Source organism: Rhinopithecus roxellana, chromosome 4 (genome assembly GCF_007565055.1).
Source record: "Rhinopithecus roxellana isolate Shanxi Qingling chromosome 4, ASM756505v1, whole genome shotgun sequence".
In the NCBI taxonomy this organism is placed as follows: domain Eukaryota; kingdom Metazoa; phylum Chordata; class Mammalia; order Primates; family Cercopithecidae; genus Rhinopithecus; species Rhinopithecus roxellana.
In genome coordinates, this window is record NC_044552.1 from 119,179,176 (window position 1) to 119,251,264 (window position 72,089).

The 72,089-nt window shown below is 41.1% G+C and overlaps 1 protein-coding gene and 1 long non-coding RNA gene across 5 annotated transcripts in view; both read left to right on the forward strand.

Moving 5' to 3' along the window:
- Nucleotides 1–10,215: 10,215 nt before the first annotated feature.
- Nucleotides 10,216–53,282, forward strand: IL20RA (interleukin 20 receptor subunit alpha). 4 transcript variants are annotated; one of them, XM_010379484.2, is made up of 7 exons: nucleotides 10,216–10,838; nucleotides 36,112–36,247; nucleotides 41,726–41,904; nucleotides 43,662–43,837; nucleotides 44,410–44,554; nucleotides 48,641–48,780; nucleotides 51,029–53,282. In XM_010379484.2, exons 1-7 carry the CDS (start codon nucleotides 10,766–10,768, stop codon nucleotides 51,824–51,826), a joined length of 1,647 nt encoding a protein of 548 aa, XP_010377786.2. In that variant the 5' UTR covers nucleotides 10,216–10,765; the 3' UTR covers nucleotides 51,827–53,282. The 4 variants fall into 4 exon arrangements, with proteins under 4 accessions (XP_010377786.2, XP_030785415.1, XP_010377787.2 ...); XM_010379485.2 differs by lacking the exon at nucleotides 10,216–10,838 and adding an exon at nucleotides 11,118–11,383; XM_030929555.1 differs by lacking the exon at nucleotides 41,726–41,904.
- Nucleotides 53,283–59,899: 6,617 nt separating this feature from the next.
- The window catches only part of LOC104675017, a 17,756-nt gene continuing 5,566 nt past the window's right edge, over nucleotides 59,900–72,089 (forward strand). Inside the window, exons 1-2 of the long non-coding RNA XR_749715.1 lie at nucleotides 59,900–59,960; nucleotides 63,304–63,634. This is a non-coding gene — a long non-coding RNA (uncharacterized LOC104675017). The remainder of the gene's footprint in view (nucleotides 59,961–63,303; nucleotides 63,635–72,089) is intronic.

Sequence of the window (72,089 nt, forward strand, 5' to 3'; positions counted from 1 at the left end):
CTTTTTCAGATGATTTTACTGACTCTATGGAGACAATCGTGTCAGTGGCTTTTGTCCTTTGTTCTGTTGATATGGTATATTACATTAATTGATTTTTGGATATTAAACTAACTTTGCATTCCTCAGCTAAATCCCACTTAGTCATGATATATAATCTTTTCTATATGTTGGTGGATTCAGTTTGCTAGTATTTTGTTGAGGATGTTTGTGTCTATATTCATAAGGAATATTGACGTGTAGTTTCATTTTATTATTATATCTGTGTCTGATTTTGGTATTAGAGTAACACTGGCCACTTAGAATGAGTTAAGAAGTGTTCTCTTCATTTTTGGAAGTGTCTATGAGAGACCGATAGTCATTCCTCTTTAAATGTTTGTCGAATTCACCAGTGAAGCCATCTGGGCCCAAGACATTTTTAAGATGCCTTTCCACATACATTTTATGAATAAATTCATCTATATCTAAAAGATAATCTTGCTAGGATTTTGATAGGAATGGAATTAAACCTATTCTTTCTTTGGAAAGAATTGACAGCCTCACAAAACTTTTTTTAAAAATTAAAAAGAGGCCGGGCGTGGTGGCTCAAGCCTGTAATCCCAGCACTTTGGGAGGCCGAGACGAGCGGATCACAAGGTCAGGAGATCAAGACCATCCTGGTGAACACAGTGAAACCCCGTCTCTACTAAAAATACAAAAAACTAGCCGGGCGAGGTGGCGGGCGCCTGTAGTCCCAGCTACTTGGGAGGCTGAGGCAGGAGAATGGCGTGAACCCAGGAGGCGGAGCTTGCAGTGAGCGGAGATCTGGCCACTGCACTCCAGCCTGGGCGACAGAGCAAGACTCCGCCTAAAAAAAAAAAAAAAATTAAAAAGAAAACAAAGAATTTACAGCCTTGATTTTTAAATGTATTAGTTCATTGAGTACTTACATTACTGTGCAGTGGTATACATGATTGATATATTTGAATACATATAAGATTGATATATTTGAATATTTGAATAACCATGTCTTGGTATACTAAGTAAATAAAGAAGTACTTAACTGAATTATCAAAACTAACACCAAAACTTTACATTCCACGTTAAATGTATAAATCCTTTCTGTGCAAATCTCTCTTAGGTTTACCTCACATTAATTCAATACACAGAATAAGAAAACAACTGATGAAAGAAGAAAAAATGTCAGAATATATGGATGATAAACAAGATATGATTCTGACTTTCACATAATAGCTAATTTGTCCAAATTACTTCATATCCTGTACAGGATAGTTGAACACTGAAATGGAGATGTGAGGATTTCAGAAAGGGAGTGTGTCTGCACATAGACATGTGTGTATTTTCTGTGTGGGTGCATATACATGCTGGTTAAGAAATAGACCTTTTGGATTTGCAGCTTAAAATACATAGAGAAAAACTTCAGAGAAGTTTTATTTGTTTTAACAAAATTCATTAGCAATGTACTACATTCCCAGCATTATACTAGACACTAGAAATATAAAAGAGAACAAGACTGGGTGCCATGACTCATGCCTGTAATCCCAGCACTTTGGGAGGCTGAGAAGGACAGATCACCTAAGATCAGGAGTTCAAGACCAGCCTGGCCAACATGGTGAAACCCTGTTTCTACTGAAAATACAAAACAATTGGCCAGGTGTAGGCGCGGGCACCTGTAATCCCAGTTACTCTGGAGGCTGAGTCAGGAGAATCACTTGAACCCGGGAGGTGAAGGTTGCAGTGAGCCAATATCATGCCATTGCACTCCAGCCTGGGCAACAACAGCAAGACTCCATCTCAAATAAAAATAAAAATAAAAAAGAAGGAAGAACAAGGTACAGTTCTTGCCCTCAAGAAGTTCACAGTCTAATAGCCATATATGTAACCACTTCAATGTACTGTTATAAATACATATATAATTGATACATATTTTTTACATTATCAGAACTGTGTGATATATATGGAATACATAGAACAGTGGCACAAAGGAGCCATAAGAAACACTGGAAATAATGCAAGAAATATACTGAAGATGAAGATGGAAGGATATCACGATTGAATAGAGCCACAGAAGTCTAAGAGAACTCTCAGACTTCTCACTTGGGTAACAGAAAATACAGACACTGTACAGATGAGTTCAGCTTGGGACAAGTTGAAATTGAGGTACATGGGACTTATAAGTAGAGATGGGGAATTAAGAGAGGGATTTCTAGAGCTCAGCGAAGAGGTCTAGATTGGAGATTGAAAATTGAAATTGGTCTGCTGCAGTGCCTCACACCTGTAATCCCAACACTTCGGGAACCGAGGCAGGAGGACCACTTGAGGCCAGGACTTCAAGACCAGCCTGGGCAACATGGCAAAACTCATCTCTACAAACATAAAAATAAAATTTAAAAGTTAACCAGGCATGGTGGCACGGATCTGTAGTCCTGGCTACTTGGGAGGTTGAGGTGGGAGGACTGCATGAGCCCAGGAGTTCAACACTGCAGTGAGATATGATTGTGCCACTGCACTCCAGCCTATGCCACAGACATTGTCCTCCCCGCCAAAAAAAAAAGGAAATCGCCCATGGAAATATTGTAGAGTGAGAAGAAAAGTGAATAAAAAGACAAAACTGAAGAACTCTAGTGTGTAGGGGATTGTTAAAGAAAGAGGAACATAGGGAGAAAATCCAGATGCCACTGATTGTATATTATAAAGGTAACCTGTGGTTGCCTGGGAACATGGCTGGGGGTAGGGGTGGATGTCAGTGAAATTCACAGAGGCCATCACAGGTGTATTCCCCAGGAAGCAGACTCCAAGGTAGACTTTAGTATGTACGGTGTTACTGGGGAGGGCCCTTGTGATAAACACCTGCTGGAGGGAGGAAAAAGAAGCAAGAGTGGACACAGGTGAGCTGTGAGGAAGGTTCAGCAAGAGCCTTGGCCAAAGGAGCTCTGAACTTAGAATGGACATAATCACCCCAAGTTGGACCAAGATGACTAGGTCTTCATTGTCCCACATCTGATTAGTGATTGGAACTGAGCCTTGGAAAGGGACCTGACCTTGGGTGAGTCAGTTCTCAGCCACTGAGGGAGTCCTTGAAAAGGCTGACAGCTGGAGGCTTCTAATATTAGCACTCCAGGAGCATGGACAACAAATCCTTCTTTGAAGTGGAGTCTGGGTGGTGCATCATAGTGTCTAACACAGAGACCAAGGCCACACTGTTTGGATAGAGTGGAATTGAGAATTAATCCATATATGACACCAGAGCCGTGCAGTTTCCTCAATATTAGGCCATCAGTTGGCCCATAACCCATCCTCCATTTGTTCATTAAAGGATGGAGATATGAAGAGTCATGTCACTCTTTGAACTCTCACTTGGGGGCCAGATAAATTGCTTATTTGGAATTTCGGTAAACTGAAGGGGCCATTTCTGTAGTTATTCGACTCTTCCTCTATTCTGTAGGCATCAAGAAATGAGTAAGTTTATTTGCTTTCAGCCATATATATATATATGTCTATATAAAAACGACCCATCTTTTAAGAAATTGTTTCTCCTTGGTTTCCTCCAGATTAAAGTGACACAAACTTTCTCTCTTTCTCTCTCTCTCTCTCTTTCTCTCTCTCTCTCTCTCACACACACACACACACACACACACACACACACACACACACACACACAGAGTACCTTTATATTCTGCAATTTCCAAACAATGGAATATCATTCTCCAATAAAATAAACCAGGGTTCCATGGAAAAATAGCTGGTTTTAGGGCTAGCAGAGATAAATCCAAGACAAGGCTGGAGTCTCTTACATTACCAGAAAGTAAGGAAGTGCTCAGGACAAATCAAAACAGTATGGGGGTATATCAAGACGACACAGGAGTCAACCTGAAAGAGCTCACAATGGCAAAAGCTGGAACAATTTGAGCAAGAAAATAAAGAATGTAGCATTGGACTATAACCCAAAGTATAAAATAAATACATCTGAATCCATAATAATTTAAATAAGTGATTTAAATAAATCAATAAGTAAATAGGGAGAAGGGACCGATCTTCCTTGCAGAAGATTTCCAAATAACATACAAAGATACTTCCTCCCATCAGAAGGGGGAGCTTAATTTTGGCCACCACCACTGTCCCTCCCCAAGGGTAGGTTAGACTTAATGACTGTCTTCTAAAATATAGAGTAGGAAAACATAAAACAATACCTTTACAGTAGAGAAACCTGGCAAACACTTCCTTAAGCAAGTGATGAAGGTTAACATCATTATCAATGTCATGTAATGTTGTATACTCTTGATATGATATGATAAAAAGAGCCCTTCACCTCTGTGGTACTTTTTCAAGAAACCATTAACTCCAGTCTAATCATGAAAAAAAAAAAAAAAAAAAAAAAAAAAAAAAAAAAACCATAAACCCAGACTGGGACACATTCTACAGGATACCTGGCCAATATTCCTTAAGACTATCAAAACAAAAAAAAAGGAAGAACTGAGAAACTATCAGACTAAAGTCTGAGGAGACATGCGGACTAAATGTAGCATGATACCCTGGATTGGATCCTGGAACAGAAATAGAAAAGCTAGAGAAATCCTGGCCATGTGTGGTGGTTCACACCTGTAATCCCAGAACTTTGGGAGGCCGGGGCAGGTGGATCACTTGAGGTCAGGAGTTCAAGACCAGCCTGGCCAACATGGTGAAACCCCATCTCTACTAAAATACAAAAATTAGCTGGGCGTGGTGGTGGGTGCCTGTAATCCCAGCTACTCGGAAGGCTGAGGCAAGAGAATCACTTGAACCCTGGAGACAGGTTGCAGTGAGCAAGAGATCATGTCACTACACTCCAGCCTGGGTGACAGAGTGAGACAAAAAGACAAAAAAAAAAAGGAAAGAAAGAAAGAAAGAGAGAGAGAGAGAGAGAGAGAAAGAAAGAAAAGAAAGAAAAGAAAGAAAGAAAGAAAGAAAGAAAGAAAGAAAGAAAGAAAGAAAGAAAGAAAGAAAGAAAGAAAGAAAGACAGACTAGAGAAATCCAAATAAAATCTAAGTTTGCTTAATAGTAATGTGCCAATGGAAATGGAAGTTTCTTAGTTTTAGAAATGAACCATGGTGATGCAACTGTGTGAGGAGTGTACAGAAACTCTGCACTACTGCCTTTGAAACTTTTCAGTATACAAGTACAAAAATAAAAACTAAAAAGTTCCTTTTGTTAAAACATGGTATTGGTGCAAAATGGACAAAGAGACCAAAGAGTAGACATCTAAAAATGACCCAATACATATATCTTCAATTGACTTTCAACAATAATGGCTAAAGCAATTTAATGTGGAATGAAAGTCTTTTTAACAAATAGTACAAAAACAGTAAGACATCTATTTGGAAAAAAAAAAATCTCTAATCTTTTCTCATACTATATACAAAAATTAGCTCAATGTATTGGAGACCTAATTATAAAAGCTAAAACTACAACATTTCTAGGAAAAACCATCTTTCAACCTTCGGATACACAAAGACTTCTTACGTGAGACCCCACAATCATAAAGAAAAAAATGAAAAACTTGACTATATCAATATTAAAAACTTTTGCTCTTACAGACATCATTGTAAAAATGAAAAGGCAAGTGAAGTGGGCAAAAATATTCGCAACACACATATCTGACAAAGAACTTGTACCCAGAATATGTAAAGGACATCTACAACTCAATAATGAAACAACCCAAATGTCTATCAACTGGAGAATGGGCAATCAAATGGAGTATATTCAAATAATGAGACGGCAGGGAAACATGGATATATTTACGTTTCTGGATGGTTTATGCCATAGACTGTCTCCTCTTCCACAGGGTCATTTGCTCCTCACATTGCAATGGTGTTAGACCTGGAGCCATCTGGTCTCATTGAAAGAGTAATAAAATTTATCTCCCCACCATAGCCAAATGTTTATATTCCAGGGTAGGTACTTTCCCCTTTGCCTTCCTGAGAGAATTAATTTACTGTCCAAGAAATGTGTTGACTTTAGGGAGCTAGGGTTTTTCTTCTTCTCTCAGAAGAAGGCAGTGGCAACTAACTGGTATGTAACCTATATAAACTCAATATTAGATTGTCTTTTTATTTTGTTTTTAATTTGTTTGAAGCAATTCATTACATATGCTGGATATCAGGCCTTTGGCAATTATATTCATGCTGTTTTACAGTTCAGACCTCAAAAAACAGTAAGATATCTACATAAAAAAATTAATCTTGACTCTTTTCTCATATACAAAAATTAGCTCAATGTATTATAGACTTAACTATAAAAGCTAAATCATAACATTTTCTCAAGTGTAAAAGGCATATAAGGAAATTATTAAAAGCACAAACTTTGAAAATAGATGAACCAGCATTCAGTTTCCAGTTTCAGTTGCTTATTAAAGGAATGACCTGTCCAAGTCTGTCTCCTTGTTTTGAAACTTGGGGTAATGTGACTAACTCTCAGAATTGTTGTCAGGATTGAAGGAGGTAGTTAGTAAATTTAAATTTCTTAGGTAGGATCTGACTTAAATAAAGAATTCAGTAACTTCATATTATTAGTATGTGTTATCCTTGGAAACCATTTAGGAATTAAACTATTCCATAGAAAAAAATTATTTTTTGTCTATGGCATTAGTGTTTGGGGTGGGAGGTAAGGAGTAGTGGTTTATGGCCTTTTTGATCAGGAAGCTTGGAAATCCTATACATCAGTTTCCACAAAATTAAGATCTCAATGTGGTAAATCATGACAAGAGGAGTTGTAAAGTTGAGAAGTAGAAGAAAACCTCAATTCAAAAACATCATTTCAGAAATCTCTGAAGGACACACTAAACATTACATTGCCTAGGAAGGCTTAGATGGGGAGGAACCAGGACTGCTGCTTCCCAAAGTTAACAGAGGTGGGTAAGAGGTTAGATGCAAAGGTACTAAGGAAACCCGCTAAGGTGAGTTCTGGGTCACAGATGCAAACAAAAGAAAAACTATTACTCCACTCTTTATTTCAATGCATGGGAAACATCAACTGCATACATGGCAAGTTCTCAGGTCACACTCATCCTGCAGAACCCTAGGCATTCTGAGGACAGAGTGGTGACTCTGTGAATATGTAAAAGCAAGCCTTAGAGGTCAAATTTTGACTGCCTCTGACAAGTGCCAAGGGGAACTTGAAGAGGAAAGGAGAGAGGGGACGAGAGGCATGCAGAAAACTGTTGGTTCTCAAACAAGTGACAGCCCACTCATGGGAGAAGAAACTCCAAGTCGCAGTTACCCCATGCCCTACCCCATTCCCACTTCCCAGCTGGAGGAAAAACTTGGTGGAATAATGAAATGTCACTGTGCAAGTTCAGAAGGCTTAGGAGGTAAGGGAAGGCTTTGTACAAGTTTGCTTTAGCCTCTTGAAGGATCTGAACGATTCATATTTGAACAGAAATGCATAAAAAAGTTTAGATATCTAAAAATGATTGGCCCCAAACACTTTTGTAGCAAACATTTACCCTATTTAACCCACAAGACTTAAGATAATAATGATGAAACTAAACTAATACAATTTATAATTAAGAAGTAAGAACAGCAGCAACTCAAGATAATATTGATAATGTACTGATCACACAGAGTCCTTCCTAAAATGTTCTGGGATTACAATGAGTCCAGTTGGGAAAATAGAAACCACACTAGTCATTTCAACAGAAAGAATCTGCTGTAAGGAATTGGTTAAACAAATGTTGGAGTATAAAAACGTAAAAAGGGGATACTGAGATTGAAAGAGACAGAGTGACCACTAGAAGCAACTACCACCATCAGGGCTAAAGGAACAAAGGGCAGACGTGGGGTTTAGATCCTAGAAGCGAAGCCTCCACGAAACTGGGACTCAGACCTTTGAGAATGGGGCACAGCCTACTCAGTGCTGTTATTTCTCAGGAGATGCAGTGAAGCTGATTCTGGGAGTACAGGAAGAAGCTGGGAACTATAAACAAATGCTCCTGGAACTAGCTGTCCTTGCTAGGGTCAAGAGGCACTGTGGGGCCTTAGTGACAAGAATAGCAAATAAATAGGAAACAAGTCCCTTCTTTCCTCATCCATCTTTCAGGATTCCTTCAGGGCCCCTTTTGGTGGAAAGGAAAAGAACCAGCTAACAAACAAGAAAAGTAGTTTGGGCTGGGCGCGGTGGCTCACACCTGTAATCCCAGCACTTTGGGAGGCCAAGGCATAAGGTCAGGAGATCGAGACCATCCTGGCTAACACGGTGAAACCCCGTCTCTACTAAAACAAAAAATGCAAAAAATCAGCCGGGCGTGGCGGCGGGCGCCTGTAGTCCCAGCTACTCGGGAGGCTGAGGCAGGAGAATGGCGTGAACTCGGGAGGCGGAGCTTGCAGTGAGCCGAGATCGCGCCACCACACTCCAGCCTGGGCGACTGAGCGAGACTCCGTCTCAAAAAAAAAAAAAAAAAAGAAAAGTAGTTTGAAGAGGCCTCACGTCAGCACCACGAAGCTAACATCTCAGCCTAAGGGGCCCTCTGACCCAGATTCCTCCTGTTTCTAAGTCTTTCAGGGAGGAGAAAGTAGCATATTTAGGCAACTCAGAAAATCCTGCCCCATCCTCTATCTCCTTATTCCCTCTTTACCAAAAAAGATCTTTTTTTAATACTGAAGACCCCCTTTTTAAAAAAAAAGAAAGAAAGAAAGAAAAGAAAGAAAAGAAAAAGAAAACAATAGTTGCTCTAATTGGAGTATCATTTCCCTTTATTGGAGCATTTGAAAACAGGCATTTAAGGGCAAAAGAGATGGAACACATCTGAGGTAAATTGTGTATCTCTCTACAGGCTGTGCCCAACCTTTAGAACCACCTAGAAAGGTACAAAGCTGCGAGCCTCTCTCGGATTTTTCATATAGTATTTCAAGACTTACCTCTTAATTGCACTCTTCCCTGCTCCCATTATGAAGAGCATGGAACCTAGAACACACTGCCTTGTGTGGAAGTCCACACACCACTGGTCACAGGCCACTCACAGGTTTGGGGGACTTCACGCTGATTCCTAGACTTTCTGAGTTTCCCTTGCCTCATCTGAAAACTGGGCCAGGACCTAATTGCAGGTTGTGAGAGTTGAATGAAATCAAATTTGGTCAATGACAGACTGCATATACAAAGGTGGTCCCATAAGATTATAATGGAGCCGAAACATTCCTATTGTCTCTAAAGACCTTCCAGGAAGACAAGATGTGGAGGTGGCATCAGTGGCACTGACAGTCCTGACCCTGTGCAGGCCTAGGCTAATGTGTGTGGTTGTGCCTTAGTTTATAACAAAAAATAAAAGAAAAAGAAAAATAGAAAAAGCTTATAGAAAGAACACAAAGAAAAAATATTTTCATACTGCTGCACAATGTGTTTGTGTTTTAAGTTAAACGTTATTACAAGTCAAAAAGTTTAGGTCGGGTGTGGTGGTTCACGCCTGTAATGCCAGCACTTTGGGAGGCCAAGTTGGGTAGATCACCTGAGGTCAGGAGCTCGAGACCAGCCTGACCAACATGGCAAAACTCAGTCTCTACTAAAAATACAAACAAACAAACAAACAAATAGCCGGGCGTGGAGGCACCCACATGTAATCCCAGCTACTCTGGAGGCTGAGGCAGGAGAATCATCAGAATCGGAAGGTAGAGATTGCAGTGAGCCAAGATTGTGGCACTGCACTCCAGCCTGGGCTACAGAGCAAGGCTCCGTCTCAAACACAAATAAATAAATAAATAAATAAATAAATAAATAAATAAAGTTTAAAAGATTTAAAAGTAGAAAGTAAAAAATCATAGTAAGCGAAGGTTAATTTATTATTATTGAAGAAATAATTTTTAATAAATTTAGCATAGCCTAAGTGTAATACAGTGTTTATACAGCCTATAGTAGTACACAGCGATGTCCTAGGCGTTCACATTCACTCACCACTCACCAACTTAGCCAGAACGACTTCCAGTCCTGCAAGCTCCATTCATGGAAAGTGCCCTATACTGTACTTTTGCTGTACCTTTTCTACGTTCAGACATGTTTAGATACACAAATATTTACCATTGTGTTACAACTGCCTGCAGTATTCAGCATGGTCACTTGCTGTACAGGTTTGTAGCCTAGGTGCAACAACAGCCTATACCATAGAGCCTAGGCGTGTAAGAGGCTATACCATATAGGTGTGTGTAAGTACACTCTAAGATGTTCACACAAGAAACTCGCCTAAGACGCATTTCTCAGGAGGTAATCCTGTCATCTTAAATGATGCATGACTGTAAGATCTACGGCTGAGTGCCTAACTGTATATTGAGAAATAACTCTCCATTTCATCCGTCTTCCGGTATTGAACTTGAAGTGACCATCAGACCGGCCTAAATACCAGAATCTCTTTGCAATGCGCTCACCTCGCTCATTACCAGAAGGTTTTACCTGCCTAGTGACTCGGTTGGTCTGGGCATGAGCCCGGAGAGGTGGAAACTTTCAGCGTCTCAGGACTGACAGTCGAGTGGCTGGGAACTATAAATCCGCGAGAACTGCCCTCGCGCTGCCATCCAGCTGGCTAGTCGGGGGCGCGCGCGTGGGGGCTGCGCGAGTCGCTCGCACCGAGTTCCTGGGGAAGCCAGGGAGACGCGGCCGCGGCGCCTCGGTCCTGGGCCTCGGGTCGCCTGAAGCGCCGCGCGCAGAGCGTCGGGAGAGAAGGAGGCGCCGCGCCGACGCGCTTGGCTCCAGCGGGCACGGGACGGAGCAGTCTGCTGCCCCCCGACATATGACCCAGCCCCGACGCCCATGCGGGCTCCCAGCAGCCCGGCCCTGAGGCCGCTGCTGCTGCTGCTTCTGGCGGCGCCGTGGGGACGGGCAGGTAGGTGGGTCGCGCCGCCAGTGCGGGTCGGGGATGTCTCCGGGCCGGGGCCCCGCCGGGCAGAGCGCGCGGCCGAGGTCTCCCCTCCCGCTCGCCGGCCGGGTTTCGCTTTCGTGCAGGCGGAGTACGAGGTGCGCGGGGGCCGGCGTTTGCAGCCCAGGGGTGCGGGAAGCCCGGGGGACACTCGCCGCCGCCGCGCGCACCCTGGCTCGGGGTCAAGTTTGCAGGTCTCCGCGCTCCGCACTTTCAGTCTGGAGGATTGAGGTGGGGTGGCGGGAGTTCGTTCGGGGGCGCTCTGCGCGGTGCCTACAGCCTTTAACTTGCGGTCGGGGACGGTAACCATGCGGGGCCCCTAGCCGGCGCGTCCCAGGCTCCCGCCACCATCGCCGCGGCCGCGCCGAGGCGCCCCTGTAGATTCCGCGTCTGGGCCGCCGGGCCCCGCGGTCCTGCAAGCCGCGCGTTGCGAGATCCGCGCTTTAAAAACCAAACTCACTGAGAGGGTCAGCCCCGAAGGAACGGGATCCAGAAAGACGCAGCTTCTTAAAGTAAGCTCCCCCTGCCCTGGGTACGCCGTTGTTTCCTTTGCAGTTATGACCATGTACAGACAGTGCTCTTTGATTTTTCAGAAATAACAAAAGATTTAACTCGTTTACGACGTAAGATAACTGAAGAGCTCTTTCGTTTTGTTTGGTTTTTAAGTTTAAACTCTCTACCAGTTGGAATCCAGTAAACCAGAATGATTCACCTGATTGCTTTTTTTCCTGTATTTCTCGTATATGAGAAAAAAGATTTTTTTAAAAAAACAGAAAAACAAAAAACAAGATATCCGGGATCCTTTTTTAAAAAAATTATTTTAAAAAACAACAACAAAGCTTCTCCAAATACTGTGCTTTGTAGACACTTGGTTCAGGCCCCCGCTGTCTTTTAACCCAGAACTGAACAGTAAGAGTGAATGCAGGAAGAAAGTTGACGGTGAATCTGGAGTCCTTGGTAGTTAAAGAAGAAGTTAAGTTCAATATAGTTACAATGGTAAGAAAAGTATGCACACAGATCTTGGAGAGATTTTCAGTGATAGCTATTATACATAAAATATTTTATCTTCTAAATTTATCAGAAGTTATAGTTATTTTGCCTTTTAATATTCGCTGATAAGCTGAATGGGAAGAAACGACTGACCGGCAAATATTGAGCCTTCAACTAACAGACAGAAATTTGTTTTTATTTTTAATCGAAGAGAGAAGGCTGGGCACCGTGGCTCACACCTGTAATCCTAATACTTTGGGAGACAGAGGCATAGGTGGGAGGATTGCTTGAGGCCAGGAGTTTCAGACCAGCCTGGGCAACATAGGGAGACCCCCTGTCTATACTAAAAATTAAAAAAAACAAAAACAAAAAACTAGCCAGACATGGTGGCAAACACCTGTAGTCCTAGCTACTCCATGTGCCCAGGAGTTCCAAACTGAAGTGAGTTATGATCACACCACTGCACTCCAGTCTGGGCAAGGGTAAGACCCTGTCTTTGTGGGGGGGAGGGGGAACAAAGAAAGAGAGAAAGAGAAATAAAATTGTTGGGTGCTGACATTACCAGGTAGTAATATTCTTGACTTCAAAACAAAATTCGCAAAAGAAACAATAAGAATGCTTTTCTGACCCAAGAGACCTGGATACTTTCTTACCTCTTCTTAGGGTGTTCCTGTCCTCTCCTGGGTCTTTGGGGTAAGGTCTAAGGACTGCTGGGAAGACCTCCTTAGAAGCTGTATGTAGTTACCTGGATACTACCTGCTCTTAATTGAAGGTGTATCTACAATGTCTTCTGTACAATATGGGCTTACTAAGAGTTCTATGGCTTTGCCACTCTCAGGTAGATTAATGCTTTAATGCTCTCATTTTTTGAACTTTTAAAAAATTTCATCTCGCAGCTCAGTGCCAGATCAGGCTGTAAAATACCAAAACATCCAAAGAGGAAAAAAAAAAAAAAATTGGCATGTCATGAACCTTGTAGGGAAATCGTGGTATTTCATTTCAAATAAAGTTGTAATGGAATTCAGAATGTCTATGCGGCTCCCTCAAGGCAGGTGCAAGACACTGTCATTCACTCTTGGACCCCTCCAGGGACAGAATTTCACAGGGAAGTTTATCCTTACGGCTTATCAAACTCTGCCCTGTTGGCCTATCCCATATCCTGTCCTCAGGAAAGATAAAGAACCATGGTTAGCATAATATAAACAGGCATTTAAAGTCACTAAGATAGAGTGGGAGACGATGACTTCTCAGGTCATGTGTCTCCTCTGCTCAAAGCCCTTCAGAGGCTTCTACTGTTCCTGGAATCATTCTCAATTCTTCTACAAGATCCTGTGTGGCCAGTTCCTGTCTGTCTCTCCAGCATTATCTCACACCACCTAGTTCCTGCTATCCTGGCCTTTTTCTACTTTCAGAGCAAGCCAAAGTGTTTCCCATCTCACTCATACTGGCAGCTCCTCCGGAAGTTCCTACTGGAGATTCATACTGGCAGCCCCTCTGCTAGAATGCCACTGTCCCACTCTATCTGCAGCTAACTCCTGCTCAGACTTTGGCCTTTCACTGCCAATGTGCTTCCCTCAGGAAGGTCTTCCCTAGGGAGTTGAACAATGAAAACACATGGACACAGGGAGGGGAACATCACCCACCGGGGCCTGTCAGGGGTGGGGGCTAGGGGAGGGATCGCATTAGGAGAAATACCCAATGTAGATGACAGATTGATGGGTGCAACAAACCACCATGGCACATGTATACCTATGTAAGAAACCTGCATGTTCTGCACGTGTATTCCAGAACTTAAAGTATATATATATCAAACAAACAACCAAAAACAACAGGGTCTTCCCTAAATCCCCAAAGAGGAAAAAAGTACATCTTATGATGTTTATTAACAAATAAACCTAACTTTAGTTTTGGAGCTTTAGATTGCAATCTAAATATTAAAACAACTATGCTTATTAGAATGAATTAATGGAGTGAGAGTATTTGTCAGAATGTCTCTTCTTTGATACAAACATGGCAACATTCAGTATTTTATTTCACTGAGAAGTTATTCCTGGAAATACTTCACTCACACACACACATACACAGAAACATAAATGATTCCAGTGAACTAATTAAACTTGCAGAATTATTTTCTTTTTTTAACTTTTAATTTTGAACTAATTTGGGACTTGCAGAAAAGTTTCAGAAACAGCACAAAGAATTCCCATATCCCCCTCACCTAGTTTCCCGCAATTAGAACATCTTATGTAACCATTGTACAGTGTTCAGAACCAGGAAATTAACACTGGTATAACACTACTTACTAAACTATAGACCTTGTTGGAGTTTCACCCGTTTTTCCAATAATGCCCTTTTTCTGTTTCAGGATCCAATCCAGGATCTCCCTTTACGTTTAGTGATCATGTCCCCTTAGTCTCCTCCAATTGGGGACAGTTCCTCAGCCTTTCTTTGCTTTCATGATCTTGATCCTTTTGAAAAGTCCCGGTTACCTCTTCCTTAGAATATCCCTCAGTTTGGGTTCATGTAAAGTTTCCTCAAGCTTAGAATGAGGTTATTCCATTTTGGCAAAAATGCCACATAAATTGTCACTTCAAAGGATTTGTAATATCAACATGTCTTCTTAATGGTGATGTTAACCTTGATCACTTGGTTAAGGTGGTCTCTTCAGAGTTTCTTACTATAAAGTTACCATTTTTCACTTTGTGACTAATAAATATTTTGCAGAGAGATACTTTGAGATTATGCAAAAATCCTGCTTCTCGCCAAACTCACACCCAACTAGTTTTAGTATCTATTGGTGGATTTTGACTGCAACAACTACTATGTCTAGTAGTGCTTTTTATTTCACTCTTTTCTTCCACATTTATTCATTGGAATTCTGTTGCAAGGAAGGGCCATCTTTTTTGCCTTTTTAGTTACTTATTCAGTTGGTTAGGTATATCAGTGTGGACTCCTGGATGTGTCTTATTCTTTCATTTATAATCCAATACTATCATTATCAGTTTTATTGCTCATGCTGTTCCAGCTTTGGCCACTAAGAGTTCCTTCAGTTTGGCTTCTGTGTCCCTCGGAGGAACCCCATCTTTTTTGAGCACTTCATTAACTTTCTAGCACCAACAGCATTCCAGACTCATCTGTGTTTTCCCTGCCCCAGGCCTGGAATTAATGACTTCCTTAGGAAGCTCTGGTTCCTTCTATTGGAGAAAGGTGTTTAGAAACTAAGATTTGGGTGTGAGGCATGCTTATTGCTACTGGGATGTTGTTTCTAGGTGCTTTCTCAGAGCTGAGAAATATGTGTGTGTAGACTAACCTAGTTATACACGCACATCTATATTTCTGTATCTGTCTCTGGGTGTGTATATATATTTAAGACCGTGAGTTTATAATGGTGCCACCAATTTCAACCTAACAATCAAGGTTCATTCTAGCCCTCCTGTTTCATTTATAGCTTCTTTGTCTAACGGTGAGAAACCCAGATGTCATTATCTACAATAGACGTATTTGCCTAATTCTAATATAGTTTCAGGATTGCTAACTCATGCTGCTATGTGAAAAACATGTACTTACTAAATTATAGCCTTTATGTACAGTTTTCTTGTCTTAAGCTTTATAATATCCAGTGAAGATACTATTGACCAAAGTTACCTGGGTTAGTCCTTTTTTTTTCTTTACTCCTTTTGGTGTGGTTATTCTATCCATTTGGGAGAAGTTCAGTTCATTTGTTAAACTGCTTGTATTACAATTTGGGATCCCCCCATGCTAGTTGTTTTGTTTGTGGCGTTTGGGGTATTAGGCAGCTAGGTGAAATAATTACTGTGCTTATAAAAGTCAGAACTATATAAAAAGGTTTTCTCAGAGAACTGTGGCTCCCTCCTGAGCCTTACTACTCCCTTTCTATTCCTCACCATACCACCACCTCTTTCCCATTACACTATAAATGTGATTATGATGTTGTGCTTACACTGTCATTGTGATATTCTGACAGCATTTCTACTTTGTTCTTGGTCCACATTCCATGCCATCTCCTTCATTTCTTGTTTATTTTTTCTGAATTTCTTTTGCACCAATGAGCAAATATGTGTATGCTTTAAGATCCAGGTCTAAATCTGATATCTGTACTGTAGCTAATGGAGGATTTGTTCGCTCAAGTGTTCTTTTTATCAAAAAAGCGTGTCTTCTTTTTCAGCCTCTCTCCTATTGCCTTTCAAGCAGATTTGGGGTAATTTCTTATCTATAGATTTGCAGGCCTCGCCATCTATCAGCTCGAGGCCCAGCCCCAGCCTCCCCAGACAGTATCAAGTACCCAACATCCAAGCGTATGCCTATAGGTATATCCAGCCTCACTTCTCACAATGTGTACTCCTCCTGCCTGGAACTACTCAGCTTCCTATAGAATGAATTCTGGAAAGGCAGTATTCGCAACCTGGAGAGCAGTTAAGGAGATTGGTTTCCCATGGGAAGTGGCGTGGAATAGGAACGAGGTAGTAGTCCTGAGGAGGAAGCACCGCTTCCCTGATTATACCTTTTCGTTTAGCTCTGACTCTTAGAACCATGAGGTAGGATGTATATATTTAATTTACTTATAAACTGTGGGTAAAGACAATAGGCAAGTGGGATTACTGCTGTAAAATTAAGATCTCAGTATAAACATTTCAACATAAAACATTTGCTGTTTTTATAATTTTTTAATACTGCGTGTCTCTATGTTGCCTTTTTTAGTGCTTGGCATAGTATTTTTCACAAAATGGTTATTCAGTAAAGTTGTATGGTTTGCTTAAAAGCAACTTTCATTATATGCGTGACATTTTAAAAATGACTTTCTATTGCACCATTTTCTTCAAAGTACAATTTTACCAGGTGTCATTGACATGTTGACTTCCATATTGATTTAAAAAAAATGATCATCTGAGGCTTAAGGCAGCATATATTTTATGGAGTAAAACCACGTTATCCATCTTAATTATAACATTATACTTTTGCTATCATCGTGATGTTCTGACAGCATTTTTACATGTTCTTAGTCTACAGTTTATGACTACATGACACAAAATTTGGTATCAGAAACATGAATTAAATCACTTTAATCAATTCCAAGATCTATCAATTACATATAAAACTGGAGAACAAGGCCGAGGGTAATGGCTCATGCCTGTAATCCCAGACCTTTGGGAGGTTGAGGCAGGAGGGTCACTTGAGGCCAGGAATTTGAGAGCAGCCTGGGAGAGAACCCATCTCTACAAAAAAAAAATTTTTTTTAAATAGCCAGCTTTGGTAATGCCTAGCTACTTGGGAAGCTGAGGCAGGAGGATCACTTGAGCCTGGGAATTTGAGGCTACAGTGAGATATGATCTCACCACTGCAACTCCAGCCTGGGCAACAGAGCAAGATTCTGTCTTAAAAAAAAAAAAAAAAAAGGAGAATGAAAGAACTATAGAAAGAAAGCATGCTGGTCAGAGACATTAAAATTAAATACTTCTTCTGCTTTATCTTTCAGAATTCCTTTTGATGTAGAAACCCAGAGTTGACAGGACCTTAAAGGTCACCTCACCCAGCTGCCACTCTCTTGATTGTCCTCTGCAGCATCACTTCCAAGTAATGACCTGTCTGCTATGTGAGCACCTCTCATCACAGGATACTCACTACCCTGCACCCAGGCAGGCAGGATGTCCTGTCACTGCAGATTTCAACTATTAAAAAGTTCTTTCATAAAATGAGCTGAGCCTTGATCCTTCAATTTTCACTTATTGTTAGTCTTCATTCTAAGCTGATGAAGTCATACTGGACAAGTTGTTCAGGTCATTGAATGCAACCATCACATTTCCTCTGTGTCTTCTTTCCTCTCCAGAAAACCACTTCCCCAGAAAACTGCCAGGCGCCTTCTCTCTCCCAGTATTTCCAGTGTATGTTCCAGTTTGTTTGCAACCTCTCGGGCTGACTTCCTATAGATCATGATGAGGCTGCTGGTCTACAACATTCTAAACACTGAACCTTGGAAGGTTCATTTACCCTCCAGTGATTCAGCATCGGATTCTTGATGAACGCAGGCCTCTGATGTCTAAAAGGCACCCTCCTTCCTTATCTTTGTTGTCATCTGTGAGACACAGACCCTCATTCAAATGCAGAATTTCATATTGCTCTGGAGGTGATTTTGTTTCTGTTTGCTTCTTACAGTATAGAGAATGAAAGTATGGCATAGTGTTTTATCTAGAACTTATGATGATGGTGTTAATTGCAACTAAGGCTACTCTTTTCTGAAAGGACAATTTTTATTGACTATAAATATCTATACGAAATTGGGTCTGTTTTTTGAGGGTAGTGATCCCTGCATGACACTTTGCACCACCAAAATGGATACCTCAATTACTACCCACTGTTCAAGCAAATGCCAACTCTACCCACATACACAGAGAAAAGGTATACTTTGTCCTGTACAGACTTGTGGGGAAGCTTTGTTTGTACTTCTTGATTTCAACATATATATCATGTCTACTTTTCACCCAGCTTCCTCTCAGCTGGATAATCCAAAGTTCCATTCCATACAGCTACATTTGCATTTCAATGACGTGGGATATTTTGGCAGCTATATGCTCCTAGTTAAACCATTTGTTTACATTATCAACCCTATGTAAATGTCCTCCTTACCAACTTTGCAGGATTGTCTTTTGTTTTTGTTTTTTTGCTCAATATCAATCCCCTCATCTTCACTTTCAGGAGACTCCAGCAGCTCTTAGAGCATTCATTTTTCTTTTCAATAAACATTGTGCTCATTGTTGAGGAAAGATACAAGCAAGCAACAGACACCTAGTCTATTGGCTTCTCAAGGCTGCCATGGCAAAATGCCACAAACTGGGTGACTTAAAATAACACAACTTTATTGCCTCACAGTCCTGGAGCCTGGAAGTCTGAAACCAAGGTGTCAGCAGGGTGGATTCTTTCTGAAGACTGTGAGGGAGAATCCATTCTGTGCCTCTTCGAGCTTCTGGTGGTGCTGGCAATCTTAGGCACCCCTTGACTTGTAGACACAACACCCTGATATCTCCCCGATCTTCACATGGCATTCTTCCTGTTTGCCTTCACATAGTCTTCCAGAAGACTCTGTGCATGTCCGTCTGTGTTCAGATTTACCTTTTTATGAGGACACCAGTCATACTTTATTTCGGCCCACCCTAGTGACCTCATTGTAGCTTGCTCATCTCTCTAAAGACCTTATTTCTGAGTGAGATCCCTTTCTAAAGTACTGAAGTTAGGATGTCAACGTATTTCTTCTGGGCAACATAGTCCAACTCATCACATCTACCATACCCTCAAAGACTTACAGAGTAGCAAGCAGGATCTGTGGGCTTGGCATCTATGGTGGAAAAGAATCTGTTTTCTCAGCCACATGCAGTGGTTCCTCCTCTCCAGCATGTTTCAGAGTCTGTGTCCAGTGAAGGAAAACTTTTGCAGAAGGGTCAGAGCTGAAAGCCTCTACTGATAATGTTGAGGGCCCGGTCGAGGTCTCTTCTCTTGTGCTTTCCATAACTTGACCATAAGGCAGAACTGTCAGTGGTTACTTAATAAGACTAAAGACCTTTAAATTTATCCAGCAGAAAAGCTCACTCTTCTGAGACCTCTGCCTCATATCTTGCCTGCTTTAGGGAGCACTTGCCCTGAGAAATCCTCTGCCTTGTTCCAACAAAGACCGTTTTCATATCTAAGGTATGACTACCCATAGTCTTCCAGCCCAGCATCCCTCTCCATTTCCAACGAACCTATCTATGTTGCAGAATGTCTATGAATTATCTACTAAATGCTCAACTTGTTATTTTTTAAAATTAGCTTATCAATTTTAAGTGCAAAGTAGAATATCACATGCAGCCCATAATTTAGGGGAATGAGGTATTTGAAGTGATCAGATTTAACAAAATAGGATTACCTTAATACCCCATGCCTCCATTTTGAGTTTTCAAAAAGTTTAACTATATCCCGACTCAATATGATTTCTAAATAATCCTTCGAGTGCTTTTTGTTCACTCATTCATTCAGTGTCATCCTTTTATATATATGAGGAGCTGCTCTAGGCTTCAGGGTAAACAAGAAAACAAGGTCCCTTTCTTCATTTAGTCTTCAGAGAAATATAGACAAGTGATTGCATTAAAATATAAATGCCAGAATTGAGGACAACAGTTTCTTTAGAGGCTTAGGATAACACAGCTGATCTAATAATGGTGTCAGGCAGGTCTTCCTACAGGAAGGTCCTTTCAACTGAGACTTATAAGAGTTGTTGGTTAATTAATATACATGTATGTATATGTATATATCACATCACATTCTTCTTACTCAAGGATAAAAGGTGAATCAGAAAAGAAACTTGATATCCAAGTAAATGCCTTTCTATGAATAAATGCCTTGAATACTGTTAGGAAAAACCATAGTAATGCAATCAGTAGTCATGAATAGGTTGCCATCTGTATTATATAAAATATTTATAATTCAATATAAATTTAGGTCTTTTTAAAAATGTGGTACATATACACCATGGAATACTACGCAGCCATAAAAACGAATGGGATCATGTCCTTTTGCAGGGACATGGATGAAGCTGGAATTCATTATCCTAAGCAAACTAACACAGGAACAGAAAACCAAACACCACATACTCTCACTCTTTTTTTTTCTTTTTTTGAGATGGAGTCTCTCTCTGTCACCCAGGCTGGAGTGCAGTGGTGCGATCTCGGCTCACTGCAACCTCCACCTCCCAGGTTCTCGCCATTCTCCTGCCTCAGCCTCCCGAGTAGCTGGGACTACAGGCGCCCCCCCCACCACGCCCAGCTAATTTTTTTTGTATTTTTAAAATATAAAACAAGTCCCTTGTATTAGTTTCCTATATTTTTAAAATATAACACGGGGTTTCACCATGTTAACCAGGATGATCTCGATCTCCTGACCTTGTGATCCGCCCGCTTCCACCTCCCAAAGTGCTGGGATTACAGGCGTGAGCCACCACGCCCGACCCACATGTTCTTACTCTTAAGTGGAAGCTGAACAATGAGAACACATGGACACAGTGAGGGGAACAATACACACCAGGGCCTGAGAGGGGTGCTGGGGGAGGGAGAGCATCAGGATAAATACCTAATGCATGCGGGGCTTATTACCTCGGTGATGGGTTGATAGGTGCAGCAAACCACCATGGCACATGTTTACCTAGGTAACAAACCTGCACATTCTGCACATGTATCCTGAAACTTAAATATAAAAAATAAAATAAATTCAGGTCTTTTAAATTTAAATATTAGCAAACAAATAAAGCTAAGCCCTGCTATCAGCATATTCCATGTATAAATTACCAAGTAGTTAATATTCCTTTTCACATCCTTTCTTATAACACTAAAAATGAACAAACAAAGAAAAAGCCAGTAATAGCAAAATCCCGTGGAAAGGATGATTTTTCTGAGTGATAGTCATCTAGTGGGTAGGAGTCAGGAGCTTTGTGACTGTAGGACACTGACCTCAAGATCATTGGCAGCCTCAGCAAGCCACTGTGGTCTGCGGCTCTTTGCAATACTCACTCAAACCACAGTAATCAAAAGGCACACATTATGCTGTGGCTTCTGACATAGGTACTATTTACCACTTCCTGAGTCAACTCAGTCCTTGAAGGACTCTGTTAACTTTCATGAACAAGATCAAAGGGACTGTCTCGCCGGGTCCAGTATCCAAGTTGTTTCGAGAGGTGTTCCAGTGAAACTGAATTGAATAGTGTCCTCTCAAAAGTAATTTCCACCTACAACCTCAGAATGTGACCTTATTTGGGAGTAGAATTTTTTCAGATGTAATTAATTCAGAATTTTGTATTGGTCCATTCTCGCCTTGCTACAAAGAAATACCTGTGACTGGGAAATTTATAAAGAAAAGAAGTTTAATTGGCACTTGGTTCTGCAGGCTACACTGGAAGCATGGTGCTGGCATCTGCTTGGCTTTTAGGGAGGCCTTAGGAAACACAATCATGGCAGAAGGCAGAAGGGGAGCAAGCATGTCACATGGCCTGAGCAGAAACAGGAGAGAGCAATGGTACGGAAGTGCTACACACTTTAAACAACCAGATCTTGTGAGAACTTACTCTCAGGAGAACAGCACCAAGTGGGTGGTGCTAAACCACTAATGCCCACTTTGTGGGCATTCCATTCATGAGAAATCCACCCCCATGGTCGAATCACCTCCCACCAGGCCCTACCTCTAACATTGGGAATTTTAGCACTTCAACATGAGATTTGGGCGAGGACACATAACCAAACTGTATTAGATTTCATGATGAAATCATCCCAGAATTAGGGTGGACTGGTGTCCTTGTAAGAAGAGGATGGGACTCAGAAAAGCCACATGAAGGCTGAGGTGGGCAGAGACTTGAGTGATGTTGCCATGAACACCTGGGGCCACCAGGAGCTGAAAGAGGCAAGGAAGGATTGTTCCCTAGAACCATCTGAGGGAGTGTGGCCTTGCTGACATGTTGATATCAGACATCCAGCTTCCAGAGCTGTGAGATAATGAATGTCCATTGTTTTAAGCCACCTAGTTTATGGTACTGTTTTGGCAGCCCTAGGAAACTAATACAAAGGACTTGGAGTCTTCTTTGTGGACATCTCTTCATTATTGCCCTGCTTTTATCCTGACTACTCTTCTTTTATATCTTGTGGCAAAATAATGCAGGTACCTCAAAGAGTCAATCTACTGCAAGGTCTGTTCAGCGTGTGAAAACTGTTCATTTACTGCATTTAGTTACATAACTTTATCAAGGCATAATTCAGCCTTGAAGAGGTCTGATCCTAGTCTGGGTCACCCTCAGAACAACTCACCATTCTGATAGTGTTTTTGATGGCTACTGAACACTTCCATCTTCCTGGTGTGTGATTGGAAAGTCTGAGATTCCAGTTGAGATCACACCATCAATCTCATTTGCCTCCAAATTCCAAGCAACAATCAGCAGAAGTAAATACTATTCATTATTTTCTTGAAAGTTAAAAGAAATGCAGCATTGAAATTACTGTACACAAATGCTTCAACCAAAACAGAAAGTGAGAACTTGCAGCCAGGATCTCAGGGCCCCGTGGAAAGAATAGCAATCGGAAAATCAGAGGATGGAAGTTCAGCCCCTCCTCATCCACTGCCCTCTGTGGGCAAGTCACTCACCTTGAATGGGCTTTGGTTTTCTCATCTATGAAAGAGTAGGTTCCATGATTTCTGAGGCCCAGAGATGACCACTGCCTGGGCAGTACCAGGCCATCACTTCACCTGCCTTGTGCCCTCCACCTGCCTGAGGGAACCTGCCCTGTCACTCTGTCCTTGGGGCTGGCCTCTGTACCCTGGTTCCCACTAGCTCTCTCCTGCCACTGAGACTAGCCCCTGCCTAACACTCCACATTTCTTACATTTCCCCCAGGAGGCTCCCCACATTACCACCTATGCAACAACACAACAATCTTTTTTCTCTCCACAGAGCTTATTCTAATTCATTCCAAGTGGATACCATACTGGATTTCTTTCCTATTTTTGAGACAGAATCTTGCTCTGTTGCCCAGGCTAGAGTTCAGTGGCACGATCTTGGCTCACTGCAACCTCTGCCTTCCAGGTTCAAGTGATTCTCATGACTCAGCCTCCCAAGTAGCTGGGATTACAGGTGCATGCGCTGCCACGCCCGGATAATTTTTGTATTTTCAGTAGAGGTGGGGTTTTTCCATGTTGGCCAGGCTGGTCTAGAACTCTCGGCCTTAAGTGATCTTCCCACCTCTGCCTCCCAAAATGTTGTGACTACAGGCATGAGCCAACACACCCACCCTCATACTGAATAACCATCCTCTTTCATTTTCTTGATCACAACCTGATACAGGATTATACGAAGGACATAGTTCTAGACAGTGAAGCATCACTTGATGATGGGGATACCTTCTCAGAAGTGTATCCTTACGTGATTTCATCCTTGTGCAGACATCATAGAATGTACTTACCCAAACCTAAATGAAATAGCCTACCACTACACACCTAGGATATATGGCATAGCCAATTGCTCCTAGGTTACCAAGCTGTACTGCATGCTACTGTACTGAATACTGTAGGCATTTGTAACACAATGGTAAGTATTTGTGTATCTAAAAATACATACACATCTTATATATACATCATCTTATGGGACCAGCATCACCGAACGTCGTTATGCAGCACATGACGTATTTCTGAAGTGTGTACCAGTGGTTTAAGTTGATCTTTGAGCTAGCAGTGCAGTTAACCAGCTACACCCAGCTGTACGTTGTATCATCCAGAGCCCCAGCAACAGCCTGTTTGTTAATTTATTGTGACTGTTATGGGATGAAAGGTAACTTGTGCAGGAAGGGTATCCAGCATAGGCGAGTGAATTGGATGCGCCTGCAGGAAATAGGCTGTTTTAAGTCTTTTGATGTCCACTGCCATTGGCCTGCCATTTGCCTGCTTTCCACAGATAAGTAATTCGTGGCAATGTTTATTACTGATAATAATGGCAGTTATTCATATAATAACAATAGTTATTGTTAATGGTAAAGAACAGTAAATATTTACAATGAATAGTAACTGTTGAGATGCGTGGCTGGGAGGAAATAAGTATAAAAGGTGAGAATGGGTACATAATAATGGAGGAGGTGAAGGGGAGATGATGCTGAAAGCATACTCCAGAGATGTCCAAGGAGTGTTTGAATCATCCCTGTACTTATCCACTGGGCAAATTGAAAAGTTACTACATCTGAGTATTGGGAAACCTTTTTTTTTTTTTTCATTTTTTCCCTTTCAAAAAGAGAAAGAACCAACTCTTGGGGTTAATCAATAAACTAACATTATTTTCACCGCCTTTCTCAAATGATTGGTTAAGATTAAATCATTTGAGAAAGGCAACAAAAATAATGTTAGTTGTTGTCTTGTCCCACTGTTCCTTTTTCTTTACTCTTTCTGTCCTTCCTAAGGACAATGTCACATGTGAAAGTATAAATTAAATACATAAATATAAAACTTTGGGAAAGCTGATGATAGGGACATGTGATTTTTATGAGTAAAGGAGGCACCCAGAAGTGTGTGTCATGAGGGAAAAGAGTTACACTGTATTTCATCCCATTAATCTTATTTATTCTTTGCCAAATAGCCTTGCTGTTGCTTTTCAGCTTACTGAAGTACTTACTGATACATGCATTGAAAACTGGTGGCTGAGCATGGTGGCTCACGCCTGTCATCCCAACACTTTGGGTGGCTGAGGTAGGAGGATCGCTTGAACCCAAAAGTTTGAGACTAGCTTGGGCAACATTAGTGAGACCCCATCTCTACAAAACAGTGTTTTAAAACTTAGCCAGGCATGGTGGCATGCAGCTGTAGTCCCAGCTACTCAGGAGACTGAGGAGGGAGGATCACTTGAGCCCAGGATTTTGAGGCTGCAGTGAGCTATGATCATGCCACTGCACTCCGGCCTGGGTGATAGAGTCAGACCCTGTCTCAAAAAAAAAAAAAAAAAAATCACAAACTGCTGACATTTTCCACCATAATTCTTTAATGAAAACGAAAGAATCTCTATTTTCCTCCCTTTCTCTAATGTTCTTTTGTCCATCATTTACCATTTAATTATTTCTGCCTCTTTTTTTTTACCCTATTTTTTTCTTACACTTTTATCTTGTTGACTTTCCTCCTGAAAATTTCAAGTCATGAAGATATTAATGGAAGACTTGCATTGCATCTAGGAGGATAAAAAGAAGTACTAGTGTTGAAAATGAGTTGAGGAATAAAGTGTCGATATTTAAGAAATAGTTACTGATTGAACTTGGAGTTTCCAACAGCTATTCTTTTCAGTACGTTAGTGGTTGGTCCTGAACAGTTTGTCTTTGACCTTGTTCTTTCTTTTATATTTTCCCTTCTGAGGCATATTGCCAAGTAGTAAAGATTTCAACCCACATTCGAATCTACTTTTCCAGTTACTATGATGATCATTACTACCAATTGAGACGCTTTGGAGATTATAACATGTGAAAAACATTAGGTACTCACTCTCAAAAAGTTTATTTTATTTATTTATTTATTTTATTTTATTTTATTTTATTTTATTTTATTTTATTTTATTTTATTTTATTTTATTTTATTTTATTTTATTTTATTTTATTTTATTTTATTTTATTTTATTTTATTTTATTTTGAGACAGATTCTTGCTCTGTTGCCCAGGCAGGAGTGCAGTGGAGTAAACTCAGCTCTCTATAACCTTCGCCTCCCAGGTTCAGGCAATTCTCCTGTCTCAGCCTCTTGAGTAGCTGAGACTACAGTTGCACACCACCATGCCCGGCTAATTTTGTATTATTAGTAGAGATGGAGTTTCACCATATTGGTCAGGCTGATCTCGAACTCCTGACCTCAGATGATCCACCCACCTTGGCCTCCCAAAGTGCTGGGATTACAGGTGCAAGCCACCATGCCTGGCCCAAAAAGTTTATTTTCTAAAAGGTAAGGGAAGAGCTTTATATAATCTAAGAGATGACATAAAGTAGTGGGACTGGTTTTCTAACAATGGGGCTGGCTTATACAAATTAATAATAGTCATTATGGGAAGCTACACACAAAAATCTCACAACAATGAATTTCATAAGCTCCCTTTTCTCAGTTGCAGGTACAGCCTGGCACATACTGATCAGAATATTCCATTGAGTGGCAAACTTTCAACTTGGGGGAATGAATTTTATTTTTGAAAGCATTCAAAGCCACTTTCCACAAGTTTGGGTGATCAAGCTGGGTAATGCTATATTGAGCAAAAGCAAGATGTAACTATTAAAAAAAAGAGATTGAATTTTTTTGCGTGTTTCTAAGCTACCTCTAAAGATAATTGTAGCTGAAAGGAAGCATCCCTCAAATGCCATGACCTAAGAAGTATCATGAGAATAATCATAAACCCTCCCAAGTAAATGACTTTGAAGGTACACACTCTCTTTAATGGGTAAACTTCAATAGATTTATTTTTTTAAATAGTCTCTATGTTAAAGTCTTACTTGCTGTGAAGCACCAACAGCAAAATACTAAAAAAAACATGTTTAAGCACATAGATTTACTTATGGAGGTGTGGCCGTAAAGAAATGACACCACTTTTTCTGTATGACTTATGTATTGCTTATCCATATAAATGTGCAGGTACCTGGCAGAGAAAGTATATATTGATGGTTGTGCCCCAGACTCAGAAAATATCTCCTCCATGAGAGCAAGGCCTTCTGTCAATTTCTTTTTTCTTTTTTTCTTTGAGATGGAGTCTCACTGTCACCCAGGCCAGAGTGCAGTGGCGCCATCTCAGCCCACTGCAACCTATGTCTCCCGGGTTCAAGCAATTCGCCTGCCTCAGCCTCCCAAGTAGCTGGGACTACAGGGGCATGCCACCATGCCCAGCTAATTTTTGTAATTTTAATAGGGACGGGGTTTCACCATGTTGGCCAGGCTGGTCTTGAACTCCTGACCTCAGGTCATCCAACCACCTCGGCCTCCCAGAGTGCTAGGATTACAGGCGTGAGCCACTGCACCCAGCCCTTCTGTCTATTTCTGTCCTCAACTGTACCCCCATGCCTATCATAGATTCTACTTCTAGCCCATAGTAGGTGCCAGTAACTATTTGTCACATGAATATAACTGAACAGTTCCACCAGGAAAAACTTAAAAGAATAATACTTGAGTTTACCTCATTGACTTTCTTATATCTTTCCTTAGAAGCTACAGTCTAATATGCAGAATTGACCATGGTCATATAATCTTTTCTTCCCACAGCACTGTACTTGGGAGCATTTCCCACTCACTACAGTCTAATATGCAGAATTGATCATGGTCATATAATCTTTTCTTCCCACAACACTGTACTTGGGAGCATTTCCCACTTACCTGGGATAAAGGTAAGTATCCCAGGGGAGAGCCCTGTCTTGTCCAGCACACTTGGGCCTGAGCATCCACCAAATGGCTAAAAAACCATGGGCAGTCATTCAACCTCCCTGGGCCTCTCTCCACTGAGCTGTAAAATGAGGATAGTAACTTTGGAGGACAATACTGAGCGAGTAATTATTGAGCTCTTTCTTTGTGCCAGGCACTGTTCCAGGAACTCTATGTGAGGAATCTTAATCATTGCAACAAGCCTAACAGGCAGATAGTACTGTTCCATTTTCCAAATGGAGAAATAGAGGCACAGAGGTTAAGTAACTGGCTTGAGGGCACGTAGCTGGTAAGATGTAGAGCATGGAGTAGGCTCCAGTGTGACTCTAGAACTTTTGTTCTGGAATCTCTCCCTGAGCTACTCACATAAACAATTACTAGAAACCACTGGCTTAGGGCAGTTGGCAGTACCCTGTAAGAATGGACAGTATTATTACAGAGAAAACTGAGGCAGCGCACTGTTCCAGCAATTAGTCAAAGAAATAATAGTGAGGTGATGGTTAGGGGAAGAAAATCAAGTGCAAAGGAGCTAATCGTGCTCTGTCCTGTATAGAAGACAGTTGTGCAGCTTTTTTCTCAGGTAGGTATTCATGGAATCATATTTTAAGTGCTGTTTAGAAGACTTACTTTTCAGCTGGGCACGATGGCTCATGCCTGTAATCCCAGCACTTTGGGAGGCCAAGGCGGGTGGACCACCTGAGATCAGGAGTTTGAGGCCAGCCTGGCCAACATGGTGAAACCTTGTCTATACTAAAAATACAAAAATTAACTGGGCATGGTGGCAGGCGCTTGTAATCCCAGCTACTTAGGAGGCTGAGGCAGGAGAATCACTTGAACCCGGGAGGCGGAGGTTGCAGTGAGCCAAAATCACGCCACTGCACTCCAGCCTGGGCAACAAGAATGACACTCCATCTCAGAAAAAAAAGAAGACTTACTTTTTGTGGGAACTTGATATATAATTAGGAAGAAGAAGGGAGATAATAATTTTTCAAGAGAAAGGGTTTGTAACTTGGGACAGAAGAAAACATGCCTTTCCTTTCAGCACGATGAAATTAAAACAATGCTTGAGGTAATCTATGTGAAGGCAGTCATACCTGTTTTGCTCTTTGGTGGTTAGAATGTCATTGTTTACAACATCCGCTTCCTGAAATTAGTCAATCATCCTCTGGTGTTTTTGTACTGCCTTTTAACCTTGTTCCCACAGTAGAAAACTCACTTTGGGTGGAAATTTTTTTTTCCCTACAAGCCTATGAAGTATTTTCCTATTTAAAAATACACATAAAATATGTAGCAACCACTTGCCATGCCATGGGTTCCTGTGCCTTCATTAAAACGCAGCTGTTAGGTATCTTCTGACTGTGCAGTCCTGTGTGTAATGTAAGCTTACCAAGGTGATTTCAAGCTACACAGATTTGGTGGTTCAAGCTGTTCCACTTCAATTCAATGCTCATGTGAATCTAGGATCTGCCATGATTTGCGTCAGCCCCAAGGGTTCCTGGTCAGTTCATTTCCAAAGCATTTGTTTGCCAGACACCGAGAATACCAAGACCTTGTAAGACCTGGTGTCCAGTGTCCAACAGATCAGAGCCTCTGATTCCTTCACAGCTTCTTCAGCTTTAAAAGGGTAAAGGGGGTAGGACATCTGGGGACCTTCTCTGAGCAAGGTTGAGCAGGGCTTCTGCAATGCTAAGGCTGCCCCAGTTGGTCATAAGCTTCAGAAACTTGAATGGTCGCCAAGGGGAGTCTCCAGAAGTGATCACATTTGGCTGTCTGGTCTCTTGCGATTTGTTTGCTTTCTGTACTGGTTAATGAAGGTGATGGCCATAATGGGAAAGTCTAAATGCCTCAGCCACAAAAGAGGGAGGCTGGGTTAACCACAGAGGCTGATTACCCTGGCTCTTTGTGAGTTCACCCTGAGAGCCTTACCACTTCTAACTGGTGTTCATCAGGCACTCATCTATGTGTAGGCTTTTCCTTGAGTACAACAAAAAATAAATAACTTTTACTGTGAGACATATAATTAAAACTGTAACATACTTAGATGACAACCCTGGTATTCACTTTGAGGCCATTAGGAAAAGGTCACAAACCATTTTGCTATATTTACAGACCTGTATTCAAGGTAACTCTTAGAACCAATGTAGCAGCCGCATTTTATAAAACTCCATTAATGATAAATTTACCCATTTAGATCTATCTTATTACTCCATTATCTTCCTACTGGAAGGACCTAAGAGCAAACAGAGGACTTTTTCCCTTGGTGCTAGAGCATAAATGAAGCTGGGCTAGAAGAATTTCCCAAAGGCCAAATGCATTAGTTCATTCCAGATGCTAGAACAGAATGTGATAGATTGAGTGACTTATAAACAACAGTTTATTTCTCACACTTCTGAGGCTGGGAAGTCCAAGATCAAGGCAGATTTGATGGACGGGGAGGGCCCACTTCCTGGTTTATAGATGGTCGTCTTCTCACTATGTCCTCACATGTTGGAAGGGGAGAGGGACCTCTCTGGGGTCTCTTTTATAAGGGCACTAATCCCACTCATGAGGGTTCTGCCCTTACGACCTAATCACCTCCTGAAGGCCCCACCTCCAAACACCATACATGGGGTGTTAGGATTTAACCTGTGAATTTTTTGGTGGGGAGGAGGAACACACACATTCCATTTATGGTGCCAAGGCATAATATAATAAAAGGGAAATAAACACTGAGAGGGGACACAAATCTCGACATGGCTTACAAGCTACAGGAAATCAATCATTACCTCGAAGTTCGTTAAGTGGATAGTTCCTTGCCGACTCCTCACAGCTTTGTGAAGGCAGAGGCCATCTTTACACCCACAACTCAAAGGGGCATCCTCACATATCCTTCCATCGTTCAAAGCTCAAAGGGAGTCCAGAGTTGATACCCCTTCCCTCAGTCTTCTGAGTTCTGCTTCCCCTGGAAAGATCAGTCTCCTGCCCAGATGTCTGTAGTCAGGACTGCTCACTTTAGCGGAGACCACACATACCCTACACATCACAGCACAATCATGTCATTAAAATAGCACAAGCCAATATTTATTCAATGATGCACACATAGAAGACCAAGGGGTCTCTTATTTCCAGAAGAATACTGGAGGCAGAAGGGACCTAAACTGTAAACGTGTGAATAAACAGGGTAGGTTCGGGTATTGAAGGTATTTTCATGTGGCTGGTGAACACGGTGCATTTGGCAGAATTGCAAAAAGAGACATTGGACCTGCCCATCTGAAGAATCTGTGTACCAAACCAAAGTCATGACGGTCTGGCACTCCCCAAACATAAAACTATGTGCACCGATCCAGTGGCTTTTTAATTTGGGACGTGAAATCTCAAATATCTCAGAGAATCAGAGCCGTGCTTCCAGACCATAAATCTATTTGTTAAAGTGCATTTGTTACCCATAAATTGGCACACATTTCCTGATAGCAATGTGGGTGTGACATGTTTTCACTTTGGTGTTGATTCAGTGATCTTATCAGTACTAGCAGGTTAGAAAATTGATTTATCTCCATTGAAATGTTTATTCAGGAATGTCTTTCGTCATGCTTTTCAAACTTGAAAAAAACACAGTGCCTAAAAACTCTGCAAATTTTTTTAAACAAAAGAGAATACTAGTTATCAAATTTTTTCTTTTTTAAATGTACTATTTTTTACCTTTAAAAAAAAAGTGCTAACTCGTTTTGTTTTGTTTTTAGATAGAGTCTCACTCTTATCACCCAAGCTGGAGTGCAGTGATGCGATCTTAGCTTACTGCAACCTCCACTTCCTGTGTTCAAGCAGTTCTCCTGCCTCAGCCTCCCAAGTAGCTGGGATTACAGGTGCCTGCCACCGTATCTGGCTAATTTTTGTATTTTTAGTAGAGACAGTGTTTCACCATGTTGGCCAGGCTGGTCTCGAACTCATGGAGTTATAAACATCCATTTCTGAAAATAAAATATCGACAAGCAGGGAGACAAGATGCGCTTTGCCTGATCTAAGGAAAGGTGACTAACATGGCTTAATTTGCTCTGATTTAAGGGAAAAAAAAAAGGTTTCAAAACCAGCAGACCATGTCATAACAAGGAATATTTTGTGTCCTGGAGAGATTTAGAGATGGGCTGATATCAAGACATGACCTACTTTTCTCATGATAGGTCTGCCCCTGAATAATAGTTTGATTTATTGGCAAGAGGATGATCCAAAACTGATAACATTTTCTGCCTCTGCCATCAGAAAGATAATGTCAATCCAAAGGAAGAACCTGCAGGACTCAAAGCTGTAGTATTTTTCCCCAGATATAATGTATAAAATATAACATTCATTTTTAAGTGGATTTCTGTTAAAGGTGTTTGTTACTCTGAAACCTTGTGAGCTTAATTAAGCATTTGGGTTTTTTTAAAAATTTCAAAAAGTTTTTATTGTCATCTTCACTTGCTATTAAAAAGATAGCAAGTTTCTGGTCTTCTCCTTGGGTAGTTTTTAATTTTCTTCATAACATAAAATCGAACTAAGTTTCTGGTCTTCTCCTTGGGTAGTTTTTAATTTTCTTCATAACATAAAATCGAACTAGTAGAACATTTCTCAAAATTGTTAAGGCAAGAGTCATTTATTAAATTATTGGGAATGGAGGGGGGGTTTTAGTGATTTGTCTGTCTTAGATGCTTTCACTTTTAGAATCGTTGTTGTATTCATTCTCTACTGTTAGGTAACAAATTACCTTACACTTAATAGCTTTAAACAACAAATATTATCTCACATATTTTTTGAGGGTCAGGATTCCAGTAATGGCTTAGCCAAGTGGTTCTGGCTGAAGGTCTTTCACAAGAGTGTAGTCAAGAGGCAAGCTGGGGCTGCAGGCATCTGAAGGCTGGACTGGGGTCAGAGGATCCACTGCTAAGATCACTAAGGTTCCTCTTGGCAGGAGGCTTCACTCAGTTCTTCAGCAGCTTTGGGAAGCCTTAGTTACTTTGCCACATGGGCCTCCACGGGGCCACTCACAACAAGGCAGCTGGTGTTGCCCATGTAAACGATCCAAGGCAAAGGAAACAAGATAGAAGCTACAGTGTCTTTTATCACCTAATCTCAGAAGTGTCTTTTGTCCTGGCTTTTGTCATATTTTATTGGACACACAGACCAACCCAGGCACAATGTGAGAGAGAACAATACAGCCTGTGAATGCCAGGAGGAAGGGATTATTGGAGGCCAGCTACCACAGTCATGGTGATAGATGTGATTTACCCATAATGTAGACATGCAGAGGAGGCATACATAGTTCACAGCATTTATAATGAAATATATTCTCAAAGAATAGAATGGCATAAGAACATTATTTTTTTAATGTTATTATTGTCACATTATTGATTCTGTTGGTTTAATATCATTACCAGAGTTTGCTAACATTTCAGCAATTGGCATAGCATTTGTGAAGGACCTTTTAGACAATTACAAAGCATTAATCAAAATGTCTACTGAATCAATGAACATTAATTATTGACAGCACATTCCAGAGTATAGTTTATTTCAGAAGAGAAAAATTGCTTTGTTTCCTTATGACAGCAACCAAAAAAACTAAATTAAAATAAAATTGCCTATTCCTTTTACTCCAAGTTATTTCTCAAAAATTTTGGGGTATGTTTTAGGCATCTTGAGAGTTCTATCATTTGTTCACTCACATTAAAAAACAAATAGGGCCAGGTGCAGTGGCTCGCATCTGTAATCCCAGCACTTTGGGAGGCCGAGATGGCAGGATCACCTGAGGTCAGGAGCTGGAGACCAGCCTGGCCAACATGGCAAAACCCCGACTCTACTATAAATACAAGAAAAAATCAGCCAGGCATGGGGATGGGTGCCTGTAATCCCAACTACTTGGGAGGCTGAGGCAAGAGAATAATTTGAACCTGGGAAGTGGAGGTTGCAGTGAGCTGAGATCATGCCACTGCACTCCAGCATGGGCGACAGAGTGAGACTGTCTCAAAAAAAAAAAAAAAAAGACAAATAGAATACAGTGTTGTAGAAGATAAAGATTTGTATAGATTGAAACTTGAGACGATATGCCTGGACTATACTGTCTAAGACAACTTCCGTGTTCTATCTCCAAACTCATGTTGCCACAAACCAAAATATTCTATTTCCTTGTCAGCTCTATAAAGCCATGTTTTGACAATGTCTTTCACCACTGATATGATAATGCACAGTCTATTTTATTTTGTATAAAGAGGTGGTAACCACTCTTCATGTGTTAGGGCCATCTAAAAATGCAGGCCACAGCATTTTAGATCTGGAAAGATCCTTGGAAATTTTTGTGTTAAATGGGTTCTGCATTTTTGAAGAGCTGAGAAGTATTATACTCAGTGTGCTGCCTCCCCATGTTCTGTTTTGTCTTCAAAAATCTGATTAAAATTGAGAACCTGGTAAACCTAGTAGTACCATAAAGCAGTATTAAATCACTGATAAATATTCACTGTATGTAATCTCCAGAAAATACCAACACCACTTGCTACGCAATGGTTCCAAAGAATTACAAGAAGATGTTAGGCTATGTCCTTTTGAGATTCCCCTACCCCTACCACACACACACACACACACACACACACACACGGCAGTGGTCAATTGATTGTGCTTCTCTGTGAGTAACTTTTTTCTTAAAAATAAAACTAAAAATTTTTTTTATGAGCAAGGTTAAAAGTAGGAGTCATTACAATTATAGCACAAGCATACCTACACTCAGCCATCTTTACACTAAAGAGCTAATTTTGCTTAGAATCAGGGTGATACTACAAAGTTTAATTCTAAAGTAAATAATTTTTCTTTTCATTTGGCTTGCAAAATAACAGTACATTGTGTAGAACTAATCTTAACCAAGGATTACCTCACACATAATTCCTTTCTCTGACGTTAGTCCCAGCTACTTTACTCAAGAATTATGATACTTAGCCAAGATTGGACCTGCCATCAGTGACTGAACTAAATTTTATTTCCTAAGTTTGATTTGCAGTGTTAATATTTTGTATTTTTCAAGTTCATTGATTGACTAGAATATGCATATTTGTGACAGGATTAGTTCTTCATAAAACCTGATTGGTTATCACTCTGTGCTTTGTGATCTTTCCAATATTTTGAATTAATATTTTGAATCCTACATATTACCACTGAATTTTTTCATTTACTTTAATTCAAGGATTATCTTTGCTTTATTTTACAAGAAAGTAGCCTCTCCTTTCCTTTTCCAAGTTTTTAGTAGTTTCTCAATTCTTTACCATTTCTCCACAAGGATTTCTATAAATTAATCCTTTAGGATACAGTTTTTCTTAGAGTGCACCTATGTGAACATATCAGTGTTTATTTAAATAAATTGTCTTATTTCATTGGTTCCTTTTCTAATTATTGCTTTACTATATTCTTTAGTAAAGGCAGTCCCAATTATAAACTTTGAAACTCTGGCCTCTCAGGGTCACCTACTCTAAATTTTATTTTAACATTTAATTGGCCGGGCGCGGTGGCTCAAGCCTGTAATCCCAGCACTTTGGGAGGCCGAGACGGGCAGATCACGAGGTCAGGAGATCGAGACCATCCTGGCTAACACGGTGAAACCCCGTCTCTACTAAAAAAAAATACAAAAAACTAGCCGGGCGAGGTGGTGGGCGCCTATAGTCCCAGCTACTCGGGAGGCTGAGGCAGGAGAATGGCATAAACCCAGGAGGCGGAGCTTGCAGTGAGCTGAGATCCGGCCACTGCAACTGCACTCCAGCCTGGGCGACAGAGCTAGACTCCGTCTCCAAAAAAAAAAAAAAAAAAATTTAATAAAGAGATTGTTTTAGTTCTCTGCAGTGCGTAACAAACTATCCCCAAAACTTAGTGGTTTAAAACAATCATTTTATTATTTCTCAAAATTCTGGGGATTAACTGGGGCTCTGCCAGATGATTCTTCTGCTGGTCTCATGCGAGATCTCTCATGCAGCTTCAGTCTGTGACAGAAGGGGCTAGAATGACCACAGTGACTTCATTGTGGCCTCTTAATTGGAAGGCTGGGCTCAGCTGGGACACCAGGACAACTGAGCCTGTCTTCGTGCAATCTCTCAGCAAGTTAGCTGTTATTTTACATAGCAACTCGGGAATTTTTTTGAAAAGCAAAAGTCCTGGCTTAGTCCCAGAGCCACCTCTGTCACATTCTCTTTTGCATTTGAGAGATGTTACACAGGGCATGCATACTGGAAGGCCATATTGGGGGCCATCTCTGGAGACTAGCTACTACAGGAATCATGTTTTCCTTTTCTGCCACTAAGACTTCAATTCCTTTCTGCTCCTTTTTCAGTTCCCTGTGTCTCTGGTGGTTTGCCTAAACCTGCAAACATTACCTTCTTATCCATCAACATGAAGAATGTCCTACAATGGAATCCACCAGAGTGTCTTCAAGGAGTTAAAGTTACTTACACTGTGCAGTATTTCATGTAAGTTTCTTCTTTTCCTTTTGGCTAGCTTACAAACACAAGACTCCGACTCCTGTGAATTGTGCAAAGATAAACTCTCTGCGGTATTAAATGTGTTTGAAAAAGAGAAAAGTTTTAGATATTTCAGGTTAAGTTTTCTTGATGTTTTGTAAGATTAAATTAGAAAACAGTTTCTTCGTGGAGACAGAGGCATTGGGAGTCTCAGGCAAGGCGAGGTTATTTAGACAGAAAAGAAGTTGGTCAAAACATTATTAGGTGGCTGAGAAAACAAGGCAATCCATCATCTCTGAATTTTCTAAGCTGTTTGGAATTACAGGCATCCTTAGACTCCTTGAAACTACATGCACATTTTGTGCAATCAGCTGTTGCACTTAAAGATAGCAGTGAATAGGCATTTCATCTGGCCCTCAAAACTCATTGCAAGCAGGAAAGTATGCAAAACAGGTAGTCAATGTCCATCTTCAGAGAAACAAAGGAAATGGCCACAACCCTAACCACAAACTAAGAACCATCCAAGCCAAATCCTGTGGAATCCGAAGAAAAACAGCTACGGAAACTGAAAGCAAACCTGTACCTTCCCATCTCCAATCACAGGAAATGATTTCACAAAATAAGTGTCACAGTACCAAGAGGCCCACCTAACAATCTGAGAGCATGGAAATCTAAGGATCGCCACCACCAGAAATTAAGGAAATGTCCCCGTGGAGCCCCAGTTGGGTGCCACAGAATGTCACAGATGGAGGAGCTAAAATAGAAATTAGGCACACAGGACATGTCCATTGTGGAGGCCCTGTCACAGCCCAGGGAGAAGCTGGGAGTGAGCCGGAGGCAGGAGGAAAGGGAGGTAGCACTGGCTGGGAGGCAGCCCAGGAAGGCTACAACGTCAGCCTCCTGCAGCCCAAAACCTGACGGCAGGCAGATTTCCCAGGGAGCAAAGAGAATAATAGATTCGGTGAGAGGGTGTTTGATGGAAACAGAAGTTTAAAATTATGGAGAGCAATTGGCTGGATGCAGTGGTTCTCACCTGTGACCCCAGCACCTTAGGAGGCCGAAAATGGTGGATCCCATGAGCTCACAAGTTCGAAACCAACCTGGGAAACATGACAAAACCCTGTCTCTACAAAAAATACAAAAACCAGCCAGTCGTGATGGTGCGTGCTTGTAGTCCCATCTACTTGGGAGGCTGGGGTGGCAGGATGGCTTGAGCTGGGAGATGGAGGTTCCAGTGAGCTGAGATCATGCCACTGCTCTCCAGCCTGGGCAATAAAGCCAGGTCTTGTCTCAAACAAACAAACAAAAATTATGGAGAGCAAAAGCTCATTATCTGAGCCCTATTCTTATGTCTATTTGCCTGTTCAACAAACAGCTGGCCCCATTCAAACGGTAATAATCCCAAAGGAACTAGCATAGCACCTATTCATAATTACTGGAAGAGGGAAAGAGGAAAAAAGAATACAAGTTTCCAGAAAGCTTTGCTATGGAAGTAAGGAAGAATTAAAACACATAACAGTCCATAATTTTGTTAGAGTGCATAAACAACAGGATCTGTAAAGGTAAAACTCAAAGAAGAGAAAACAGTGAAAGAAGAGATTCGAAGACAACAAGAAGAACATGTCTTTTTAGGAAGTGTGCAGAGCTTAGGAAAATGCTGGAATATAAAAATGCTGTATCAAGATGAAAAACCTGTTAGAGCTAAGTGATAGTAATGGTTGAACAGGTAATAAAGACTGTTTGGAACTGTGTATCATAAATGTGTGGTATGTCTAGAAAAAAATTGGTAAAAGCAATAGCAAGACACATCCTGGTGAAGTTATTGGACTTTAAGATAATTAAATGATTCATGGCCATTTTAGTAAAAGCGGAACTCAAGTTGGGAGAAAGGGAGAATTTCAATCTGGCAACACTCAATAGAATACATTTTCTGAGGAAAAGACAAGTGTGACCTAAGACTCTTACTAAATTCAGTAGACTGGTGTTTGGAAGCAGGTGGGAACCCAGGGGATCACTTTTCTGAGACCTTCCTGGGGGATGAGGTGGAGCACTAACTGAAGATGACCTCCAGCTAACAGAGAGATAAAGACAAACCCAAAAGAAGAACTTAGTGATGACAAAAAAAGACTGGTAGCATGCATTGAATTTATCTAAATATAGAACTAAGACTAAATAGTGATGGAAATGTAATTATAGAAGTTTCTTAGAAATAATCTGAATTTAAACAATAATATAAGATGGAAAGGTGGGGGGATTATAAGTGTACTGATTTTCATAGCCAGAAGCCATTAAATGTGATCTAAAATGACAATATTTTATTATTTTAATAATTAACCTCTCAATATTTTTCACAAACCATTTTCTTAATTTAAAAGCTCTTTTAGGAACAAATATCTCTTGTGGTGACAAACATTTGCACTTCTACAGTTCCTTTAATTTCACGTCAATTTCTTTTTTCTATCAAAGTTCAAGGCACATTGAATTGACTACTTTTATTAAAACCATATGTATGGTATAATCTAATTTTTGTCCATCTATTCTGCTATCATATCGTCTTTCTGTTTATACAGAAGCAAAATGAGATATCCAGAATCACGCACACCAAATGTTCCAGAGTAATGGGTTTTAGGATGATTTGTTTCTCTTATGATTATACTTTCTGAATTGTTTGATTGTTTGAATTTAAAAACATTACCATATTTTCGAAAAAGAATAAAGTCAGTTTTGTCTTTGAAAATAAAATTCATATCACTAAAACCAGTGAAAGACTTCAGCAGCGACTCATAGTGACCTCAAATCTAGAACCTCATTCTCGTTTCCAAGGAGTTTCTCAGGAGCTAGTGTTAGAGGAAAGAAACTGCTTTGCAAAGGGAAAAGACTCACGAACATGTCCTTGCCTCCTTATCCATTAGGTGGAGCAAAGAGCTTACTCTGTCCTTTATGTTTTATGTGATTCAGAAAGGGATTTTTAAAAAGTAGTCATCACTGCTCTGTGTGAGCAGATCACTTAGATTGTGCAACTTTTAAAAATATGTGTTTAAAAAGAAGCTTGCCATGTTGGAGTTCTTACATGCCTGTGCATGTGAAAGAGGGACAGGAATATAGGGCAGCATATTTCGCTGCCAGAGGGCTCCAAGCTCAGCTCTGGAGTCAGACGGTCCCCAATTCATAGCCAAGCTATGAACCTAGCTGGGAAGGTTACAGATTATACGTTTATACTTTTGAGTGAAGTTTGTTTCCAAGATGAAAATTTAACAAAAGTTTAAATTTTATCCACCAAAACAATTAATGCAAAAAATAGAATGTAGCACTAAAAACAGAAGTTTTGGCATCAGGGACGAATGGTTCAAATCCCAGGTGTGCCTTTTACTAGTCATATGAATTTAAGTGGATCCCTTAATCTTCCTGAGCCTCAGCTTCCTCATCTGTAAAACGGGATGAAAATAAGAGTACCTACCCCCTAGGGTTGTTATGATAATTAGATTAGATAAAGCTTGTAAATCAGAGACCACTGAGGGCCCCACATGGCTGTTTGCCATGTGTGAGTGTCATTACTGGAATATTTGCTGCGTAATTCTGGTCATCATTCATTTATTTTGCTGAAAATCTTGTAAAGAGCCTTTTCTCCTGTATCAGTATTGTCATGGGAAGCTGCCTTGCCTTTGGCAGAGTGAGGAAGTTTGAGGAGGGAGGAGGGAGGGGTCACATAGGCAATGGCAATAGTCTTCAAACCACAACTCAAGACTCTTTGATGATTCATGAAATGAATGTTGAGGGACATTATTTTTGATGGAAAGGAATGGAATGGTGTGGAATGGAGTGGAATGAAAAAATAACTGAATGCAAGGCCTGTGGTAAAGTTTAAATATTTTCTTGCACAATTTTTGTTTTAATATGTTAGTTTTATATTTTGTGAGCTGAATCAAAATGTAAAATTTATTTTTCCCCCATGGATCATGGTCAAAAAAACATTGAAAGCCCCTAAGTAACAGTGATCACTTGGATGGAGAAGTTGATCAGTAAGATCTGACTATATTTCTGATGTCTTTTGGTAGGTATGGTACTTAGGAAACGGGAAACATCTACTTTCAGAAATCTGTTGCCATATTCTGAAAAGAGAAAATATCCTTAAGCTTTGGCAATACATGGACATATCCTCTTTCTCAAGACACTCTTCCCTTGACCTTTATGATATGTCTTTTTCTCATCCCTCTTTAGTTGCTATTTCCAGGCCTTCTTTCTGTCCAGCCTTTAAATCTTGACACTCCTGAAATTTTATCCTAGACTTTGTTTTATCTCCATGGATCATTCATTCATCCTTGTGCCTTCAATAAGCAGTTTGATGATATTGACTCCAAAATCCCTACCTCCCACTCACATGTCTCTCCTGAGACCCATTGCCCACTGGGCATCTGCACTGGGATATCTGTTACATACTCAGGCTCAAGGCATCAAAAGTGAACGTGTTTTCTTTCCCTTCTGCTCTGCCTCACCATCCATTTCCCAAATCTGCTCTGTCTCAGTGCTCTTTATCGTAGTAAATATCACCACCATTCCACCCATCTGCCCTAGACAGAAAGAGACGGCGTCCTTAATACCTTCATTTCCCTAATCTGCCACATGTTTTCTATCACCAAGTCCTGTCTCCTAATATTTCTTGCTTTTGTCCTGTCCTTATTCATCCTACTGCCCCCATCCTTGTCCAAGTGACCTACATCTTCCCCTGGACCACTGCAGTGTCCTCCCAGCTGCTCCCTAGGCTGCCACGTGTAACCCATCACCTTTCCCACGCCTCCCCTGTCCCTTTCACTGGCTTATCATATGTTACCTGAACTCTACACTTCAGTCTCTCCCACCTGAAAAGGGCTAAAAATATTGCCACCTCCCTATTTGCTATGGGGGTTGTGTTTTTAATAAAGAAAAGAAAAATCAATATGACCAACCTAGTCAATATTATCATCCTCACTGTAATTATCAAAAATGCAGATTTCTGTATGCACTCCAGCCTCGTGTATTTTCCCTAGAATCGTTGATGCTTAGATTTTTATATGCGCTGAGAACGTCAAAGTAATTTTTCTTCCAAGAAAAAAAATGACGAACTGTTCTTCAAACAATCCATCAAACTGACCTTGTGTACACAGTAGACTAAAAACCTACATAAATAATTACTAGAAGAATTGATCACACAATATGTAAAAATTTCACTGTAGCCAAAGAATGACAATAAAATATATGCATTCAAAATATACTATCCACATTATAATTCACAGAAAGAAAGGTGATTACAGAAACTCTGACTCATGTTCCTGACAGCTAATGAAAAAAATTGCCCACAGCAAAAGTGGATTCTTTTTTATCTCGATGACAGGCACCTTTGTTTTTCTGAAGAGAAGGTCGTCAGTTCCATTCAGTTTTATAAAATGACTACATTTTTTATTGTAAAGCATAGAGGGCACTTCATTATTAATTCAGCTTCTTTCTTAGCAGATATGGGCAAAAGAAATGGCTGAATAAATCAGAATGCAGAAATATCAATAGAACCTGCTGTGATCTTTCTGCTGAAACTTCTGACTACGAACACCAGTATTATGCCAAAGTTAAGGCCATTTGGGGAACAAACTGTTCCAAATGGGCTGAAAGTGGACGGTTCTATCCTTTTTTAGAAAGTAAGTAATGCCATTATTGCAATGGTCAGTTAAACATGTATTAATATCAGGTTTAACAGTCTCAGCCTCACAGACAGCCTTGCCCAGAGGAAGGTGCTCTGCTTGACGCTATTCTGGACCAGTGGGTTGAGTGAGCATTACAAAGTCCTTAACCTTGCTGGCTCTGAGTCTCACCTTTATTGGTTGGTTGGTTGATTGATTGATTGATTGACTGACTGTAGAGACAGGGCCTCATTATGTTGCCAGGCTGGTCTCAAACTCCTGGGCTCATGCTATCTTCCCACCTCAGCTTCTCACTAACCATGTTAGGGTTACAGGCATGGGCCACTGCAGCCAGCCTGAGTCTCATCTTTAGAGTGAAAGGTTTAGCCAAGTGGTCTCTAAGATCTCTCCCAGATCCAAAATTGATACTAAATGACAATGATATTACATTTTGACTTTGTCTTACTACTTAGTGGAAGCTACTTAGTGGAAGTTTGTTTGAGGAACAAAACGACTTTATTTAATGTGGGTTTATGGACTATTAATGTCTCCACAAGATTGATTAAAGATTGTCCTGATTATCCAACTATGTTTCTTCTTGTATGAACTTGGTAGTGTGATGATGTAATTTCCAAGTGTAACTCAGAATTAAGGCAACTTCTTCCTGGTATTTACTTTTATAATGTTGCCATCCCCTGACCTATGGCTGACTCAGTCATGAAGGACCCACTCAGGGCTGCCATAATGGGCTCTGCAAGTGCTCTGTTAGCGCGGGAGCCCTTCCGGATCAAAGGCCAGAAAACTACCCTTGGGACAAATCCAGCAACCCCCTTTCTGTTTTTCTACAGGTGAAGAGTTAAGAATGGTATTTACATTTTTAAATAGTTTCTAAAAATCCAAGGAATATTTTGTGACATTGGAAAAGTAAAGGAAATTGAAATATTGATGTCTATTCATAAAGTTGTATTGGGACACAACCCACACTCATTTGTTTACATAGTTACCTTAGACTGCTTTTGCGTTACAACAAGAATGGAGTAGTGCAACAGAGATCATATGGCCTGCGATGCCTGAAATATTTATTGTCCAGACCTTTAGGATAAAAGTCGCCTGGTCTCTGTTCTAGATCATTCTAATCACATCTCTGATTTTCCACTTATCAAATCATGTTGTCATTTATCACCAACTTTTCAAGTCACATAAATGTTACAAAGAGTTTTGATTGTATTAACCATCTACTATTTATGCATGTGATTAAGGAAATAGAACACTTTAATTTGCTGTTCTAACATTGGATCAGGCTTGTGAAATGGTTTCAAGATTTGGCATAACTCAGGCCCACCTTTGTACGTTTTGAGGCATCTCCTGTAAGAAGGTTTCTTTTAAGGCTGAGCATGGTGGCTCACACCTGTAATCCCAACACTTCGGGAGGCCAAGGTGGACAGATCACAAGATCAGGAGTTCGAGACCAGCCTGGCCAACATGATGAAACCCCGTCTCTACTAAAAATATAAAAATTAGCTGGGCCTGGTGGTGGGCACCTGTAATCCCAGCTACTTGGGAGACTGAGGCAGAAGCATCACTTGAACGCAGGAGGCGGAGGTTGCAGTGAGCCAAGATCGCACCATTGCACTCCAGCCTAAGTGATAGGGAAAGGACTCCATCTCAAAAAAAAAAAAGTATTTTAGGGCCTTGATCCAAGTAGGATTATATCGTAGCTTTATCTAAGGTAATTTTTCATCTGAACATAATACCCTCTTTCTTCCCACTTTAAGCACAAATTGGCCCACCAGAGGTGGCACTGACTACAGATGAGAAGTCCATTTCTGTTGTTCTAACACCTCCAGAGAAGTGGAAGAGAAATCCAGAAGACCTTCCTGTTTCCATGCAACAAATATACTCCAATCTGAAGTATAATGTGTCTGTGTCGAATACTAAATCAAATAGAACGGTAAGCCTGAAATGGAATGGGGCATATGTTCATGAACCACTCTGTAGCTAATGTGGGAACAAACAACCCTGATGCCGTGGTTCTCTGTGTGTGAATGTGGGAAGTCATGATATTCAAAAGATAGGCTGCACAAAATACAGTTGAAACCTTTATACAGAAATTTTACAGAACCAACTTCAGATCTTCTTTACAGAAATTCTGTTGACAGGATATGGTGTTGTTATTGGAGTGTAGAGAGAATGTACACTTGACTTTGATGGAGAGCTTTCACTTGCACAGTCTTTCTCCAAGAAGAAAAAATAATGTGAGCAGGATCCAGGACAATGAATAAGAACGCTATCCGTGTGTTGTTTAGAATCCTTCCCAGCATTGGTCCAGTTCCTGACCATGCTCTGCTGCGCTAAAGGAAAAGTATATTGAAACTGTTGCTGAAAAAAAAAAAAAAAAACAGCTTATACTGATAGTAAAGGATTAAATGGTGGCTTGGTCTTTTATTTCCTTCTAGAGTTATTTGTCTGGGGTGGTCCCAGAAATGTCTGGCTCTAACCAGTGTTTGCAATTCCCTATCCTAGTGGTCCCAGTGTGTGACCAACCACACGCTAGTGCTCACCTGGCTGGAGCCAAACACTCTTTACTGTGTCCACGTTGAGTCCTTCGTCCCAGGGCCCCCTCGCCGTGCTCAGCCTTCTGAGAAGCAGTGTGCCAGGACTTTGAAAGGTAAGCTTTTAAAAATCTTTGCTGGTCTAGGAAGGAGATCTGCTAAAACTAAAGTCGGTATGATGGTTTAGACAAAGTTTTGAAATATCCGTGTCTAACAGAAACAGGTTGAGGCAAAGGCAGAAACAACTACCACCAGAAATGCGTGGAGCAGCCTGAGGCTCTGCCCCTGAGCTTGGCCAATGTTCAGAAGTGTTCTCACCCCCTCGGAGAACTCAAACGGGTCCCGTGTCCACTGCCAGCAACCTTCCCGTGGTCCCTCGCCCACCTGCCTTGTGAAATAACAATGAGGAACTTTTACGCATGCCTTGTTTCTTCTTTAAAATCATAATCAGGCTGGGCATGGTGGCCCACACCTGAAATCTCAGCACTTTAGGAGGCCAAGGAGGAAGGATGGCTTGAGCCCAGGAGTTTAAGACCAGCCTGGGCAACATAGTGAGATCTCATCTCTACAAAAAATAAAGTCAACCAGGCATGGTAGTGCATGCCTGTAGTCCTAGCTACTCAGGAGGCTGAGGTGGGAGGATCACCTGAGCCCAGGAGAGGCTGCAGTGAGCCATGGGTGCACCACTGCACTCCAGCTTGGGCAACAGAGTGAGATCTTGTCTCAAAAAATAAAAAATAAAATCATAACCACTCTGATCAATAGAAGTTCTGTGGTCTTCAAGAACATCAGACAATTTTATTGCTAGAAACAAAGTGTTATTCTGAAACTACTGTAAAGGAGAATGTATTTTTTACTTTCCCTGGGGAATACTAATTATAGGTGCTTCCAGTTGTGTTCAAGTGCCACTAATTGTCTGAGTGAGGGTCTGGGATCTGCAAATCAGTGATCACTTCCTTATCCTTACAGTTGCTTCTCTCTGTTTCCTTTTATTTATCTCCTCCTCACATTTTCTACACTGGGCTGCCAGGAAACCGTGATTAGAGATACCCATTCCTATGCGGAGACATAGAGTTGTGAGCTTGGCATTCGTTTAATTTTTCCGCCTTCAGAGTGAGAGGAACTTGAACTCAAAACTTGAAAATTCAAAGAAAATAAATCCTAAAGTTTGCCTGCATTGAAGGACTCGTCATCCATTATTCCTCCACTTCTTTTCCAAAAGCTGGGCTAGAGATAGAAGCCCGCGACCTCCACCCCACACCTTGGCTGTATCACCAGCCATGAATAGGAATCCATAACCCCTGCTTTCCTCTTCCCTCACTCCTCCCACCTTTCAAGATGAAACTGTCCCAAAGTAAAGAAAGGGAACTTTGTGAGTACATACGAAAAGTGCAAGGCTTTACCCTTGACTCTCTGTCTTTATCATAGCTTATCATAGCTTTTCTTTTACAATGAAGGAGTCTCTGCCATATATGAAACTAAAATGCCAAGCAAAACAAAGCATATTGAAGAAATCATATTTGTATTTGGGAGAAGTGCTCTCTTTACTAACACCTTGATCAGTCCCAGCTGCTGGGAATGAATTTCCAGTGGAAATCATTAACACAATTGGAGCAAAAGCAACGAAATACAGATTGAATTCAAAACTTCTCAGTAAGCAGATGAAGCTCACTTTCTCACTAATATGAAAAAAGTGGCCACGTGCAGTGGTTCACACCTATAATACCAGCACTTTGGGAGGCCAAGGCAGGAGGATTACTTGAGCCCAGGAGTTCGAGACTAGTCTGGGCAACATGGTGAAACCCCCATCTCTACTAAAAATACAAAAATTAGCCAGGCATGTTGGCACACACCTTTAGTCCAAGCTACTTGGAAAGCTGAGATGAGAGGATCACTTGGGGAGGTGGAGGCTACAGTGAGCCGTGATTGTGCCACTGCACTCCAGCCTGGGCAACAGAGTGAAACCCTGTCTCAAAAAAAAAGAAAGAAAAATTAACAGAGTAACTAGGCTCTATTTCTGGTTCTGAACCCCTGCTATCCCAGCTGTTAGATCACCAGAGATATCTTTCGAACACACTGGTGTGAGGACCTGCTTTCTGAATAATCAGTATTACCTCTATTGGAACTATTCTTTAAAACATATTTCTGCTCTCTAGTCCCCCATCCCTAAAATACAGATACAGTTTATTAGGTTTGTTGTAGTAAACATGGATTAGTGTATACTAAATGCTGTCAGTCATTGTTATGACTCTTTTTTTTTTTTTTTTTTTTTGAGACGGAGTCTCGCTCTGTCGCCCAGGCTGGAGTGCAGTGGCCGGATCTCAGCTCACTGTAAGCTCCGCCTCCCGGGTTCACGCCATTCTCCTGCCTCAGCCTCCCGAGTAGCTGGGACTACAGGCGCCCGCCTCGTCGCCCGGCTAGTTTTTTTTGTATTTTTTAGTAGAGACGGGGTTTCACCATGTTAGCCAGGATGGTCTTGATCTCCTGACCTCGTGATCCGCCCGTCTCGGCCTCCCAAAGTGCTGGGATTACAGGCTTGAGCCACCGCGCCCGGCCTTATGACTCTTTTCAATTAGGACAGACTCAATCCAGGGACCACGGATTGTATTAAGAGGGTTGGACTGAGTTATAGGCTACAAGCAGGGCAGGTGGAGTTCTGACACCCGCAGCATCCGCACTGCAGCACTGGCACGTCTCTGTGCGGAAGCTGGTGGTGAATGTGCTCCTTGGGAATTATGCAGAGTAACAGGCCCACATGCGGGACTTCTCCCACTGGCTCTTGTTGACCACCCTCATCAGCCATGACACATTTGTTTCCAGGCTTTCAACTGGATAGTTAACCAGATAGTGACTTTGCTGCTTTCTCTTGGGCCCAAGCATCAAGAGCATCCAATATTCTCCTGGATTAGAATGCTCTGGTCACACTCCTGCTGGTTTTGTTAGTGTGTAAGGAGCACACTCGGACTTTTGTCATTTGTGCTGAAGCTGCTCTTTTTCCTACAGCTGTATCAGTCAGGATTCTCCAGAGAAACAGAACCAATAGAATACATATAGATGCATATATCGATATATTTATTTGTTTAGAAATATTGATTTATTTTAAGGCGTTGACTCATAGGATTGTGGAGTCTGGCAAGTCCGAATTTGTAGCATAGGCAGGCTGGAGACCCACGGAAGAGTTGATGTTTGCAGTTCGCACCCAAAGGTAGTCTGCTGGCAGAATTCCCTGTTCCTTAGGGTCGTCAAGATATTTTTTATTAAAGTCTTCAGTTGATTGGATGAGGCCCACCCACATTATAGATGGTAATCTGCTTTACTCAAAAACCTACTGATTGAAATGTTAGTCTCCCAAAAATAAAAAAAAAAGTAAAAAAATAAACCTTCACAGAAAGCTCTAGAATAATGTTTAGCCAAATACTGTGGCCTAGCCAACTAGACATGTAAAATATACCATCACAACTTCCAAGTATACTACAGTGGCTTAACAAGTATGAGTTAGTCACAATGAGCTCTAGTCATCAGCTATATTATTTTCATTCCTCTGCAGACTTATACTCATCATGAGCCTACAGCACAGCAGGCCCAGGAAGGGAGTTAACTGCCATTCGCACTGTACCCTGTCCAGCCACCTCCCTACTACACACATCCCCAGGCTCCAGCCCTACCCAGAAAGTCCAGTCAAGCAGTGCAAGAACGGTTCTGCTACTCACATAAAAGGTGGTGCCATGCATTCATGTCCTTCAGTGAACATGCAGAAAGATTGAGTCAAACATGTGGCATGGAAAAGTGGAGCAATTCAGTGGGATCTTCACTCGAGGGTTTTGTTGTTTGTTTGAAGTTCTGTGAGTTACTTGAATATCAAATACACTTACTTTCAAATATAGAAACCCGCATGAATCTCATAGCCAGATATATGATGGTGGAATATGTGCTGACTTGGATGATTGATGTATTCTTAAACATTTGAGGTATGTTCAGATGATTCCTTCAGACTGTCTCTTGTCAGGGAGAGTAAGAATTCTGAGACCGCTTATAACATTTAGCTTAAGCTTCTCAACGTAGAGATGAGAAAACTGAGTTCCCAAATGCAAGTGATCTGCCCAGAAGCCGCTTAATGATGTCAGTTTTTCCCATCACATCAAATCACAACTATCTAATCCCTTCCCCCCACTTCCCACCTTTTTTTTTTTTTTTTTTAACAGATCAATCATCAGAGTTCAAAGCTAAAATCATCTTCTGGTATGTTCTGCCCGTATCCGTTACTGTGTTTCTTTTTTCTGTGATGGGCTATTCCATCTACCGATATATCCACGTTGGCAAAGAGAAACACCCAGCAAATTTGGTGAGTGCTTAGGGTGGCAGGGATCTTTATTATAATAGTACACCTCCAGGAGGACAGAAGAGGAGGTTCTAGAGCAGATTCAGTTCCCTTTAAGGGCAGAGTGAAATTAAAGTTAAATAGCTGGTGAATTAAAAAACACTTTCTGGGCTGGGCATGGTGGCTCATGCCTGTAATCCCAGCACTATGGGAAGCTGAGGCAGTTGGATCACTTGAGGTCAGGAGTTCAAGACCAGCCTGGTCAACAGCATGAAACCCCATCTCTACTAAAAATGCAAAAATTAGCTAGGTGTGGTGATGCATGACTATAATCCCAGCTACTCAGGAGGCTGAGACAGGCGAGTCACTTGAACCTGGGAGGCCAAGATTGCGGTGAGGCAAGAGTGCGCCACCGCACTCCAGCCTGAGTGACAGTGAGACTGTCTCAAAAAAAAAAAAAAAAAAACTGCTTTCTGGATTAGCTCACTGACAGAATCTTTTTCCTTAGCTTTGAAAAGATTTTCTATTTAATGACCAAATTTTACAAGGTCCCACAGATAAGTTCAGTCATGATCCCTGCCCTGCCCTTCTAGAAGTTCAAGCCTAGTTGGGGACTAGAATTTCAAAATAATACGTGAAGGCTAAGATGAGAGCAGGCACTGGGAACTCGAGGGGTACAAGGAGAGCCCTGAAACCCTACACAGGAGCTCAGCTCTCATGCCAGGGCTTGGCTATGAGAGGTGAGTAGGAGTTAGGATCCATAGTGCAGGCAGGAGAAACAGCAAGGTGGATGTGTGGAAACTGCATGACATTCGTAAACCAGGAGGCTCCAGATGAGGAGCTAGAGAAGAAGAGGAGACTGGGGAGTGGGTGGTGGGTCCAAGTAAGAGGAGAACTGAGGCGCTGTTCTAAGGAGCTCAGCCTCATTCTACCGGCAAAGAGAAATCTCCATAGGGTTTTAGGTTAGGAGCATCATAGTCAGTATCAAGGTTTAGATCCAACCAGATATTAGTTCCAGGACAACTTGGAGCCGAGTAAGACTAGAAACAAGAAAAGCACCTAGGGAACTGTAGCTTCGTCCAGGGGAGAGAAGATTCAAGTCTAACAGGCCAGAATGGGATATCAGGTTAGAAAGAAAGACATGGAATGGAAACACACTTAGGAGGAACATGGCCAGGACTTAATCCTTCACAGTAAGAAGAAGCAAGAAAGAAGAAAGAATTAAACCCACAGAGGTGGGACCATGTGCTGAAGGGTTCTGAAGGGCTGAGCATATTTTTAACAATCAAAACCATTTTCTTGGGAACTATTAAAAGATGTGTTCCTGTGTACATGATAACATACCTTGGTTCCTGTTAGTTCCATGTATAAGTTTTTCTATGATTCTACCTGCGTTCAGGTTTCAGAGTTGGCTTCCTAATGGCATTGGGAGACCTTTTCTGGAAGGAACATTAACAGGAGAATTGACCACCTGTGATTTTTTAGAAACTTAAAATGTTGTAAAAGAATGAGGCTGGAGGTTCTGTTTTGTAAAGTTAAATGAAATCACATGGTAGAGTGACAATGAGGATTGTAACTCGTGCTCTCTTAGAAAACAGGTGTCTTTCACGGTACCCACAGCAATAATTTAATCTCGTCTGAGCTTCCCTGACATGATTTAGAGTTTCTCTGTCTACCATAAACTGGCAGATGAGTTTCCTTTTTTGGCCCTATTATAGCATGATAAGAATGGTATAAGGGGTAAAAACCATCCCTGCTCATATATTTCCCTCCCTTTCTACATCCAGTTCTCATGCCTGTCCGCATTTCAAATATATCCAAAAACAGGGCAGGTAGCCCAGGTAACCACAGCTTATTAACAAGTACATAGCAAACTATAAATAAAACAATGTCACAAACTCTGCCACATTCAGTCTTTGCTACTCTTCATGTGGCTAAGATTCTGACTTTACAGAATGTAAAAAAGGTCAAGAAATGAAGAACTCCCCTGCCGGTTACAAGAGGGGGCACCAACGCCCCAGCCCCAGCCCTGGACTGGAGAAATACCCACCCAGTGAACCACTTCTCACTTCCATGTATCTTCTGTGTGTCTTGGGTCTCTTGCCTCCCAGTAAGTGAGGTTTTCTGTATATTGCAAGCATAACTTTCATTTACATGAGTTGGTAAGAGTAGGTCTTTAAAACTATCTGGTGACAAGATATTCTACCTAACAGCTGTTTCTAACGTCTCTCTAAAGCGAAAAGGTGAAAACCATTCTCTTTTCTCTTTATAGATTTTGATTTATGGAAATGAATTTGACAAAAGATTCTTTGTGCCTGCTGAAAAAATCGTGATTAACTTTATCACCCTCAATATCTCGGATGATTCTAAAATTTGTCATCAGGATATGAGTTTACTGGGAAAAAGCAGTGATGTATCCAGCCTTAATGATCCTCAGCCTAGCGGGAACCTGAAGCCCCCTCAGGAGGAAGAGGAGGTGAAACATTTAGGGTATGCTTCGCATTTGATGGAAATTTTTTGTGATTCTGAAGAAGACGCAGAAGGTACTTCCTTCACCCAGCAAGAGTCCCTCATCAGAACAATACCCCCAGATAAAACAGTCATTGAATATGAATATGATGTCAGAACCACTGACATTTGTGCAGGGCCTGAAGAGCAGGAGCTCAGGTTGCAGGAGGAGGTGTCCACACAAGGAACATTATTGGAGTCACAGGCAGCGTTGGCAATCTTGGGCCGGCAAACATTACAGTACTCATACACCCCTCAGCTCCGAGACTTAGACTCCCTGACGCGGGAGCACACAGACTCAGAGCGGGGGCCAGAGGAAGAGCCATCGACGACCCTGGTCGACTGGGACCCCCAAACTGGCAGGCTGTGTATTCCTTCGCTGTCCAGCTTCGACCAGGACTCAGAGGGCTGCGAGCCTTCCGAGGGGGATGGATTCGGGGAGGAGGGTCTTCTGTCTAGGCTCTATGAGGAGCCGGCTCCAGACAAGCCACCAGGAGAAAATGAAACCTATCTCATGCAATTCATGGAGGAATGGGGGTTATATGTGCAGATGGAAAACTGATGCCAACACTTCCTTTTGCCAGACCCCTACTGTGCAGACAAGTGATTCACCCCTTTGATGCCAGCCATAAAGTACCTGGGATAAAAGAAGTTTTTTCCAGTTTGTCAGTGTCTGTGAGAATTGCTTATTTCTTTTCTCTATTCTCGTAGCACGTGTCTGATTGGTTCATGCACACAGGTCTCTTAACGATGGTGGTGGGTGCCTAGAGTGCAGGGGCTGGCCGGTTGTTCTATGCAGAGAAAGCAGTCAATAAATGTTTGCCAGACTGGGTGCAGAATGTATTCAGGTGGGTATACTCTGGCCTCTTTGTTCATTATTTTCGAACAAGCACACTTGTACAGTTATTTTCTGGGTACTTCCCATGTGTACATAGCACTGTAAAAAATATTTCCCAAAGATCATTCATTTTATAAATACCACTTTATCAGATTGGGTTTATTGCAAGCAGGAGGAGATACTTAAAACATGCACATATACCAGGTTGGTGGTAAGTTGGTCACATCTGCAAACCTCAACTATTTAATCATCATGATTCATATTTTGAGTGAATACATCAGGCACAGACCTTCATGATATCACACACTCTTGGCTACTTTAAGAGGCCATCTTTAATACTTTATGAGTAGTTCTGGAGTATAAACATAAATGAGTATTCTTTGTAGTCAGAAAAGTGTCCTCTCAATAATTTAGTAGGGGCTTATTGTAAAGCACTGTGTTACTATTGTAATATTAAACATTAGAATAGGCAGTGGTTCAAAGACTCTTTGGAATATCTATGAATGAATATCCTCTATTCTTATAATATTAAAACCCATAAGTAAATATAGGACATGCGAGAGAAATAAGTTAAATGACTATGTAAGGGAGAGTTTATTAAAATTTGAGAAAATTTACTGTGGGAACTAAACTATGCCATAAAACAATAGCTTTCTAGCTCAATTCCAGTAACTGTTCCCATCTCCTTTACCACTTGTTAAGAAAATTAAATTCTTCAGTCACACTGCTTTGAAATGGGACAAAATCTATTAAGTTGACCCCTATATAATTGTTGATATTTGGCTACTTTTAATCTGACAAGCAGTAACTTCATATGGTTTGCCTTAATATATATTTGTTTTAATCATGAACTCATAATCCACTGATGCTCTTTCAAGAAAACAGATATCACCCATATTTCCTTATTGATATTTTGGTACAGGCAGACAACCCTGGTAGGAGAGATGGATTCTGGGGTCATGACCTTTTGTGATTGCCCACAAATGCAAACAGTTTCAGATCTAATGGTTTAATTTAGAGAGTAATTATATTAATCAGAGTGTTCTGTTATTCTCAATCTTTATAGAAACGATTCTGCTGGTTTTGAAGAACAGATGTATTACACTAACTGTAAAAGTAGTTCAAGAGTGAGAAAGAATGAATTGTTATTAAGAGCAAAAGAAAAATAAAGTGATTGATGATAGTTCTGCTTATTAATTCCATTCACAAAATATTTTCTAAGCACCTAATATGTCCTTCGGTGTCCTCATCTGTGCAATAGAAATAAGAGCTGCCTTAGGGTTGTTTTGAGGATGAAGAGAGTTGGACTATAGAAGGTATTTAGACCTGTGCTGGGCACATAGTGAGTGCTCCCTAAGTGTTTGCCATCATCATCATTAACTGCCAGGTCCCATTACTAACTGCCAGAAAGAAACGCCATTTAGACATACAACTATAGTGATTCAAAGGCACACCTTGTCTCACTCTGTTTTTCTTACCGGAGAGTAAATAGTAATTTGTTTCCTACTTTGTGCCCTCAGATTGAAAGCCTTCAGTAGTTCAGCCACATTATCTGGCTTTGTAAAAGGGGAATGTAATTCTGAGTTGCTTTTACATCTCTTGTTATTCCAAGCATGTCAGAAATATTGAGCATTCTCTAATTTTGCTGCTTCAGTTCTTTGTAAAATATGTATATATTGAATCTATATAGATATACACACACATTCAAACATGAGCATACAGTAGATATTTCTCGTGGGGGTGGTGACATCTTCTTAGATGCGGTATATCTGTGTGGGAGGCAGCTGTCATGCTTCCTGTTCCTTCTGTGGCCAGGCCTCACCATCTCCAAGAAGCCACCCTCTGGTCTGCTTCAGATTCCATCTCTATGCCTGAGGTTCAGGCGGAGCTGAGAAGTTGAAGTTTCAGAGTCCGACAAGTACAGTTGGCCCTCTGTATCTATGGGTTCAGCATCCATGGATTCAACCAATAGCAAATCAAATATTCATTAAAAAGGAAATCCACAAAGTTCCAAAAAGTGAACATTGAATTTGCATCACACTGAGTGCTACGTTGAATGCACTTAAATGAAGTGATGTCTAGGCCTGTTGGGCATCACAAGCAATCTAGAGATGATGGAAAGTATACGGGAGAATCTGTGTGGGTTATCTACACCATTTTATACCATGGAGTTGAGCATCTGTGGATTTTTGGTATCCTCAGGGTTCCTGGAACCAATCCCCAACGAATACCAAGGGAAAACTATACTGTTCATCCTATCCCTGGTTATTCCCATGATTTTATATGCCACTTGCACATTAGTTAAGTTTTCCTTATCTAATAGAAATAAAAAACATCTATTAGCAGCTCCATTTCCACACCCCATCAATCCTAAACAACTGATGAACGAAAATACCACCGCTACAAAGTGAGTGAAACGTAGCGCCATGTCTTCCTCTCAAGAAGGAAGTGAGGGAAGTGAACTTGTCACTGGAGCCCATAACGTGGGAAAGATCTGGTGCCCTCTGCCCCTATGCTGAGCCCAACTGGAAGGAACTCAGTGCAGAGAAAAACTGTACAGCCCAGAACACAAGACTGCCAGCTTGGTAAATCTAATGAGAACATTAAACAGAGGATTGGTTGTCATGGATGGGTACCCCTGGGTCATTAATCAAGTTATTTCTGGCCCACACATTACCACCCCCACATCTTGCAGATTAATTTTTGCTAAATTATCTTAGAAGAACGTTATTTCCTTTTTAATTCCCTACATTATATCTTCCATAAACCTTCTATCTACAGATATTTTTCAAAGATTTTGCTCAAAAGCATGTACCCATAATTTTTTAAATAAATAGTGCTGTGGTTATGGGTATTTTAATAATAGCTTTTATTTTTATTATAGAAGACATATATTAAGATATATGTACACATATTCATTGTAGAATAACTAGAAATAAATGGGGGAAGAAAGAAAAATTACCCGTAATACTCTCACCCAGATTTAACCACCATAAACATTTGAATAGAGAAATGATTCTCAACTGGAGGAAGTTTTGTCCCCAAACTTTGGGGCAAGGCCAGGAATAAATACTGCTAAATATCCTGCCATAACAAAGAGTTTTCCAGCCCAAAATGCCAGGAGTGCCTCAGTTCATAAACCTTGGTGCAGGACTTCTGGACATTTTCATTGCATGTGTGCAAATATTTTTGCCAAAAGTGGGGATTAGATTGGATTAGTTTATAACTTGTTCCTTTCACTTAAAGATATGTAACTATCTGATTTTAACTACAGATTAAGTTTATAATGCACCAACCTTATTCAAGCTAGAACATTTGAAGCAACAGATTGAGAATTATTTTTTCCAAACATAATGCTTTAAAACAGTTTTAGACCAGGCATGGTGGCTTCCGCCTGTAATCCCGGCACTTTGGGAGGCTGAGGTGGGCGGATCACTTGAGGTCAGGAGTTTGAGATCAGCCTGGCCAACATGGTGAAACCCCGTCTGTACTAAAAATACAAAAATTAGCCAGGTGTGGTGGCACGTACCTAGAATCCCAGCTACTCAGGAGGCTGAGGCGGGAGAATCACTTGAACCTGGGAGGCGAAGGTTTCAGTGAGCCAAGATGGCACCACTGCACTCCAGCTGGGGCAACAGAGCAAGACTCCATCTCAAATAAAATAAAATGAAAATGAAAATAAAATAGATTTAGCCAAGCAGCAACCAGAAATACTGTAAGTCCTTTAAGCATAGCTGAACCTCTCAAAAACACTATTTCCTGAAAATTACTACCTCTCCAAACTGGATGGATGACTATTCTGGTCATGTATCGTCCCTTATTGGAGTTAGACTCTCTGTGCTTAGTTCCTATTACCACTTCTCCCAAGCCTTGGGTCCTCAGTGACATGTACTTGAAGGCAGCCTTGGCCATGTAGGCCATTACTTTGACCATCTCAGCAGGACTGATGTTCCTCCAGCCTCCTTGGCCTGTTTGGTGGCTGCAAAATTTCAGTCCTACTAGTTTTAATCTTTAATAAATTTTCCCCTTGGTTTTCACTTCTGGTTTTCATGCCAGTGAGTTTAGGTTCTTTCAGCATCGCTACATGCAAGACTCCCTTGAGGGAGGGGGTGAGGGCTGCTGTGTGAGGCTGTTTGGCGGTACTTTCTGTTGTGCTTGTGTTGATGGGTGGAGGCTCCTTCTGTCCCAAGGAACTGAAGCTCGGGCTGTTTGCTACAACTGGAAGCAGATGAGGCATTTTCTCCCTTACTCTCCCCAACAGATCTCTTTAGATTTCTCAATCTGTCATGTTCTGGACTCGGTGGTATTCGGAGGCTTTCCACCAACTCAGAAGATGGACATATGGCTCATGTTTATGTTTTCATGCACAGGCCACTGAGACAGATGAGCACTGATGGGGATAAACACCATTGGTCATTGGCCTGTCCCTGGAACTCACTTTTGAGGGGCATATGAATTAGATACTGCTCTTAAAGGTCTCATACAGTTAAAATTATTTACATATTATTATTTCTTCTCAGGCAAGTGCATTCTTTCCCATTCTGAAATTGATTTGAAATGCAAAAGCATCAGGATATTTGATATGAGAGGCAAATTTAAAAATGATAGAGATTTTAACCCCAAGCCCCCAAAAAGGAGATGTGGCGTATTGGATCTCTATTAAATTTGTTGACTTTTTGCTTTAAAACGAATTTGCCAGCATTTGATTAACAAAAGGATATATGGACAAATGGAAACACACCTTAGAACTTTTCAAATTGACTGATTGAGGGATTGATAAGCCAAAGAAGAATCAGTATGGTGTATTGATTGCAAGGATAGACTCTTGAAGCCGAGATGCTTGGTCTCTGTAGCTTTCTAGATTTGTCACCTCAGGCAACTTAACCTCTTTGGTCTAAATTCCCTTATCAGTGAAATGAGGATGATAAATTTACATACCTCAGAGGGCTGCAGGAGATTTAAATGAATCAATATATTTGAAGCGCTTAAAAACAGTACCTGACACAAAATAAGTGCTCAGTAAATAAAACAATAAAAACAGCACGTATAAGAATGTTCATAGAAGCATCATTCATTTATTTGATATGCAAAAGAACACAAAGGCTTAGCATAAGGAAGCTTTGAAAATGAACTACAATTTCACATGGTAACATGAATGAATCTCACAAACATAATATTGAGCAAAAAGATTGATTTCTAAAAGAACACAGCATAATTCCACTTGTATAAAATACACAAACATAGAAAACTAAACACTATATTGTTTAGGGATACATATATATGTGGTAAGACAAGAAAATGATTAAAAGTTTGAGATTGTGGTTCCCCCTTGGGAACCAAGGACAGAGGTCACATTGGAATTGGTAATGGTCTCCTTAAATGGTGGTGAAAACAAGAGTTTTCCTTTGGTTATTCCTCTTTAGACTGAGCGTGTATAGTATACATGCCCTAATGTATGTATATTTAATTAAGCAAAACAACAATGGAATCCCAAAGCCCCTGAATTTTAATGTCATACTCATGGGTTCCATAATCAGTATTAGCTTTGTGACATTGGTCAAGGCATTTGAAATTATGAGAGCTGTCATACATTTTCCCTTGCAATTCAGAAACAAGTATATTAGTGGTCATATTCTGTTTATAAAAACTCTTAGTTTGCAAACTTTTTACTAAGCCTAAAATTCTGAACAGGAAAGAGCCGTTGACAGATTAGGTTCTATGCAGAAGCGCATGAGCTTAAAACCTTAGCTTTACTGAGTTCTGTCATTATTCAAAATAAACAAATACCTGAACCCTGGTAGGAAATGAGGAGGACACATGATTCACACAAACTTCTGAAATGCAAGCACCTTTTTCTTACTCACAGGTAATAATGCATTAATAAGTAATAAGATCTCAGGCAGGCAAACAGGCTGTCCCACTGATAAAAATTACGTAGTGTAAACAAATCCCTTTTTTAAGAAGCAGCTAATAGTTTTTCTCTGTTTGCTGATTTTAGCATGCAGGGAAGAAGGGCTAGGATTTCTCAAATGCTCTGCCTTTACACTTCAGCTGATTATTCCTTTCTGTAATAGTTTGCCTTGGTTACAATCGCTTAGTGACCATTAGCAAATAGAATGTGTTTGCCTTTCCTAAGGTCCATGTTTCCTGCCAGCTTGTAGCCACCAGCTTCCAAAATAAAATATTGTGAAATTACAGATTGAAACAACACCTTCACGTAGAAACATCTGTAGTCCAGGCATAATGAGGAACTTTAAATATTTAACCTCTAGGAGAAAAAAGAGTATAAACATATAAACAGAAGTATAGGTAAGACATTCATATAAACAGAATTACAGTTAAGTATAATTAAGGTGTTTCTTGGGTAGGCACAGTGGCTCATGCCTGTAATTCTAGCACTTTGGGAGGCCTGAGGCGGGAGGATCACTTGAGCCCATGAGTTCGAGACCAGCCTGGGCAACTAACAAGACCCTGTCTACTTAAAATTCAAAAACATTAACCTGGTGTGGTGACAAGTGTCTGCGGTCCCAGCTACTCAAGAGGTCAAGGCTGCAGTGAGCCATGATGGTGCCATTGCATTCCAACCTGGGCAGCAAAGCAAGACCCTGTCTCAAAAAAAAAAAAAAAAAAAAAAAAAAAGTCTCCTGTTTCCTGTTAGCAACCCACATCAACTAAACCCTAGGCTCAAATACCAGGAGTGTTGTGTTCATTTTCAGCAACACCTTTAACAAGGGCTTCAGCCAACCAGGAAACAACTTTAAAAAGTCTTGAAGCCAAAACTTAAGGGGCAGTGCAGAGAGAAAGAATCCAAGACTTAGTGAACCCCTGATAACCATATGCAAAGGACTTTCTTGCAAATGAGGACATTAGATATATATGTCTGTTGCTTCAGAGAATAAAATTAGGACACATATTTGGGAGTCTGTGGAAGGCAGAGTTCAGTTCTGAGTAAGGAAGGGTCTTCTGTAATTAAGTGGCAGTTCTGAGGTACTGAGTTTCCTGTCACTGGAAAGGTTCAAGTACAGACTGGTTACTGCTACAGCTTTTGTAGACGGATTCCTCCACAGGGTTGGGAATTGGGATAAATGGTCTCTAAAGTCCCTTTCACTTCTCAATGCCTAATATGAAGTATGAAAAAACAATATTTGAAATCTTTTTTTTTTTTTTTTTTTTTTGAGATAGAGTCTCACTCTGTCACCCAGGCTGGAGTGCAGTGGCGCAATCTTGGCTCACTGCAACCTCCACCTCCCCGGTTCAAGCGATTTTCCTGCCTCAGCCTCCCAAGTGGCTGGGACTATAGGTGCATATCACCACCCCGGAAATTTTTTGTATTTTTAGTAGAGACAGGGTTTCACCGTGTTAGCCAGGATAGTCTCAATCTCCTGACCTCATCATCTGCCCACCTCGGCCTCCCAAAGTGCTGGGATTACAGGTGTGAGCCACTGCACCTGCCCTGAAATCACTTTTCTTTCCTTTTTCTTCCACGCGATTGACTAGCTTGCAACTCATTCTCTATTTTTCATATACTGCCATAAACTTGCCCTTTGTGTACAGTGAAGAGGAGCCAAGTAATACTCATCTGATATGGTTTGGCTGTGTCCCCATTCAAATCTCAACTTCAGTTGTATCTCCCAAAATTCCCATGTGTTGTGGGAGGGACCTGGGGGAGGTAATTGAATTATAGGGGCTGGTCTTTTCCATGCTATTCTCGTGATAGTGCATAAGTCTCTTGAGATCTGATGGGTTTATCAGGGGTTTCCACTTTCGCTTCCTCCTCATTTTTCTCTTGCCACCACCATGTAAGAAGTGTCTTTCGGCTCCTGCCATGATTCTGAGGCCTACCCAGCCATGTGGAACTGTAAGTCCAATTAAACCTCTTTTTGTTCCAAGTTTTGGGTATGTCTTTATCAGCAGCATAAAAACAGACAAATATACCATCCTTGAATGGGACACACAGGAGCCCAGAAGTTCCCCCCTGAGGATTCAGCACCAGACTGACACCTCTGAGTTCTCATCCTTACAAAAAATGAGTTCCAGTCTAGAAATGTCATCTTCCCCTCCCGCTTCTTCATGGCCATGATGCTTAAGCAAGTCCTTTTTACTTCCTTCTTTTCTCCTTAATGAAGTTTTTGGGTTGCCAGAAAAGGAAACACTGTACAAATGAGACTCAAAAGCTAACTTATTTCCGTAAATCTCCTTCTGACTCCTAGACCAGGACTGAACATTACTAGAAAAACTATGCATCAGAGAGGTATAAATAAATGTTAGGTTTACACTTTTAAAACATTGCCTATTATCACCTTTCAATCCAAATAAATATTATCTGGCCTTATCCCAGTTGCTCAGAAAACCCCAGAGGCAATTATCATTAGTGTGGAGGTTTCTTTGCTGGAAGTATCAAAATATGTTCTCAAATATAACTTAGCCAATATCTCATTTCTTACTGCACTTAATTTCTCAGTTATGCCTAAATCTACGAATTATGTTATTGCACTTTTTTGATAAATAGAAAAAGTGAAAGTAAAATGAAAAGAGATAGGAGGGAAAGGAAATGTCTTTATATCACCATTGCACAGTGTGCAGCACCCAGTGCAAAATTGTGATGAGCCAACAAGTGCATGGAAAGCGTGAGCAAAGACACTGAGGCATAGGAGTGTGTGCTGTACTTAGCTGGGAAAGACATGTGAATAACTCTAAAAATATTCACATAGTAATACATCGCTTGACTTGTAGAATGTAAACTCCACGAAGGCAGAAATTTTGTTTTTCACTGATATGTTCCCAGTACCTAAAGTAGTACTGATCATATAGTAGTTGCTGAATGAAATATTTGCTGATAGAATGTTTGAATAAAGGAATCTTTAAATTTATATTAATTAGTCCTCAAAAATAGACCCACACAATAGTTAACTGATCCTTGACAAAGGCCCAAAGGCAATTCAATGGAGAAAGGATTGAGCATTCAACAAATGGTGCTAGAACAATTGGATAGATAATGCAAAAAAAAAAAGAAGAAGAAGAATATAGACAAAGACCTATCTTTCACAAAAATTAACTCAAAATAGATCATAGACTAAATGTGAAATTCAAAACTATAAAACTTCCAAAAGAAAAACATATGGCAGAAAATTGAAATGCTCTTGGGTTGGCAATGAGTTGTTAGTTACAACGCTAAATACATAATCCAAAAACGGGTTCTGGCCAAAGGAAGAGCAAGTGCTCAGTCTCTGAGATGCACATCCACTTGTACTTTGAACAGAAGGTCAGAAAGCAGGCAGCTGATCATAGAAAGGCAGGAGGAGCCTGGGAGAAAATCTGGGCAGGAGACAGACAGAGGCCAGATCACAGAAGCCTGATGGTTCCTGTAAGGAGTTTGAGTCACACTTTAATGGCAATGGGAAGCCACTAGAGAGTTTTAAGCAGGAAACTAATATGATTTGATACAATCAATAAATGTCTATTCAATCTGAATCTGAATGACCCTTTGATGGTGGATCAGTGGGCACCTTCAACTTTAAAAGAGAGAATATGGAAGAAGAAAATGAGTTATTTTGTTTGGGAGATGGGGTTAGTTTTGTTTTTTATTTTCACTTGTTTTTGTTTTGCTGGGAGTTTGGAATAAAGCATTGAGTCTGGGGAATACTAACTCAAAGATATTTGCACTATCATCATGGGAAGATGCCAAGGAATATATGGGAATACAAATCAAAAAATTGGGGAAAAAGAGCTTAAGGATGAATCATTCTCATAAATAGAATCAGAGAACAAACTAGCTAAGGGAGAGCATAGACTACAAAGAAGGGAAGTCAAGAATAGAATTATGCCTAGATTTGTGGGCATTTAAAGAGAAGGCAGAGGAAGGATGTTGAAAGACAAGGGGAAATGGAGAAATTATAAAGGCCACTTTGGCCAAGCTCCATATAGTCTCTAGTAAAGGAATAGAAAACCCAAAATGAGAAATTTTCAGAGAGACTATAACTAGAATGAAGGGTCAAGTCAGAGGAACTAATATGAAGAACCCAGTAGAGGCAATACTATCTTCTGTATCAGCAAAATCAGCTCCCATTGAAGGTGGCAGGTTGAAGCCATGAGTAAAATCTCTGGTCAAAATGAAATTGGGTCCCAGAAAATTTATCTTATAAAAATAATTGGGCAAATGCACAAGAATATAAGATGTGCATTGCTGTATTTCCAATAGCAAATATTTTTCAGTAATTTGCATCTTCAACAATAATTAATTGAATTGATTTTATTACATCTGTATAGACAAATTAAGTAGCCATTAGAATAAGGGATAGTGTTCATGCTTTATTTAGCAGAAAAATGTTTTTAAAATGGAAGGTATCACATTTTTATAAATATGCATGCATTTTACATATTCATATTTATAAATATGTACATATAAGTGCATAGTTTTTATTTCTGCTTACCTGTTTTCAGTTTTCATCATGAATATATATTACTTGTGACATTTTAAAAGTATTTTTAAAGGAAAAATGTGGAAATTCTATTATGAGCACATTTACTCTGTTACTGGCACCACCCTCAGGATCAGAGAGGCCTCTAGGCTATTGTAAAGACCAAAGCCTCAAAGAAAAAGTAATTAGGATGGAATGGTGAGAATTCAATGAACAGTATCTTTCCAACTGTGTTATTAAGGACAGGCACAGCATATAAGCTCAGATGGGAACATTCAAAATGCATTTGAAATGAAGAAGTAAAACCAGATGAGTACAGCTGAAGATGAATAATTCTATGAGATGTCTATCTAGCTGAAATTAAGGACCAATAAGACTAGTGTCGATAAGGAAAGCTCTTCAACCCAGTCACAGAAAAGGGAGCTCATACAACCTGTGAACCATTATGATTTAATTTTAATTGTTTAAAAGAACCAAAGGAAACTCGGTAGTTGCAAGTGGTGTGTGAATTTTAATAACATTTTAATACTGTTAGATAGGAAACAGATGCTCACTTATGGAAGCTGTTTTTGTTTGTATAGAATCCGAAATACAGATGTGCAATAGTATAAGCAAATGTCTCAACCTTCATGTTTGTCTTTTAAATACTATTTGAGGCCCATGGTATGTAGAATAAAAAGTATCAAAGTTTCAAAGTTTACAAGGATTTTATAAAGACCCTACATATCTGATGGGAGAGGGAGCTAGTAAACAAATATTTCTCTGTCATATCTCTATTTTCAGGGGAAGAACGGAAGGCAACGCCTCCGAATTAAATTTTGGGACCCCCAGTAAAATTTCAGAAAAGCCCAGAATTGATCTCAGAATGCACAAACTCGACATGTCTTTGGCAGAGAAGGCTCCGAGATTTCAGTGCGTTCATTGCACTCCACAAAGGAGCTGCTCAGGCCCTCCTTGCATCCACAGCAAAGGGGCTACCCTCTGCTCTGCTCTGCTCTCGGGTTCGGAATCCGGAGCGAGTTTCCAGTGAGCAGCGCCCGCTGAGCGCGTGGGAAAGCATCGCGCGTGCCCTTCCCCGCGCGCGTCTGCGGATCAGTGCAGGCGAGGTGGGTGGGTAAGTGCAGGGGAGCGGGGTGGAGGGCGGCAAAGCACAGCAGTCAAGTCTTCCTTGAAATGCTGCAGGCAAAGCCAGACATTTGCATCTAAAAATGGCTCCATCTGATCCCCACAGTCTTGCCAGAAAGTCGGTCATTTCTTCTTGACCCTCGGCTGAGGGCCAGGACCTGTTCTTAACAGGGAGCTTTACATTGGCAGCGCCCCCGCGTAAGTTCAAAAACGGAGTAGGATTACTCGCTGTGCCTGGTGCAGCCCCCTACATGTCCTTGGCCTGCCAGGCTGCAGGCCACATCTTTCCCAGGGTGGCTCTGGACTAACTGCGTCCCTTCATAGTCACCATGGCCCCTGATTGGAGGCAGCAAGGCCAGGGAGAGGTGGTGAGAACCCCATCCCTCCAGACGGGCTCCTTCTGCATCTGCCGCCCCCTTACCAGGAGTCTTGGCCCCCATACCAGATAAATGCTTCCAAAGTGACCTCCCCATAAAGAGGTGGCTGAAATGGAAACAGCTCACCTCGGGTTCAGGTTTGCAGAAAATCACAGCTGCTTCGGGAAAATTCAAAAGAATTTTCACACACACAACCATGCCTCCTCCAGCCAAGGGATATAAATCTCCACCCAGAAGGCCCACTGTCCAGTTTAGTTTTAGTTCTAGCACCCATCCCCTGCAGCACCACGTTCATCTTAGTCAGAGATTTTGTAATGAGGACATCTGCTATTCAAGCTCACAAACGTGGCAATCTGATGTAATAACATATCTTTCATATGCAAGAAGGAACATTGTAGGGAGTGTTTTTGGAAGTTGGTTTTCCTGGTGCAATTTCATTATTTTGTTTTTGTCCCCCACTTCACAGCCAACTGAGATTTTAAAGCTGAGAAAAATTCAAGACATATAAACCATGACTCACAGCTATTTGTAAAAGATGAAATGCTTCTATTTCTCAGGCTTTAGCTTTGAAAATTAAATATTCAAATAAAAAATAACATTACTCCAATAGATGTCAGTGATAAAAATCATGAAAACAGTTTCTGAAAAGCTTCATAACACATCAAGATGGTTCTTTCCCCCTGTCCAATTCTGACCTAATTCTGAGCTTTTCTTTTTAAGTGCATCATGACTTAATTGTTTACAAGTTGCCGCTCAAGCTTTTTTTCCAGAAGCCCCGGGGGAACCTTTTAGGGGTCTAAAAGGTTTCAGGGGACATTTTATTCCCCCAAGGTCAGCCGAATAAGGCCTCCTTTTCTTTAGGGTATGACAGTCTTTTTCTGGACCTGTCAGCATGCAGAGTGCCTGTGGGGACAGAGGGCTGCTCTGGTGCCCTGAGGTGCCACTGCTTGCCTCTCTCAACACCCCAGAGCCAGCCAGGAAGCTAATTGGTGTCTGCTACTCTCAAAGCAGCTGAAAACCTGAAGAGATGGAAAGGTTGCTTGTCAGGGTCTTAAGATCTGATTCAATAAGACAACAACATAGACTTTTCAATTCTCCTAAGAAAAATTTTTTTTGAAAGAGAAATATGTCTAGAGCCAACCGTTATCTGCTCAAGGACCAAAGACATCTATAAATTTCCTCAGTTTTATCTTACACCCTAAAGGGAGATGACTAGAAAAGGTCAAGATGACCTAAATTGGTTTCTATGAATCCAATAAAGATATTGTCACTAAGCATCTACTGTATTGGGGCACTGGGGACGTAAGGATAAATGTTGGGTGCCCTGCCCTCAAGGAACTTACAAAACCTCCTCTGTATAACAGTCATTTAAGACGAGGTGTTTTCTTCGCCAACAGAGAAAGTCGCTACTAAATGGATTTCATACTTCTCTGACCTTTTGTCAGTGATTCCCAAGTCTTCATTTAAAATGTCAGCTGTAATGAGGTGATGCCCTCTGGAGAGACTGGAGCCTCTAACTCTTTCTTCATAAAAGCCAAAAATCTAAGTGACATTCTGGACTCTTTCTTCTCCCTTGCCCTTCACCTCAATCCATCATCCTGCAGTGCAAATTCTACCTCCATCATCATTCAGTCTTACACATTTCTGCATCCCCACTACCCCGATCTTAATTTGGGGTTTCAGATGTCTTACCTGAAATGCTTGAAATGCATTTTAGCTTATCTTCTGATTTAAGCCTGAATCAGGCACTTAATCATTCGCCACATTATATTGTAATTGCCTTTTTATTTGTCAACCTTTCTGCTAGACACTTAGGGCAGACACTGAGTCCTTAATCTCCATATCCTGTGCACCTAGCACAGTCATAGGCTAATAGTTGGTATTCAGCCCACACTAATTAAATGTATGTAAGAAAGGTACATTAAGAAAGGTACATGGATGCACATATGCATTGAATATCTCCAAACTGGTTTGACAGTTACTCCTTTCTTGTTTCCTCCCTGATGTCAATAATCACTCTCTATATTTTAGCAGCACCCTGCTACCCTAGTAAATTGTTGGTTTTAATCTGCTGTGGGTGGCAAACTGGATAATCAAAGTTATTTAGACAGTGAATAGTAAGGGTGAATAGGTTCTGACTGAGTCCCTCTTCTACAACTAAAACAAATGAGCTTCAGTGAACTGATTTTGTGAAAACTATTTCAGTGCCTCAGGGAATTTAGTTCCGTTACTGTATTCCAGATTGCAGGAGTTGCCCTTAAGTCCTACTTCTAGGTAACTGAGGTGTAACTATATAAAATATTTTACTATTCAATGATTTTAATTTCTACTTTTATTTCAACAGGAATTTTTCAAATTTGCTTCCAAAAATGTACAACAAGGGTCTTGCTTTCACTGCTTTTTAATGATAAATATGATTTCTTACCAAAAACATGTTCTTAAAATTTGTCTTTGTAGAAAATATTAATATTTCTATTTTTATTTATATTTTTGCTGCTTAACTTTTTGGGGGGACATAATCTTGCTGGAGTGCAGTGGTGCGATCTTGGCTCCCTACAACCTCTGCCTCTCAGGTTCAAGCGATTCTCATGCCTCAGCCTCCATAATAGCTGGGATTGCAGACGCATGCTACCATACCCGGCACTAATTCTTTTGCATTTTTAGAAGAGATGGGGTTTCACCATGTTGGCCAGGCTGGTCTCAAACTCCCGACCTCAGGTGATCTGCCCACTTCGAGCTCCCAAAATGCTGCTGTTTAACTTTTTTGAAGCATGGTTTAATGTTAAGTGAGACAGGATGTCAAAAACCCATGCTAAAATGAGTTTAGAGTGCCCTTAACTAAAAACCTATGAGCATTTGCATTATGCTGTTGAAAATCTCCCCTAGTCCTGTACTTAATGGATTCTTTGTCAATGGAAAGCTGAGCAAGACAGCCCTGAGAACTTCTGAGGCCAGGGCATTGGTTTCTGCTTTTTAAGCTGTGATTGGTTATATTTCTCTTTTGGAGTGAAGCTGCTAAACACCTTGTAAAAGGAAGTGGAGCATCGAAGCCAGACAATCCTCTGTGAAAGCATCGTAAGTGCCTCAGTTGGAAGTACAAGTCCAGTCCATGACATCTCCTCTGAAACTGCCTTCCACCTGAGCCCCAGCAAGTGTGGGCCTGGACAGCCAGGTGTCCTCAGCCCATTGGAACAGGACACCTGACCCTGGACTAGCAAATGCATGGGCTGGGCTAAGCCAATTAGATGCTTTTTCTCAGAAATGGAGACAGAATTAGTGGGTGGATGTTGTGTACTTGAGTCAGGGTGGAAGCAGCTGATCTAGAGAGACAGGAAGCAGACAGAAGCAGGGAGACCACCGCTCTGAGGCCCTAGGGGAGGCACAGAGTGTGACCTCAATTCTGAGTACAGTCGCCTCTGTAATTTGTAATTTGCCTGGTGCAAAATGAAAATGTTGAGCCCCTTGTTTAAAAGTAAGAGGAAAATGTCAGTAAAGGCACTAAAATATAAAGATTTTTTTTTCCTTAAAAATATTTTCTGGGAGGGGGCGGAGCAAGATGGCCGAATAGGAACAACTCCAGTCTCCAACTCCCAGCGCGAGCGACACAGAAGACCGGTGATTTCTGCATTTTCAACTGAGGTACTGGGGTCATCTCACTAGGGAGTGCCGGACAATCGGTGCTGGTCAGCTGCTGCAGCCTGACCAGCGAGAGCTGAAGCAGGGCGAGGCATCGCCTCACCTGGGAAGCGCAAGGGGGAAGGGGATCCGTTTTCCTAGCCAGGGGAACTGAGACACACAACACCTGGAAAATCGGGTAACTCCCACCCCAATACTGCGCTGTAAGCATACAGGCATTCCAGGAGAATATATCCCACACCTGGCCGGGAGGGTCCCACGCCCACGAAGCCTCCCTCACTGCTAAGACAGCAGTCTGTGGTGATCTATCCGCAAGGCAGCAGCGAGGCTGGGGGAGGGGCGCCCGCCATTGCTGAGGCTTAAGTAGGTAAACAAAGCCACTGGGAAGCTCGAACTGGGTGGAGCTCACAGCAGCTCAAGGAAGCCTGCCTGTCTCTGTAGTCTCCACCTCTGGGGACAGCGCACAGCTGAAGACCAACAGGGGAAACAGCGGGGGCCGGTGCAGACGCGAACGACTCTGTCTGACAGCTTTGGGGAGAGCTGTGGATCTCCCAACGCGGAGGTTGCGATCTGAGAACGGACAGACTGCCTGCTCAGGTGGGTCCCTGACCCCTGAGTAGCCTAGCTGGGAGACATCCCCCACTAGGGGCAGTCTGACACCCCACAACTCACAGGGTGGAGTACACCCCTGAGAGGAAACTTCCAAAGGAAGAATCAGACAGGTACACTCGCTGTTCAGCAATATTCTATCTTCGGCAACCTCTGCTGCTGATACCCAGGCAAACAGGGTCTGGAGTGGACCTCAAGCAATCTCCAACAGACCAACAGACAGTCCTTCTGACTGTCAGAAGGAAAACTATCAAGCAGGAAGGACACCTATACCAAAACCCCATCAGTACGTCACCATCATCAAAGACCAGAGACAGATAAAACCACAAAGATGGGGAAGAAGCAGGGCAGAAAAGCTGGAAATTCAAAAAATAAGAGTGCATCTCCCCCTGCAAAGGAGCGCAGCCCATCACCAGCAACGGATCAAAGCTGGTCAGAGAATGACTTGGACGAGAGGAGAGAAGAAGGCTTCAGTCCATCAAACTTATCAGAGCTAAAGGAGGAATTACGTACCCAGCGCAAAGAAACTAAAAATCTTGAAAAAAGAGTGGAAGAATTGACAGCTAGACTCATTAATGCAGAGAAGATCATAAACGAAATGACAGAGATGAAAACCATGACACGAGAAATACGTGACAAATGCACAAGCTTCAGTAACCGACTCGATCAACTGGAAGAAAGAGTATCAGCGATTGAAGATCAAATGAATGAAATGAAGCGAGAAGAGAAACCAAAAGAAAAAAGAAGAAAAAGAAATGAGCAAAGCCTGCAAGAAGTATGGGATTACGTAAAAAGACCAAATCTACGTCTGATTGGGGTGCCTGAAAGTGAGGGGGAAAATGGAACCAAGTTGGAAAACACTCTTCAGGATATCATCCAGGAGAACTTCCCCAACCTAGTAGGGCAGGCCAACATTCAAATTCAGGAAATACAGAGAACGCCACAAAGATACTCCTCCAGAAGAGCAACTCCAAGATACATAATTGCCAGATTCACCAAAGTTGAAATGAAGGAAAAAATCTTAAGGGCAGCCAGAGAGAAAGGTCGGGTCACCCACAAAGGGAAGCCCATCAGACTAACAGCAGATCTCTCGGCAGAAACTCTACAAGCCAGAAGAGAGTGGGGGCCAATATTCAACGTTCTTAAAGAAAAGAATTTTAAACCCAGAATTTCATATCCAGCCAAACTAAGTTTCATAAGTGAAGGAGAAATAAAATCCTTTACAGATAAGCAAATGCTTAGAGATTTTGTCACCACCAGGCCTGCCTTACAAGAGACCCTGAAGGAAGCCCTAAACATGGAAAGGAACAACCGGTACCAGCCATCGCAAAAACTTGGTAAAATGTAAAGACCATCGAGGCTAGGAAGAAACTGCATCAACTAACGAGCAAAATAACCAGTTAATATCATAATGGCAGGATCAAGTTCACACATAACAATATTAACCTTAAATGTTAATGGACTAAATGCTCCAATTAAAAGACACAGACTGGCAAACTGGATAAAGAGTCAAGACCCATCAGTCTGCTGTATTCAGGAGACCCATCTCACATGCAGAGACATACATAGGCTCAAAATAAAGGGATGGAGGAAGATCTACCAAGCAAATGGAGAACAAAAAAAAGCAGGGGTTGCAATCCTAGTCTCTGATAAAACAGACTTTAAACCATCAAAGATCAAAAGAGACAAAGAAGGCCATTACATAATGGTAAAGGGATCAATTCAACAGGAAGAGCTAACTCTCCTAAATATATATGCACCCAATACAGGAGCACCCAGATTCATAAAGCAAGTCCTTAGAGACTTACAAAGAGACTTAGACTCCCATACAATAATAATGGGAGACCTCAACACTCCGCTGTCAACATTAGACAGATCAACGAGACAGAAAGTTAACAAGGATATCCAGGAATTGAACTCATCTCTGCACCAAGCGGACCTAATAGACATCTATAGAACTCTCCACCCCAAATCAACAGAATATACATTCTTCTCAGCACCACATCGCACTTATTCCAAAATTGACCACATAATTGGAAGTAAAGTACTCCTCAGCAAATGTAAAAGAACAGAAATTATAACAAACTGTCTCTCAGACCACAGTGCAATCAAACTAGAACTCAGGACTAAGAAACTCAATCAAAACCGCTCAACTACATGGAAACTGAACAACCTGCTCCTGAATGACTACTGGGTACATAACGAAATGAAAGCGGAAATAAAGATGTTCTTTGAAACCAATGAGAACAAAGATACAACATACCAGAATCTCTGGGACACATTTAAAGCAGTGTGTAGAGGGAAATTTATAGCACTAAATGCCCACAAGAGAAAGCAGGAAAGATCTAAAATTGACACTCTAACATCACAATTAAAAGAACTAGAGAGGCAAGAGCAATCACATTCAAAAGCTAGCAGAAGGCAAGAAATAACTAAGATCAGAGCAGAACTGAAGGAGATAGAGACACAAAAAACCCTCCAAAAAATCAATGAATCCAGGAGTTGGTTTTTTGAAAAGATCAACAAAATTGACAGACCGCTAGCAAGGCTAATAAAGAAAAAAAGAGAGAGGAATCAAATAGATGCAATAAAAAATGATAAAGGGGATATCACCACTGACCCCACAGAAATACAAACTACCATCAGAGAATACTATAAACGCCTCTACGCAAATCAACTAGAAAATCTAGAAGAAATGGATAATTTCCTGGACACTTACACTCTCCCAAGGCTAAACCAGGAAGAAGTTGAATCCCTGAATAGACCAATAGCAGGCTCTGAAATTGAGGCAACAATTAATAGCCTACCCACCAAAAAAAGTCCAGGACCAGATGGATTCACAGCTGAATTCTACCAGAGGTACAAGGAGGAGCTGGTACCATTCCTTCTGAAACTATTCCAATCAATTGAAAAAGAGGGAATCCTCCCTAACTCATTTTATGAGGCCAACATCATCCTGATACCAAAGCCTGGCAGAGACACAACAAAAAAAGAGAATTTTAGACCAATATCCCTGATGAACATTGATGCAAAAATCCTCAATAAAATACTGGCAAACCGGATTCAGCAGCACATCAAAAAGCTTATCCACCATGATCAAGTGGGCTTCATCCCTGGGATGCAAGGCTGGTTCAACATTCGCAAATCAATAAACGTAATCCAGCATATAAACAGAACCAAAGACAAGAACCACATGATTGTCTCAATAGATGCAGAAAAGGCTTTTGACAAAATTCAACAGCCCTTCATGCTAAAAACGCTCAATAAATTCGGTATTGATGGAACATACCTCAAAATAATAAGAGCTATTTATGACAAACCCACAGCTAATATCATATTGAATGGGCAAAAACTGGAAAAATTCCCTTTGAAAACTGGCACAAGACAGGGATGCCCTCTCTCACCACTCCTATTCAACATAGTGTTGGAAGTTCTGGCTAGGGCAATCAGGCAAGAGAAAGAAATCAAGGGTATCCAGTTAGGAAAAGAAGAAGTCAAATTGTCCCTGTTTGCAGATGACATGATTGTATATTTAGAAAACCCCATCGTCTCAGCCCAAAATCTCCTTAAGCTGATAAGCAACTTCAGCAAAGTCTCAGGATACAAAATTAATGTGCAAAAATCACAAGCATTCTTATACACCAGTAACAGACAAGCAGAGAGCCAAATCAGGAATGAACTTCCATTCACAATTGCTTCAAAGAGAATAAAATACCTAGGAATCCAGCTTACAAGGGATGTAAAGGACCTCTTCAAGGAGAACTACAAACCACTGCTCAGTGAAATCAAAGAGGACACAAACAAATGGAAGAACATACCATG

Coding starts and splice junctions, on each gene's coding strand:
- IL20RA (XM_010379484.2), top strand. CDS start 10,766: ATGCGGGCTCCCAGCAGCCCGGCCCTGAGGCCGCTGCTGCTGCTGCTT. Junction 43,838..44,409: donor ATACTAAATCAAATAGAACG/GTAAGCCTGAAA, acceptor TCCCTATCCTAG/TGGTCCCAGTGTGTGACCAA. Junction 48,781..51,028: donor AGAAACACCCAGCAAATTTG/GTGAGTGCTTAG, acceptor TTCTCTTTATAG/ATTTTGATTTATGGAAATGA.